General features: G+C 41.1%; 1 protein-coding gene and 1 long non-coding RNA gene across 2 annotated transcripts; both read left to right on the top strand.

The window, feature by feature from the left end:
- Nucleotides 1–41,212: 41,212 nt before the first annotated feature.
- LOC149770917 (uncharacterized) lies at nt 41,213–69,167 on the top strand. Its single transcript, XM_089948989.1, has 3 exons — nt 41,213–41,306; nt 68,082–68,168; nt 68,531–69,167. Exons 2-3 carry the CDS (start codon nt 68,093–68,095, stop codon nt 68,962–68,964), a joined length of 510 nt encoding a protein of 169 aa, XP_089805115.1. The 5' UTR covers nt 41,213–41,306; nt 68,082–68,092; the 3' UTR covers nt 68,965–69,167.
- On the top strand, nt 43,315–45,387 carry LOC149770918 (uncharacterized). Its single transcript, XR_016418430.1, has 4 exons — nt 43,315–43,519; nt 43,992–44,109; nt 44,476–44,617; nt 45,228–45,387. It is a non-coding gene; the product is annotated as an uncharacterized LOC149770918 (long non-coding RNA).
- Nucleotides 69,168–72,089: the final 2,922 nt, after the last annotated feature.

Below are 72,089 nucleotides of genomic sequence, written 5' to 3'. Positions count from 1 at the left end.
GCCGTTAAAGTTGATTGCTTAATCTCACCCCTACACCAAAAACCAAAGGCCCTTTTCAGGGCCACCCACTTCCCTCGGAAAGAGATAGACTTTCAATTGCCAATAACTCAACACCCCCCCCAAAAAAAAAAAAACATTTTACCCCTATAGTACGTGTATACGAGTGCGTGAGTGTAGCTTCTTATTTAAAATCAAAACTCAAAGACACTTTCCTTTTCATACCTAATTTATTCTTTTATCAATAGTTACAATCCAATTCACAATTCACAACTGAGTACTTTAAAAAGTTCATAGACTTCTTCTGTTTCTTTGTTTACTCTCTCTGTTTTTTCAATTTCTTCACCGCCACAGTCTTTACCTCCTCTTCCTCCTCACTTTCTTCCCTTCTTCTTTTCTTCTCCTGTTTATTTTTCTTTGCCTCTTGTAAATATAATTGTCTACTTTCTTCCTCTTCTTCTTCCTCTCCAGAATCCCTCTCTTCTTGCTTCTCTTGTTTCTTAGGGCAATCTGGAGACCAATGTCTTTTTTCTTGACAATAATAACAGGTATCTTGACTTTTGTCTTTTCTAACCCCTTTTCTTCTATTTTGACGGTCTGGACACTCTGAAGACCAATGCCCTTTCCTCTGACAGATATAGCAAGTATCTTCACTTTTATCTCGAAAGGAAGGAGAGTAGTCCGTCGGATGGTCTGAAGAGAATTTTCTAATGACCCCTCGCAAAGCTCTGATGAAACGTTCCATCTGGGTAGTCTCTTCCATCGTTGTGCTCGGTTTGAGAGTGAAATGAATAGTGAAAGGATAAGACACACACCCTTTTATATACGCTGGTCTGCCATGACTATAAATTAGTCTATGGTGTTTAAACTTTAGTCATTTGACGTTTTGCACTCAAGACGAAACGATTCAATTCATTTGAGAAGAAAGAAGAAGAAAGTAAGAGGCAGAAACGTGATCTATCGCCTCGTACCAGAGCTGAAGTCTTGGCACAAATTCATGCCAGTGATTTTGAAGAGGACATGAGTGAACCAGAATCCAAACCCTCTAAACAAAGTTCGCCACCCTTAGTCAACCCTGAAAAATACTATTCCATTCGAGAGACCGAAAAGCGCTTCTCTAGAAAATTTAGAACCACGGCTTACAAATACACAGTGAAGTTTAAAGATTTCAAGGCTGAAGTACCGTTAGAGAAAGCAGAAGGGTTCATCACCGGGGTGTGGGATTCTTTGCTCACCACACTCAAGCGACAATGTCAACCCAAAGAAGACGATCGCTTGAGACTCTCCATACAACACGACGGTTTGAAATCCCTTGTTTGGATCGAGTTTAGCACCCCTAAAGAATTGACCGCTTATAAAGTCATGGACAAAATTAAACACGTACAACAATCCAATGACCAGTTTGACATCACCGATGGAAAAGCCACACTGGACATGACCCACGTCTCTCCTCCTCAAGGGACTGGACGCAAAAAGATGTTATTGGTGGACGAGCTTCGCAGCACCAAAACAAGTCTCATCCGAATTCACAACCCTCAAGACCAGATGTGTTTAGCCAGGGCTATCGTGCTGGGACGAACCTATGCCAACAAGAACGACATGGTAGAATGGAAAAGAGCCTGGGAGAATATTCGAAAATCGGACCGAGCCAAACAACGAAGTGAAGCAGAACTCCTGTTGCAACAAGCCGACTTGCCCAAAGACAAACCCTGTGGCATTCCTGAAATGCAAACATTGCAAGATGTCCTAGCTCCACGATACACCTTGAAAGTGTACCCTCAAGAAATGCGAGGGCCTCTGTTGTTTCGAGGGAAAGACTTTAAGTATGGAAAATACATTCATGTCTATTATCACGATGACCATTTCGATACCTTTACCAGTATCACCGGATTAGTGGGATACAGATATTATTGTGACAAATGTGACTATGGCTATAACACAAGCATTGTGGATCGAAATGCTCACGATGTTTGACCTATCCACCCTGTCCGAGCGAAGGACCAGTGCATTGTTCAACTTGTCTGCGCATGTTTGTCAGCCCTACCTGTTACCAACAACATTTGAAGACGCAAGGTTCACAGCAGAAATGTGCTTGTCAACTGCTGATATTGTGCCCTAGGTGTGGACAAGGCATACGTACCAATAATGCCAAGGCACACGTATGTTCAGGAAAGAAAAAATGTCACATTTGTCACCACATCGTGGACTTGGAACACGAATGCTACGTGCAAAAATACCAACCCCCACCAGAGAAAGGCAATTTCATCTTTTTTGATTTCGAATGCATGCAAGAGACCGGTATTCACATTCCTAATTTCTGCGTGGCTCATCGAGCGTGCAAGAAGTGCATTCAAGAACCTATCTTCAGTCATTACCCTCACTGCAGTAAGATTCCCGGAGGGCGTGAAAAAATCTTTCGAGGACCGAACACGTTAGCCGATTTTGCAAAATGGGTCTTAGACCCCATCGACAAGACGTGGAGCCAAGAGGACATCGAACGTTACGGAGATTGTCATCGTCATGCCACGGTGATGGCTCACAATTTCTCCGGATACGAGTATTAAAGTGTTAAAGTATTGTCGTTCCGACGTGGACATTTTACGACGTTGCTGTGGAAAATTTCGAGAACTGTTCATGGAACACGGAGGGGTCGATCCTTTGAAAGAAGCTTGCACCATTGCCAAAGCATGTTCCTTAGTGTACCGGCAACGATTCATGCCTGAAAACTGTCATCAGTCCTCAAACGACCAACTATGTCAAACGTCAATACTCGGTCAAAGCCCTACGCTGGTTACATTACTTGTGCGACAAGGAAGACAAATGGATATAGCATGCCCGCATCGGAGGGGGCGAAAAGACCATCGGAACGCATTCGGTCGATGGCTGTGACTTAGAAAACCCCAAGATCGTGTACGAGTTTAACGGTTGCTTATTTCACGGATATCCCGTCTGTTATCCTGACTGTGGCACTAAAAATCAGTTTTTACAACGAACCATGGAAGACTTGTATCACGCCACTTGTCAGCGACGCCTAAAGTTAGAACAGGAAGGATACCAAGTGGTGGAAATGTGGGAACACGAATACGATCACCGTTTGAAAACCGATCCCGAGTTTAAACGCCTCGTGGAAAGTTACCAGTTCATGGACCCGCTGAACCCGACGGATAGTTTATACGGAGGAAGGACCAATGCCACCTGTTTGCTGTACCAAGCCGACGAAGAGAAAGGAGAAGAAATCAAATACTTGGACGTGTGTTCGCTGTATCCCTATTAATGTGCAAATATTGTCGCTTTCCTGTTGGGCACCCACAATTGTTGACGGAACACATCGACCTGAAAAACATTCGACAATACGAAGGTCTGATCAAGTGCAAAGTTTTGCCTCCCAAGGACTTGTACCATCCCGTCTTACCTCACCGTTGCCAAGGCAAACTGATGTTTCCTTTGTGCCGTACTTGTGCCGAAACGTGCAACCAAGATCAGCCTTGTCAGCACACCCAGGAAGAACGGGCTTTGACGGGAACCTGGGTCAGCGTAGAATTGTTCAAAGCTCTGGACATGGGATATCAACTGTTAGAAGTGTACGAAATTTGTCACTTTCCCAAGACACAAGAATACCACAAGGGTGACCCCAGTAAGAAAGGCATTTTCGCCGACTACGTGGATGCCTTTTTGAAACTGAAACAAGAAGCCAGTGGCTATCCTTCCTGGTGTCACACTCCCGAACACCAAAAGACATTCGAAGAGAAATAATGGGCACAAGAAGGCATTACTTTAGATAACATCGAGAAAAACGAAGGCAGGCGATCGTTTGCCAAAGTGATGTTAAATTGCTTGTGGGGTAAAATGGCACAACGTCCGTGTTTACCCAAGATGGAGTATTTGACAGAACCTTCCCGCTACTTTCAGATGATTCACGACAAAACCAAATTCATGAAACACGTGGACGTCATTCGCGAGGCTTTGATCTTGGTCAATTACGAAGAAGATCTGGACTTTGTACAAAACGACCCTTTTGGAAATGTCATCATTGCGGCTTACGTGACAGCTCATGCTCGCTTAAAATTGTACGAAGCTTTAGAACTGTTAGGGGAAGGCGTCCTGTACTTTGACACGGACAGTTGCATTTACATCCATCACATCCATCACCCGATTCAACAGCACCCTGACATCGAAGGAGACCGTTTAGCATCCCGACGATAAGATTCTAAGTTTCGTCAGTGGCGGTCCAAACAATTACGGCTACGAATACCGGGACCCACAAGGAGAAGTGCACACGAAGAGTAAAGTGAAAGGATTGACTCTGAATTATCCTGCCAGTCGTGTGGTCAACTTTGGGGTATTGAAAGAAGCCTTGCAATCGGGAGAGGATGAACACTTTGAAGTGACCACCTATCAACCCAACAAGATTGTACGTTTACCCACTCACCACATCGTCAGTCGACCCTTGGAAAAAGTCTATCAAATCGTGTACCAGAAGCGAGTGCGACTTCCCAATCATTTCACTTTACCGTATGGACACGTCGGTATCGGTCTGTATATAAAAAGGAGCTCTAGGCAATATCGATAGTTCATTGTGACTACCAAGACCAAGCGAACAAGATGAATACTTTCAGAGAAACACACAACAAGTTCAGAAGGGCACACTTCAAGTTTGGGGGCTCTGAAGTGGAATGCGATTGTGAGCCTTGCGATGGGAACGATGTTTGTACGCTGTGACCTTAGCGATGCCGTAAAGCATCATGGGAACTTGGTTCTCACTACCCTTATCATGGAAATTGATGCTGTGCGTGTCAAACCTGAGGGATGCGAAAGCGATGCCGCTCGTCCTCTTGGACATTTTACTTGGTTTCGTTTTAAAGGTGGATGTTCACCTTCACGTCTACCTCCCTACGGATGTCATCCAGCCCTGAGCAAACTCCTGTCCATGTCACCCAACCCTCATCGAAACGAACCTGTGAAAGACGAATATTCGTTTCCTGTGCGTTTGTCGGAATACTGCGACTTTGAAAATCGTCTTCAATCGTTCAAAGGAAAATGGCCTAAGTATCTGGGAGGCCCGACCCCCGAAGAATTAGCCAGAGCCGGATTGTTCTACTTGGGCGAAGGAGATAAAGTCAAGTGCTTCAGTTGCGGTGTGTCACTTCACCACTGGGAACCGCAAGATTCGGCCTACGTAGAACATGCTCGATGGTCACCGAATTGTCATTGCTTACCCTTAGTGGGACCGAAACATTGAAGTAACTTACCATAATCTGTTTATGGATACTTTACAAGAGAACATTCGTGCTTTGCCTGTGGAGTTGATAGAACGCATTTACCGAGAGCTGGTCAAAATACAAGTCAAACGTAAAGAACAGTTGCATCCGTTACGTCACCGGTGTTTGAACCACTGGTACCTGAATGCTATACAAGGACTGATTGAGTTGAAAGTGTTCCATTGGACAGACATTGATCAACGACCCCCTGGTTATAAAAAGAATTGGTTTGGTATGGACGATTATTCTATCTGCTACATTGTAAACGTACTGGATCCAATTCCAGAGGAACAGTTAACGAATTACCAACATCTTTTACACAATGTCAACTTAGTGAAAGAGGAAACTTCTCAACGAATTGTAATGTGTAGATTAGTGATGAAACGATTTAGATTCGACAATTAATTAAAGCCATGTCTGTGCAAACAGTACATTTCTTGTGTCAGACAAAAGAGGATTCAGTATGACCTATTCATGGATACTTTACAAGAGAACATTCGTGCTTTGGCTGTGGAGTTGAGAGAACGCATTTACCGAGAGCTGGTCAAAATACAAGTCAAACGTAAAGAACAATTGCATCCGTTACGTCACCAGATCTTTAACCACTGCTACCTGAATGGTATAAGGGAACTGATTCGTCAGAAATTGTTTCAGTGGTCAGACCTTGTTCAATACTTCCAGGGCCCCGATGATCCACGTGTTGATCATTTTGGTTACTTCGAGATTCACCTAGTGCAACGCATTGAGGAAGACAAGTTAAAGGATTACCAACATATTTTACGTGGAATCTACTTAGCGGAAGAGGAAACTTCTAAACAAACTCTGACGTTTAGGTTACAGTATGCAAGATTTAGATTCCCTACTGGAGAATGAAGATGTCTTGCTAGAAAGTACGTGTATTGTTTCCGAAACAAAGAGACTATAAAAACAGGCTGCCATGCCACGACTTATGTCACCTGTAATTGAACAGATTCCGTGGAAGGAACTCAATGACCATATTCAAACCGTGGATCATTACCATCGATTATTACAAGAACTGTATCCATTCAATTTGGGTCGACAAGTGGTGCGTGTCTTAGTGACTTGTTTTCTGGGATTTCGTTTACCAGCAGATTCTTTGTGGACTCTTTACGATCAGTACTTACCACCCCATTCAACATGAAAGTGGTGCCTTTAAATGTTCACGAAAGACTCCTTTTGCTTAAAGCCTTACGTTTTCATTTGGATACTTCTCGACCTCTACGGGAAAAAAAGATTCGTCAACTTTTAGCTACCCAAGACGTGTATGACGATGTGTGTGTAGCTTGTGACTTACACCCCCATTGGACAGATGTCCGTGCCTGGAAAAAATGGGATTTTGAGGCTTGGACCCAAGAAGTGGCCCATTATGCTCGAGAGTTGTGATCCTTCCTTTCAACGTCCAAAGAAAAAAGTTACTTTTCAACCTGTGTTAGTGACAGTACCAGAAGAACCACGTTACCCACGACAGGACTGTCGTGGACATGCCTGAAAGACCCTTTCGGGAGGACTCTTGTGTGACCTTACCCCCTATAGAACTGGTCAGAACATTACCCAAAACATGTTGTACAGACACTTGTGTTTATTCCACGTTGATGGTTATCATGTGCCATTTATCGTTGTACTTAAGCCTTTGGCTTTTATGTATTTTTGTCTTTCGTGTTCATGTTTAAAACATTCAATAAACGTGTCCTGAAAAAAGTATATAAACCCTTGTCTTGTCTGTTTTCGTGTCACAAGTGACATTCCTAACACCATGGCTACCTCTGCTGTCTCTGCTCCCTCTTCCTCTACTGTCAAAATCATCGACGAACACTTAGATCGTGCCAGTTGGGAGGCTTTGTATCTTCGCCATCCCTTTAACATGCTCATTGCTGGACCTAGCGGTTCAGGCAAAACCGAATTCGTCAAACGTTTGATCGAACATAAGCATCATTTGATCGATCGACCACCTCAGCGCATCGTGTGGTATTACAAAGAGTGGCAATCGGGGTACAGCCTCTTGTGAGAAAGTCAAGGCGATTCCATCGTGTTTGTGGAAGGCATTCCTAAAGAAGACGACGGCATCGTCTCTGACTCCCGTCAAACCCATTTGGTCATTTTCGACGACATGTTAGGAGAAGACGAAGACGAAATTAAACTGTGGTTCACGCGCAAAGGGCATCATCATAATGCCAGTGTCGTTTACATCACCCAAAATTTGTTTCAACAAAGTAAAGCCCATCGCACCATCAGTCTCAATGCGCATTACGTGGCCTTGTTTAAAAGCCCTCGAGATAAATCGCAAGTGCAAGTCTTAGCCAAACAGTTAGGGACGCCTTGGCTGACTCAGGCGTACGACGATGCCACTCAAACTCCACACGCCTATTTACTCGTCGATTTGAAACCTACGATCCCCGAGGATTTGCGATTTCGTACCCACTTGTTTCACCACTGGTGCCAAGACGGAGGGCCTGTCGTGTACAAGTCTCCGTCCTCGACTTAACTTCATTCCACAAGAAAATCTATAAAAACCTCAGACCCTTTTCGTCTGTCTCACACAACGTCAACATGACGTCCCTTTAGTCGCATCTTCCCGTCAAATTGATTCGTGCCTTGTATGGCATCAGTCGAGAAAAAAATCCACAAACACGAGCTCGTGTCTTAGAAGCTAGTCTCAAAGAAGTCATGCGATGGTTCACGGTGACGGCACGTCAAATACTCCAAGGAATCATTCAGATTCCTCATCAAACCAAACGCTTTTTTGATCGAAACATAGTCGCTTTGACCCAACTGGCCGATCCCCGCATCGACACTCAAACCAAAAAACAAATCATTTCGAAACCTGGAGGGAGCGGTACTCTAGGAGGAGTCATCATTCGCTCTCTCTTAAGATGGGATCCTAATGCCCCCAAACTTCTCCCCAAGAAAAAAGTCAAACGAAGTTCCAAGAAGAAGAAAAAGACCAGGTCCCCAAGGAGAACTTCTCCAGTGGCGGGACCCTCCTCTTACCAGACACCACCCCGGAAAAAGAAAAGTATCCCCCAGAAAAAGAAACAGAGAAAAAGTCCCCAGAAAAAGAAAAGTCCACAGAAGAAAACTAGTCGCAAGAGAGGTACTTCGGCCAGGACGCAACCTTACACTCGCAAACCACGACCTGCCACGGCGGTGACCGCGTCTCCGGCAGCCTCAAGTTCATCCACTTCTCCGTTGATGACACCAAGAACTGAAGAGTACTTGGAGACGTTGATCACACCAAGAACTTCTCCGTTGATGACCCCAAAAAGAACTTCCCCAGTGGCAGGACCCTCCAATTTAGTGGCAGTGGCTGCTGCTCACAAAGTACCTTCTCCCAAAATCAAAGTCCAAGAAAGATCGGGCATGTTACAAAGTTTACTGGATTTGTCCAAGCAAGATCTGGCTCGATTTAGTCCGTTGCGTACCCCTGCACGAAGTGAAGTTGATACGACGTAAAGACAATCAGTGGCGACGCGTTCCAGTATAAAAAAGGTCTGTGACCAAGTAGGGGTATCAGTGTTTTTGGTGCTCCTGAAGATGTCACCCTCCAGAAAACATCCCTCTTCTAAACAACCCCAAGTAACGAAAAGGAAAGGACTGCCTTCACGTTTAGTCAAACATGGGGACATGTTATCTGTCCTGTCCAAAGCTTCTCCGCCCCTACGAAAAAAGCTCATTCAAACAGCCTCCAATAAGGTCATCGATACCGTGTGCGAATGTTGTTTGAACGTCTTGAAAGGTACGATCCCTTTGTCCAAACACCAGAAACAATGCTTAGGCAAACATCGTCACGTTCTTCGCCAAATGGTTCAAAAGAAAATTCCCATTCGTCAAAAGAAGAAGATGTTGGTCCAACGTGGAAGCATTTTACCCCTCTTGTTAGCGCCATTGCTGAAAGGAGTCTTGGGAACCATGTTGGGAGGACTGGTGGGAGCAAGATAAAAAGGCCCTCGCAAGTCCCAAGATCTCAGAATCGACCCCTGACAACCCCATGGAAGGACGAAAACTAGCTTTAGTGCCTTACAAACGATGGATGGAATACCATCGTTGGCAAGAACAAGGCACCCCGCATTTACCTCCCAATCCCAATTTGAGCGAGATGTCCCAGTTACAACACGAATTGCAGTCCTTGATGGATCGCCAAGATTTGTCCGAAACAGAAAAATCGCAAAAGTACGATCAACTCTTGCAACGACTGCAACTCTTTCACCAGAAAGCTTTAGATGAAACAGCTCTACCCACTTTGAAAGATTTTAAGACCTTGATGAAAAGTCCAGCACCATCACCAGTACCACCAGCACCACTACCAGTGACCAAGACAGAAAAAGAAGAAGAAGAAGGGTTTCAAACTCCACCAGCAAAAGTGCGCAAGCTAACAACACCACCTACCTCCAGAATTGAATGGATTAAAAAGATGATGACCACCCCTTCTTCATCACAAGAGAAAAAGAAAGTGAAGACAGAAGTGAAACAAGAACCGATATCCCCTGTTCCGACATCCTCCTCTGCGACACCTATTGCTGGTCACACACGCAAAGCATTGCAATCCAAGAAAGTACCCAAGAGAAAAAGAGTAGCATCTTCCAAGAGTGGGTGCCTTATTAACACACAAACACAAAATGGAAAAAGTGTTAGCCAGCATTTATTACGATCCGTCGCATCCTGCAGGTTACGCAGGAGTTCAAAAAGTCTCCGTTTACCTCAAGTGCAACGATGGTTACAAGAACATGCTACCTACACTTTACACAAACCCATTCGACGCAAGTTTGCCAGAAGTCGCACCCGAGCGGAAGGCATCGATCATCAATGGCAATCCGATTTAGCCGATGTCTCTCATTTGGCCAGCTATAATCGTGGCTACAAATATTTGTTTTGTGTCATCGACGTCTTTTCCACATTTGCCTGGGTCGTACCCTTTACTTCCAAATCGAGCAGCGAGTTAGTGCGAGCCCTGCAACGAGTGTTGAAACAATGCGGTTGTCACCCTCTTCGATGGCAAACGGACAAAGGCACCGAATTTCTGAACCAAGCTTTCCAAAAAGAATTAAAGAAACGTGACATTCATTTTTTTACCACCGAGAATCCCGAAACCAAAGCCAGCATCGTGGAACGTTTTCAACGCACTTTGAAAGAACGCATGTGGAAATATTTTACGCATCACCACACTCTGAAGTACATCTTACCGCACCTGGTGCAAGCGTACAACCAATCTTACCATCGAAGCATCGGACGTGCCCCGCAAGAAGTGACTCCCGAGAACGAAGTGCTGGTGTTTGAGCGCCTGTTTGTTACGTCCCCGACGAGGGCTGCCCTCAAGAAAAGTGGAGTGTTGGCCGTAGGAGATTGGGTACGCATTGGCAAAACCAAACGCACTTTCGACAAAGGTTACTTACCTAACTGGACGACCGAATTGTTTCGTGTCACTGGACGAGTGCATGGCCTTCATCCTGCCGTCTATAAATTGGAAGACATGAACGGAGAAGTGCTCAAAGGAACGTTTTACTTACCTGAGTTACAACGTGTCACCAAAAAAGAAGACGACGTGTACGACATCGAAAGCATTCTCGAACGCAGAACCCGTAAAGTGGGCAAGCGACGTGTCAAAGAAGTCAAAGTACGTTGGAAAGGATATCCACCCAGTTTTGATTCTTGGATCGACGCTTCGCAAGTCATCGACTATAAAAAGAAGTGACCATCATGCCCTTTCACACAGACGCAGCTACGTCGACCACTCCTTCACCCTGTTCGCCTCTGCAAGATTTAGAGAAACAACCCTTTTTCTGTCAAATCTTCGTGTTGTATTGTGTCATCGGGGCAGCCATTGCCAATTTGAGTTTGCAACAAGGAGACAAACAATTGTGGACCATTTTATTGAGCAGTTGCATCGGTTACCTGCTTCCCAATCCCTCCCTGAAATTCTCTTCCAACGGGAACCAGGGGAACCTTGTGTCCCGTGCCAGTGTCAGTCACCACTCCAACAACAACAATAACCCCATTTTGGGCGGAGACACTCCTCCGACGTCCAGTAACCCCTCGGACAGCCACAGAGCTCTGGAATTATGAACAATAACAACCAATTTTACTTAATCTTACCCAGTGACAGTTCCATGGAGGTGTTTCCCAAGAACACGTTGTGCTGTTACACGGCCAAATTACCTCAGGCCATCCCATTAGATCACGAAGCCCATTGGGAAGTGGCTTTAGTAGAAATCATTCACCTGACCCAAGTCCTCAATGTCCTTCCCAATCAAAACTTTTTTGATGTGGAAGTTTATGATGAGTCAATGCAACAGTACTTGGATACCCATGGCAAATATAACATCAAGACCCCTGGCACACAAAATCAAAAGAACACCACCTATCACTTGTTCGTTCCCCCAGGCTATTATTTTAGTGGTCAACATTTGGTGAGCACCATAGCCTCCAGGTTTAATATCGTGTTTCTGAAAGCTTTGGAAAGTGTCAAAAAAAGTGTCACCATGGAATACCACCAAGCAGCTCGTCGCTTCTTGATGAAATTTGACGGGAGTAAAATCGTGTCCATTTTATTTTGACCTGAATTGTTTGACATGTTGGGCGGAGACATGGACATGAGAATGACCATGCTCAAGAAAAACGAATTACCAATCATTTACGACAACGAGTCTTTTAGCAAGTTATTTCGTGCCCCGGTAGAATTGAACCAAGGACTGAATTTGATGTTTGTGTATTCCGATGTGGTGGAGTACAACGTGGTGGGACACACCTCTGTGCCGTTACTGCGTGTCATTCCTTTCAAAGTGAATTCTGCCACGAACGCTGACGAGGAAGGTGGAAACACTTACCACGTTCACCGCGAATTTGTACATCCTCACTATTTGCCTGTCAGCAAGTCTTATTTGGACACGGTCAACATTGCTATAAAAGGCGATCTGGGACAAAATATTCCATTCACCAAAGGAAAAGTCACAGTTGAAACTCCATTTTCGAAAACGGTTCTCTCACGAATTGTAAGTCATGTATCCAGTGTACCGAGGGGTTGCTCGACAGCGAGGACACGGTTTAGGAGATATGTTAAAATCGGCCTTTCGTTCGGTGGCCCCGGTGTTGAAACCGATGGTGACACGAACATTGCACGCCTTGAAAGATGCGGCATTGACGCAAGGCAAAGAATTTCTCCAAAATGTCATCATCGACAAACAATACCCTAAAGAAGCCTTCATGAGGGCTGGCAAAAATGTCTTGCTGCAAACGGGTAAAGACCTTTTGGGCCGACGAGAAACACCTATAAATGCCCTGCACGCTACCGAGTCAGGCATTCAACAAGGACAAGGCAGAAAGAGACGACGAAGAAAACACCCTTTCACCAGACTTTACACGTCTAAAGCTAGAAAGACAAAGAAACGAAGAACCGTTCGAGACTTAGACGTTTTCGATTATTGAGAAAGAGAAAAAATGATGCACCAAAAGTCTTGCGCCTGTTCCAAGTCGGAACTGGATCTGTTTGCCATGCCACCCACCATGATGACGATGCAAGAATCCCAGTGGGTGGAATTTCATCCCGTCTCCTTTTTGACGGATCCCGCTCCCATCGAGTTTGAAATCAAAGGACAACCCGAAGATTACATCGATCTGAATAGCAGTTACTTGTACCTGAAAGTCAAAATTCTAGATAAGACTGGAGGTGCTATAGACGATGAAGCAGTAGCTCCCGTCAACAATTTCATGCATTCCTTGTTCAGTGGAGTGGACTTGTACTTGAATAACAAACTGGTCAGTAGCAGCATGGATACTTACCCTTACCGAGCCTACCTGGAAAATCTCTTGACGTACGGAAAAGAAGCCAAGAACACTCATCTGGATGCTTGCGTGGTATGGAAACCTGACAAAGCGACTAAGTTCAACAGCCTTACACTTGCTGGGGATGCTCAAAATACAACGGGATTTGTAGAACGACGAACGAAAATTCATCTAAGTGGTAGCTTAGAACTGATGGATCGCTTGCATCTAGACATGTGGTTAAAAGAAAAGTATTTGCTGAACGGGGTGGATAGGCGCTTGAGACTGAATCGCAGCAGTGCCGCTTTCCATTTGATGGCTGCTGCTGGTTCCACTTACAAAACCATCATCCAAGAAGCCAGACTCTACGTGCGTCGTGTGGAAGTGTTACCTAAAGTGGGAAACGACGTCAGTCAGACGTTGAGCAGAGCGACTGCCAAGTATCCGATACGAAGAGTGGAAGTGAAAACGTTCACCATTCCTGCTGGACAGCGATCCATGATCGAAGCTCACCTATTCCAAGGACAGTTACCCAAACGTATGATCGTTAGTATGGTCAAGAATTCTGCCTTCAACGGACTCTACCAGGAAAATCCTTTTGAGTTTCATCATTACAATGTGTCCAAGATTGAAGTCAGCCGCGATGGAAAGACCTTGTGTACCCGACCTTTTGAGCCTAATTTCGGTGACAGGAATTATTTGAGATCGTACTTGTCCCTGTACGAAGCCACCGGACAGTTAGGAACCAAACCAGTCACGGTATTACGTACGAGGATTATGTAGGAGGCTACTCTTTGTGGGCTTTCGATTTCACTCCAGACCAAGGCAGCGACGAGGGGCATTTCCACCCTATAAAATCCGGCCAGATTCGTGAGGAACTTCAGTTTACTAATCCTCTACCTGACACAGTGAACGTCCTCCTGTATGCAGAATTTGACAATACGATAGAAATCAACAGTTTGAGAGAAGTCATTCTAGATTATTAGAAGCCATGGAAGACTGTTATCCCTCTTTACCTAGTGGAGAAACTTTGAAGATGGAATGTGAGGAGATCGGGGACGAAGAAGAAGAATCCCAAGACGAAGAAGTTATCATGATGAAGTCAAGATGGCCAGAACAAGAAGCCCATTTAGTCTCCTGTTTTGCTACAGTCCTGGCAGATATAATGAAAGAATTGATCAAGGAAGAGTGCTATGGATGTCACAACGATCATCCCAGTCAAATTCAACATGACAAATGCCTAATGCTGAGTCAAGAAGAAAAATTGGACGAATATCTGGACAAAGCTTGAAATCACATCGAAATAGAATTCGTGTTGAACGAGTGGTATAAAGGCTTGGATAAACATTCTTCTCCTCCACTAACGTCTCTGGAGTGCCGTCGCATCGAATCTCTCTTTGACCAGAGTAAGAAGTGGGATCTAAACGCCTTTTACTTGTCAGACATTTTCAAGCAAAAAGTCTGGATCGAATTGATCACTTATCATTATCTGTGAAGAATAAAAAGAAAAAAAAACACACAAAACATGGATACCTGGGAATTTTATTCCCTTTTGAACCACAGTTCGTACACGGCTTCTTGGAATCCTGTCGTCAGTGCTAAAGATGAACTCCCTCATCGTAAACCTCAAGACCATCTAGCTTATGTGATCAACACGGACGACAGTCATCTCCCAGGAACCCACTGGGTAGCCGTCTACTTTCCTCAAGAAGGATGTGTGGAATATTTCGATTCGTATGGATTGCCCCCTTTGGAAGACGATATCATTGACTTTATGAGAAGAAATGCTCAGACCACCCGATTCAATAATGTGAAATTACAAGGCACAGATTCCTTGGTTTGTGGACAATATTGTGTGTATTTTCTGCATCATCGCAGCCTGGGTTATTCCTTAGAACATTTAGTGACTCATTTTGATCCTCGTTCTTCTTCTAGAAACGATGTGAAAGTAGATCAATGGTTTTGTTACCATTATGCTTATCTTTTGTCTCAAGCTAGGAAACGTAGCGTCCATCAATGGCCTAATGACTTCCAACAGTGGAAATCACAATTTCATTCACAACGTTGTCATCTCTGTTTAAAGTAGAGTGTTAATTGAAAAAAATGCTTGAGATTTGATAAAAAGTTTGATGTTATATTGTTGGATTATTGTTAAAAAATGTTAGAGTTGTTTGTTAGTGTTAAGTGATTTTGAATAGAAAATGTTGTGTTTTGAAAAAAATGCCTTTGTGGTTTATTTGGCTATAGGAATCTTGATTCATGCTCTTTGACTTCTTACTATCCCTCTCATGACACTCACTGAACGTTGCGGCTCGAAAACCGTGGAGGGATGTTTTCCTTTACGTCCGCGCTTTGACTTTAAGAACCGTGGCAGTTTCCAGTCAAACCATCCATTGTCGACTCATCCTCCTACGAAGATATGCTCCAAACTAGCTAAGCTAAACGAAGCCTACGTGAATTTGCATAGGGTCAGACACAGTCTGATACCGAAGCCAGAAGAGATAGAGAATGTGAGAATGTTAAAAGTCACTGAAGACCTGATAGAAGAGCTCTTCAGAGAAGAAGTGAACAGGGAGAAAGAAGAATGGACAGAGAAGTACAGACTTCAGAGACAGCAGCATCAGCAACAACAGCAGCAGCATCAGCAGCAGCAACCTGAACCTGACAGCGGCTTTGTCGATTGTCGTATCGACACCAAAGAGTTCTTCTTCTCTTTCCGAAGAAGCAGACCTATCGTCAGAACGTCTATCCTCAGAGGACGTCGCATTCTTAGAAACTAAAAGGTTGCCATAGCAAACAAAAAAACAGCCCTTTTCAGAGCTACCCAATACTCTAGAAAAGAAATAACAATCGATTTGCCAATGTGTGTAGGTAGAGTAGTGTGAATATAAACACTGACTCTTTTGTGATGTGAATGTACGTGTTCGTGTGGATAGTAGATCATGATCATATTTTCTTGCTGTTTGACGTGCGTGGAGAGTAGATTTGGGGTTTGATTGAATTGCTTTTGCGTATGTGAATAGCATATTGAAGTGATTAATGAAAATTTTTAAATTAGTAATGGGTAGTATAAAAAAGTGAGTGAGTGTTTCTTTTAGGTCCGCGCGTTGTTTTGTCATGATCTAGGTAAGATCAATTTTGTTTTAGGGGGATATTTTCCTTCACGTCCGCGCTTTAACTATAAATTGAAAATCGCTTGGCAGTCTAGCTACCCTGTTCATTCGTTAACAAGACAATGAATACCAGAATTGTAAAGCTTCTAGAACTCCAGATGCACCTGGAATATGCCAGGCGCATACTAAATGAACTGGCCGCGGAGGGAAGGATGAAAGAGGAGGAGGAAAGAAGATAAAAAGAAGAGGAGGAAAAGGAGAGAGGAAATTTCAGAATCCCAGAAACAGAAAATTGGGATTCTGAAGCCACTTATCCCGCCTCTGCACTCCCAAGAAAAAAAGTAAAAGGAGACTGGGGAAGAAGATGTGTGTGTGGTGCCAGGCCTGGAAGTTGCCATCATTAACCAGGTGCCATGGAGTTCAAAAACAAACAGCCCTTTTCAGGGCTACTCAAACCTTTAGAAAAGAAATAACAATCGATTTGCCAATGTGTGTAGGTAGAGTAGTGTGAATATAAACACTGACTCTTTTTATTTGTGTGAGTGTGTGTTTTTTATGTGTGTGTGTGTGTGTGTGTGTGTGTGTGTGTGTAAGCGCTCACGTACGTTTGTGTGGATAGTAGATTATTGGGTTATGTAAGAGCTTAAGTTGGTTAGTGTGAATAGCAGATTAGGGTTTCATTTTAATGCTTTGCGTGTGTGAATAGCAGATTCGGGGTTTGTTTATTGCTGTTTCACGTATGTGGATAGTTGGTCATATGAAATGAGAAAAGTAGGGATGTTTTCCTTCACGTCCGCGCGTTGTTTCGCTATGATCTAGGTAATATCAATTTTGTTTTAGGGGGATGTTTTCCATCACGTCCGCACTTTAACTATAAGAACCCACAGTATTCGTCGTTCAAACCATTCTACAAAGAATAAAAAAGAAGATGGCTTCAAACCAACTTGATAACATGAAAACATTGCAAGACGTCCTAGACAATTTGGGTATGATGGAGCAAATGTTGGTTAACATAAACGAGGATCACTGTTCTTATAGTCCCCATCATGTGAAGATGGAGATCAACAATTTAAGAAAAGTAAAGGAAATGATCAGTGCTCTGATGAAAGAAATAAAGGAGGAGAAGGAGGATGAAGAGGAAAGTATAAGAGTAGTTAAGTGGGATACTATACGTACAATGGGAATTAGCATTACGGAGACCCCTGGGACAATATACGTACAATGGAAATTTAACATGGCGAAAAATCGTGGGTCAATATACGTACAAGGGGATTTAACATGGAGAAAAATCGTGGGACAATATACGTACAATGGAAATTTAACATGGAGAAAAACGCTGGGCCACTTTAGGGACAATGGGAATTTAACATAGAGTTTGGGTCTGTCTAGGGACAAGGGAAATTAACATGGGGAATAGAGTTTGGGCTTTTGGGATTTTTTTTTTTTTAAAAGTTTTTTTAAATTTAAATTTAAAAAACATCCCCTACTTTTTCATTTCATATAATAAAACCCAAACTATACTCTCCACATACGCTAAGAAACAATAAACAAATCCATAATCTACTATCCACACAATCGTACGTGAGCGGGTACAAACACAAACACACAAACACAAACACACAAACACATACGCTAAGAAACAATAAACAAAATCCATAATCTACTATCCTCACAATCGTATGTGAACGCTTACAAAACCCAAACTATACTCTCCACATACGCTAAGAAACAATAAACAAATCCATAATCTACTATCCACACAATCGTACGTGAGCGGGTACAAACACAAACACACAAACACAAACACACAAACACATACGCTAAGAAACAATAAACAAAATCCATAATCTACTATCCTCACAATCGTACGTGAGCGCTTACAAAACCCAAACTATACTCTTCACATACGCTAAGAAACAATAAACAAATCCATATTCTACTATCCACACAATCGTACGTGAGCGGGTACAAACACAAACACACAAACACAAACACACAAACACATACACTAAGAAACAATAAACAAATCCATAATCTACTATCCACACAATCGTACGTGAGCGGTTACAAAACCCAAACTATACTCTCCACATACGCTAAGAAACAATAAACAAAATCCATAATCTACTATCCACACAATCGTACGTGAGCGGTTACAAAACCCAAACTATACTCTCCACATACGCTAAGAAACAATAAAGAAACCCATAATCTACTATTCACACAAACATACCTTAGCTCTTACAAGCACCAACACACAAACACATACCCTCACACTATCTTAGAAAAGAGTTAGTGTTTATATTCACACTACTCTACCTACACATTCGCAAATTGATGGTTATTTCTTTTCTAGAGTATTGGGTAGCCCTGAAAAGGGCTGTTTTTTTGGAATTTCATGGACACCTGGTTAATGGTGGCACCTTCCAGGCCTGGCGCCACATACACATCTTATCCCCCAGTTACTTTTTACATTTTTGGGGGAGAGAGCAGAGGCAGGATATGTCGCTTCAGAATCCCAATTTTCTGTCTCTGGGATTCTGAAATTTATTCTTCTTCTCTTCTTTTCCTTCTCCTCCTCCTCTTCTTTGTTTCTTCTCTCCTCCTCTTCTTTTTTTCTTCTTTCTTCCTCCTCTCTTATCCTTCCCTCCTCCACAATGGCTTTCGCGGCCAGTTCATTCAACAGGCGCCTGGCATATTCCAGATGCACATGAAGTTCCAACAGTTTAGACAGTCTCGTGTTCATTTTTGGTGTTGATCAATCAACAAGGGTAGCTAGACTGCCCAGCGAGTTTCAATTTATAGTGAAAGCGCGGACGTGAAGGAAAACATCCCCTAAAAAACATAAAATTGATGTCACCTACATCATGACCAAAAACAACAACGCGCGGACCTAAAAGAAACACTCACTCACTTTTTTATGCTACCCATCACTATTTTAAAATTTTTTATAAATCACTTCATTAGACTATCCACATACGCAAAGCAATCCAATCTAACTCCAAATATACACCTCAAACACCAAAAAAAACATGATTTTAATCTACTATTCATACCAACTTACTTAAGCACTTACTAACACACAAACACATACCCTCACATTTTTTAAAAAAGAGTTAGTGTTTATTTTCACACTACTCTACCTACACACATTGGCAAATCGATCGTTATTTCTTTTCTAGAGTATTGGGGTAGCCCTGAAAAGGGCTGTTTTTTTGTTTGCTATGGCATTCTTTTTTTAGTTTCTAAGAATGCGATGTCCTCTGAGGATAGACTTTCTGGCGATAGGTCTGCTTCTTCGGAAAGAAAAGAAGAACTCTTTGGTGTCGATACGGCAATCGACAAAGCCTCTGTCAGGTTCAGGTTGCTGCTGCTGCTGCTCTTGTTGTTGTTGTTGCTGCTGTCTCTGAAGTCTGTACTTCTCTGTCCATTCTTCTTTTTCCCTGTTCATTTCTTCTCTGAAGAGCTCTTCTATCAGGTCTTCAGTGATTTTTAACATTCTCACATTCTCTATTTCTTCTGGCTTCGGTATCAGACTGTGTCTGACCCTATGCAAATTCACGTAGGCTTCGTTGAGTTTAGCTAGTTTGGAGTACATCTTCTTAGGAGGATGAGTCGACAATGGATGGTTAGACTGGAAACAACCCGGTTCTTAAAGTTAAAGCGCGGACGTGAAGGAAAACATCCCCCACACGGTTTTTGAGTCGCAACGTTTAGTGAGTGTCATGAGAGGGATAGTAAGAAATGAAAGAGCATCAATCCAACATTCTTATAGCTAAACAAAAGACAAAGGCATTTTTTTTCAAAACACAACATTTTTTATTCAAAAATCACTTAACACTAAACAACAACTCTAACATAACAGTTTTAACAATAATCCAACAATATAACATCAAACAATTTTTTTCAAAACACAACATTTTTTATTCAAAAATCACTTAACACTAAACAACAAGAACTCTAACATTTTTTAACAATAATCCAACACTAAAAGTTTCTCCACTAGGTAAAGAGGGATAACAGTCTTCCATGGTTTCTAGTAATCTAGGATGACTTCTCTCAAACTGTTGATTTCTATGGTATTATCGAATTCTGCATACAGGATGACGTTCACCGTTTCATCAGGGTCTCGGTCTTTAAACTGAATTTCCACACGAATCTGGCCGGATTTTATAGGGTGGAAATGTCCCTCGTCGCTGCCTTGGTCTGGAGTGAAATCGAAAGCCCACAAAGCGTAGCCTCCTGCATAATCCTCGTACGTAATACCGTGACTGGTATTGGTTCCTAACTGTCCGGTGGCTTCGTACAGGGAAAAGTACGATCTCAAGTAATTCTTCTTGGTAAAGTCAGGTTCGAAAGGTCGGGTACACAAGGTCTTGCCATCGCGACTGACTTCGATTTTGGACACGCCAAAGTGTTGAAAGTAGAAAGGATTTTTTTTCGGCAGCTCCGTTGAAGGCTGTATTCTCGACGATACCAACGATCAAACGTTTGGGTAACTGTCCTTGGAACAGATGATCTTCGATCATGGATCGCTGTCCCTTGGGAATGGTGAAGGTTTTCACTTCCACGCGTCGTATGGGATACTTGGCGGTCGTTCTACTCAACGTCTGACTGATGTCGTTTCCCACTTTAGGTAACACTTCCACACGGCGTACGTAGAGTCTGGCTTCTAGGATTTTGGTTTTGTAACCGTCACTATCAGCCATCAAATGGAAAGCGGCACTGCTACGATTCAGTCTCAGGCGGACATCCACCCCGTTCAGCAAATACTTTTCTTGCAACCACATGTCCAAATGCAAACGATCCATCAGTTCTAAACTTGTGTCGGCTCCCGTGATTCTCTTTCTTCGTTCTACAAATCCATCATTGTTGTCTTTCTTTTCATCAGTTTCCAATATTTCAAACTTGGTAGGTTCGTCAGCTTCCCATACCACAAAGGCATTGAGATGAGTGTTCTTGGCATCTATTCCGTACGTCAAGAGATTTTCCAGGTAGGCACGATAAGAGTAAGTATCCATGCTGCTACTGACCAGTTTGTTATTCAAATACAAGTCCACTCCACTGAACAAGGAATGCATGAAATTGTTGACGGGAGCTACTGCTTCATCGTCTATAGCACCTCCAGTCTTATCTAGAATTTTGACTTTCAGGACAAGTAACTGCTATTCAGATCGATGTAATCTTCGGGCTGTCCTTTGATTTCAAACTCGATGGGAGCGGAATCGGTCAGTGAGGAGACGGGGTGAAATTCCACAAACTGGGATTCTTGCATCGTCATCATGGTAGGGGGCATGGCAAACAGATCCAGTTCCGTCTTGGAACAAGCGCAAGATTCTCGGTGCATCATTTTTTTGTCTCTTTTCTCAATAATCGAAAACGTCTAAGTCTCAAACGGTTCTTCTTTTCTTGGCCTTTCTCGCTTGAAGTCTGGTGAAAGGGTGTTTTCTTCGTCGTCTCTTTCTGCCTTGTCCTTGCTGAATGCCTGAATCGGTAGCGTGCAGGGCATTTATAGGTGTTTCTCGTTGGCCTAAAATGTCTTTGCCCGTTTGCAGCAAGACATTTTTGCCTGCCCTCATGAAGGCTTCTTTAGGGTTTTGTTTGTGGATGATGACATTTTGGAGAAATTCTTTGCCTTGCGTCAGTGCCGCATCTTTCAAGGCGTGCAATCCGCGTGTCACCATCGGTTTCAACACCGGGGCCACCGAACGAAAGGCCGATTTTAACATATCTCCTAAGCCGTGTCCTCGCTGTCGAGCAACCCCTCGGTACACTGGATACATGACTTAAGAGTCGTGAGAGAACCGTTTTCGAAAATGGAGTTTCACCGTCACTTTTCCTTTGGTGAATGGAATATTTTGTCCCAGATCTCCTTTTATAGCAATGTTGACCGTGTCCAAATACGACTTACTGACCGGCAAATAGTGAGGATGGACAAATTCGCGGTGGACGTGGTAAGTGTTTCCACCTTCCTCGTCAGTGTTCGTGGCAGAATCCACTTTGAAAGGAATGACACGCAGTAACGGTACGGAGGTGTGTCCCACCACGTTGTACTCCACCACATCGGAATACACGAACATCAAATTCAGTCCTTGGTTCAGTTCTACCGGGGCACGAAATAACTTGCTAAAAGACTCGTTGTCGTAAACGATGGGTAATTCGTTTTTCTTCATCATGGTCATTCTCATGTCCATGTCTCCGCCCAACATGTCATACAATTCAGGACAAAATAAAATGGACAGGATTTTACTCCGTTCAAATTTCATCAAGAAGCGACGAGCTGTTTTGTGGTACTCCATGGTGACATTTTTGTTGACATGCTCCAAAGCTTTCAGAAACACGACATTAAACCTGGAGGTTATGGTGCTGACCAAATGTTGACCACTAAAATAATAGCCTGGGGGAATGAACAAGTGATAGGTGGTGTACTTTTGTGTACGGGTTTTCTTGTCATATTTGACATTGCTATCCATCCACTGTTGCATTTGCTCGTCATGAACTTCCACATCAAAAAAATTTTGATTGGGAAGGACATTGAGGACTTGGGTCGGGTGAATCATTTCTACTAAAGCCACCTCCCAATGGGCTTCGTGATCTAACTGGATGGCCTGAGGTAATTTGGCCGTGTAACAGCACAACGTGTTCTTGGGAAACACCTCCATGGAACTGTCACTGGGTAAAGTTAAGTAAAATTGGTTTTGGTGACTCATAATTCCAGCGTTATGTGGCTGTCCGAGGGGTTACTGGACGTCAGAGGCGTGTCTCCGTCTAAAATGGGGTTCTGGTTGTGATTGAAGTGGTGACTGGCACTGGCACTGGACACAAGGTTCCCGGGGTTCCCGTTCGAGGTGAATTTCAGGGAGGGATTAGGAAGCAGGTAACCGATGCAACTGCTCAATAAAATGGTCCACAATTGTTTGTCTCCTTGTTGCAAACTCAAATTGGCGATGGCTGCCCCGATGACACAATACACCACGAAGATTTGGCAGAAAAAGACGATTTGCGTTTTAGGCACACGTTCTCCACATCACACCCACAAGGGTTGTTTTTGTAAATCTTGCACAGAAGAACTAGGGGAAGGAGGAGTGGTCGACGTAGCTGCGTCTGTTGTGTGAAAAGGCATGATGGTCACTTCTTTTTATAGTCGATGACTTGCGAAGCGTCGATCCAAGAATCAAAACTGGGCGGATATCCTTTCCAACGTACTTTGACTTCTTTGACACGTCGTTTGCCCACTTTACGGGTTCTGCGTTCGAGAATGCTTTCGATGTCGTACACGTCGTCTTCTTTTTTGGTCACACGTTGTAACTCGGGCAAATAAAACGTTCCTTTGAGCACTTCTCCGTTCATGTCTTCCAATTTATAGACGGCAGGATGACGGCCATGCACTCGTCCAGTGACGCGAAACAATTCGGTCGTCCAGTTAGGTAAGTAACCTTTGTCGAAAGTGCGTTTGGTTTTGCCAATGCGCACCCAATCTCCTACGGCCAACTCTCTACTTTTCTTGGGGACAGCCCTCGTCGGGGACGTACCAAACAGGCGCTCAAACACCAACACTTCGTTCTCGGGAGTCACGTCTTGCGGTGCACGTCCGATGCTTCGATGGTAAGATTGGTTGTACGCTTGCACCAGGTGCGGTAAGATGTCGATGTACTTCAGAGTGTGGTGATGCGTAAAATATTTCCACATGCGTTCTTTCAAAGTGCGTTGAAAACGTTCCACGATGCTGGCTTTGGTTTCGGGATTCTCGGTGGTAAAAAAATGAATGTCACGTTTCTTTAATTCTTTTTGGAAAGCTTGGTTCAGAAATTCGGTACCTTTGTCCGTTTGCCATCGAAGAGGGTGACGACCGCTTTGTTTTAACACTCGTTGCAGGGCTCGCACTAACTCGCTGCTCGATTTGGAAGTCAAGGGCACGACCCAGGCAAATTTGGAAAAGACGTCGATGAAACAAAACAAATATTTGTAGCCACGATTGTAGCTGGCCAAATGAGAGACATCGGCTAAATCGGATTGCCATTGATGATCGATGCCTTCCACTCGAGTGCGACTTCTGGCAAACTTGCGTCGAATGGGTTTGTGTAAAGTGTAGGTAGCTTGTTCTTGTAACCATCGTTGCACTTGAGGTAAACGGAGACTTTTCAGTCGCGTTTTGGCAGCACGATACAATTTTTGAACTCCTGCGTAACCTGCAGGATGCGAGGGATAGTAGTAAATGCTGGCTAAGACTTTTTCCATTTTTTTTGTGTTGGTTGGTGTGTTAATAAGACACCCACTCTTGGAGGATGCTACTCTTTTTCTCTTGGGGTATTTTATTGGATTGCAATGCTTTGCGTGTGCGGCCAGCAATAGGCGTCGAAGAGGAGAAGGATGTCTGAGCGGAGGATATCGGTTCTTGTTTCACTTCTGTCTTCACTTCTGTCTTCACTTTCTTTTTCTCTTGTGAGGAAGAAGGGGTGGCCATCATCTTTTTAATCCATCCAATTCTGGAGGTAGGTGGTGTTGTTAACTTGCGTACTTTTTCTGGTGGAGTTTGAAACCCTTCCTCTTCTTCTCCTTTTTCTGTCTTGGTCACGGGTACTGGTGGTACTGGAACTGGTACTGGTGATGGTGCTGGACTTTTCATCAAGGTCTTAAAATCTTTCAGAGTGGGTAGAGCTGTTTCGTCTAAAGCTTTCTGGTGAAAGAGTTGCAGTCGTTGCAAGAGTTTTCCGTACTTTTCAGATTTTTCTGTTTCGGACAAATCTTGGCGATCCATCAAGGACTGCAATTCGTGTTGTAACTGGGACATCTCGCTCAAATGGGGATTGGGAGGTAAATGCGGGGTGCGTTGTTCTTGCCACCGATGGTATTCCATCCATCGTTTGTAAGGCACTAAAGCTAGTTTTCGTCCTTCCATGGGGTTGTCAGGGGTCGATTCTGAGATCTTGGGACTTCCGAAGGCCTTTTTATCTTGCTCCCACCAGTCTTCCCAACATGGTTCCCAAGACTCCTTTCAGTATGGGGCCTAACAAGAGAGGTAAAATACCTCCACGTTGCACTAACATCTTCTTTTTTTGACGAATGGGAATTTTCTTTTGAACCATTTGGCGAAGAACGTGACGATGTTTGCTTAAGCATTGTTTCTGGTGTTTGGACAAAGGGATCGTGCCTTTCAAAACGTTCAAACAACATTCGCACACGGTATCGATGACCTCTTTGGAGACCGTTTGAATGAGTTTTTTTCGTAGGGGTGGAGAAGCTTTGGACAGGACAGATAACATGTCCCCATGTTTGGCTAAACGTGGTGGCAGTCCTTTCCTTTTCTTTCCTTGGGGTTTTCTGGAGGGTGACATCTTTGAGTCTTCAGGAGCACCGAAAAAAACACTGATACCCGACTTGGTCACAGGCCTTTTTTATACTGGAACGCGTCGCCACTGATTGTCTTTACGTCGTATCAGTTTGAGGACAGGCTTGACACGTCGTGCAGGGGTACGCAACGGACTAAATCGAGCCAGTTCTTGCTTGGACAAATCCAGTAAACTTTGTAACATGCCCGATCTTTCTTGAACTTTGATTTTGGGAGAAGGTACTTTGTGAGCAGCAGCCACTGCCACTAAATTGGAAGGTCCTGCCACTGGGGAAGTTCTTTTGGGGGTCATCAACGGAGAGGTTCTTGGTGTGATCAACGTCTCCAAGTACTCTTCAGTTCTGGGTGTCATTAACGGAGAAGTGGACAAACGTGAAGCTGCCGGAGACGCAGTCACCGCTGTGGCAGGTCGTGGTTTGCGAGTGTAAGGTTGCGTCCTGGCCGAAGTGCCTCTCTTGCGACTAGTTTTCTGTGGACTTTTCTTTTTCTGGGGGCTTCTTTTCTTTTTCCGGGGTGGTGTCTGGTCAGAGGAGGGTCCTGCCACTGAAGAAGTTCTCCTTGGGGACCTGGTCTTTTTCTTCTTGGGGCTTCGTTGGACTTTTGTCTTGGGTATAACTTTGGGGGCATTAGGATCCCATCTTAAGAGTGAGCGAATGATGACCCCTCCTAGAGTACCGCTCCCTCCAGGTTTCAAAATGATTTGTTTTTTGGTTTGAGTGTCGATGCGGGGATCGGCCAGTTGGACGAAAGCGACTTTGTTTCGATCGAAAAAGCGTTTGGTTTGATGAGGAATCTGAATGATTCCTTGGAGTAATTGACGTGCCGTCACCGTGAACCATCGTAAGACTTCTTTGAGACTAGCTTCTAAGACACGAGCTCGTGTTTGTGGATCTTTTTCTCGACTGATGCCATACAAGGCACGAATCAATTTGACGGGAAGATGCGACTGAAGGGACGTCATGTTCGCACTGAGAGTGAGACAGACGAAAAAGGGTCTGAGGTTTTTATAGATTTGTTATTTGGAGTGAAATGAAGTCGAGGACGGAGACGTGTACAGGACAGGCCCTCCGTCTTGGCACCAGTGGTGAAACAAGTGGGTACGAAATCGCAAATCCTCGGGAGTCGTAGGATTCAAATCGACGAGTAAATAGGCGTGTGGAGTTTGAGTGGCATCGTCGTACGCCTGAGTCAGCCAAGGCGTTCCTAACTGTTTGGCTAAGACTTGCACTTGCAATTTATCTCGAGGGCTTTTAAACAAGACCACGTAATGCGCATTGAGACTGATGGTGCGATGGGCTTTACTTTGTTGAAACAAATTTTGGGTGATGTAAACGACACTGGCATTACGGTGATGCCCTTTGCGCGTGAACCACAGTTTAATTTCTTCTTCGTCTTCTCCTAACATGTCGTCGAAAATGACCAAATGGGTTAGACGGGAGTCAGAGACGATGCTGTCGTCTTCTTTAGGAATGCCTTCCACAAACACGATGGAATCGCCTTGACTTTCTCGCAAGAGGCTGTACGCCGATTGCCACTCTTTGTAACACCACACGATTCATTGAGGGGGTCGATCGATCAAATGATGTTTATGTTCGATCAAACGTTTGACGAATTCGGTTTTGCCTGAACCGCTAGGTTAAGCAATGAGCATGTTAAAGGGATGGCGAAGATACAAAGCCTCCCAACTGGCACGATCTAAGTGTTCGTCGATGACTTTGACAGTAGAGGAAGAGGGAGCAGAGACAGCAGAGGTAGCCATGGTGTGAGAAATGTCACTTGTGACACGAAAAACAAACAAGACAAGAGTTTGTATACTTTTTCAGAACACGTTTATTGAATGTTTCAAACATGAATACGAAAGACAAAAATGCATAAAAGCCAAAGGCTTAAGTACAAGAATAAAAGGCACATGATAACCATGAACGTGGAATAAACACAAGTGTCTGTACAACATGTTTTGGGTAAAGTTCTATCCAGTTCTATAGTAGGGGTAAGGTCACACAAGTGTCCTCCCGAAAGGGTCTTTCAGGCCTGTCCACGACAGTCCTGTCCTGGGTGACGGGTTCTTCTGGCACCGTCATTAACACAGGTTGAAAAGTAACTTTTTTCATTGAATAACTCTCGTGCATACTGAGCCACCTCTTGTGTCCAAGCCTCAAAACCCTGGTCTCGGTGATGTCCAACATTTGACTCCTAACCAATCTGGTTTTTTCTTCGTCAACGACATGGTAAGTTACTTCAATGAACAATGAACTATCGATCTTGCCTAGGGTTCCTTTTCATATACAGACCAATACCGACTTGACCGTACGGTAAGGTGAAGTGATTGGGAAGTCGCACTCGCTTCTGGTATACAATTTGATAGACTTTTTCCAAGGGTCGACTGACGATGTGGTGAGTGGGTAAACGTACAATCTTGTTCGGTTGATAGGTGGTCACTTTAAAGTTTCCATCCTCTCCCGATTGCAAGGCTTCTTTCAATACCCCAAAGTTGACCACTCGACTGGTACGATGATTCAGAGTCAGTTCTTTCACTTTGCACGTCGTGTGCACTTCTCCTTGTGGGTCCCGGTATTCGTAGCCGTAATTTTTAGGACCGCCACTGACGAAACTTAGAATCTTGTCGTCGGGATGCTCGTCTGTCCAGGCTCCTAAACGGTCTCCTTCGATGTCAGGGTGCTGTTGAATCGGGTGATGGATGTAAATGCAACTGTCCGTGTCAAAGTACAGGACGCGTTCTTCTAACAGTTCTAAAGCTTCGTACAATTTTAAGCGAGCATGAGCTGTCACGTAAGCCGTAATGATGACATTTCCAAAAGGGTCGTCTTGTACAAAGTCCAGATCTTCTTCGTAATTGACCAAGATCAAATCCTCTCGAACGACGTCCACGTGTTTCATGTATTTGGTTTTGTCGTGAATCATCTGGAAGTAGCGGGAAGGTTCTGTCAAATATTCCGTCTTGGGTAAACACGGTCGTTGTGCCATTTTACCCCACAAGCAATTTAACATCACTTTGGCAAACGATCACCTGCCTTTGTTTTTTTCGATGTGGTCTAAAGAGATGCCTTCTTGTTGGTAGCATTTCTCTTTGAATTGTATTTGGTCTTCGGGAGTGTGACACCAGGAAGGATAGCCGCTGACTTCTTGTTTCAGTTTCAAAAAGGCATCCACGTAGTCGGCGAAAATGCCTTTCTGAGTAGGGTCACCCTTGTGGTACTGTTGTGTCTTGGGAAAGTGGCAAATTTCGTACACTTCTAACAGTTGGTATCCCATGTCCAGAGCTTTGAACAATTCTACGCTGACCCAGGTTCCCGTCAAGGCACGTTCTTCCTGGCTGTGATGGCAAGGTTGGTCCTGTTTGCACGTTTCGGCACAAGTACGGCACAATGGAAACATCAGTTTGCCTTGACAATGGTGAGGTAAGACGGGATGGTATAGGTTCGTGGGAGGCAAAACTTTACACTTGATCAAGCCTTCGTATTGTCGAATGTTTTTCAGGTCGATGTGTTCCGTGAACAATTGCGGGTGCCCTACAGGAAAGCGACAATATTTGCACACGTAGGGATACAGCGAACACACGTCCAAGTATTTGATTTCTTCTCCTTTCTCTTCGTCGGCTTGGTACAGCAAACAGGTGGCATTGGTCCTTCCTCCGTACAAACTATCCCTCGGGTTCAGCGGGTCCATGAACTGGTAACTTTCCACGAGGCGTTTAAACTCGGGATCGGTTTTCAAACGGTGATCGTACTCGTGTTCCCACATTTCCACCACTTGGTATCCTTGCTGTTCTAACTTTAGGCGTCGCTGACAAGTGTCCTGGTACAAGTCTTCCATGGTTCGTTGTAAAAACTGATTTTTAGTGTCACGGTCAGGGTAACAGACGGGACATCCGTGAAATAAGCAACCGTTAAACTCGTACACGATCTTGGGGTTTTCTAAGTCCCAGCCATCTACCGAATACGTTCCGATGGTATTTTCGCCTCCTCCGTTGCGGGCATGCTGAATCCATTTGTCTTCCTTGTCGCACAAGTAATGTAACCAACGTAGGGCTTTTACCGAGTATTGACGCTTGACATAGTGGGTCGTTTGAGGACTGATGACAGCCACGGTGTTTTCAGGCATGAATCGTTGGCGGTACACTAAGGAACACGCTTTGGCAATGGTGCAAGCTTCTTTCAAAGGATCGACCCCTCCGTGTTCCATGAACAGTTCTCGAAATTTTCCACAGCAACGCCGTAAAATGTCCACGTCGGAACGACAATACTTTAACATTTCTTCCTGAAAGTCGAAAGGGTCCGAGGCGTGAGCTTGGTGCCAAGCGTAGAAAGCTTCTCGTTGTTCGGTACGCATGTTGTCGGGGTCGTAATAGTGAGCCTCAGGCAAATGGGGTAGAACAGCATGTTGATTGGCTTCCGTATTGAAAAAGTGTGGAAAGTACCCTTTAGCCATTTCTGTCATTCCAAACGTTTTAGGCATTCGGCTCAAAGGCATGGCCAAGTAACCCATCGAATCTTTAAACTGTACTTGTCCCACTTGCATGAAAATGATTTTGGCTCCGTTCAAAATCACTTTAGGACGTTCGGTGCCTTGTTCCGTATAGTACCTCAAAAGAAACTGTCCATCGTATCCGGAGAAATTGTGAGCCATCACCGTGGCATGACGATGACAATCTCCGTAACGTTCGATGTCCTCTTGGCTCCACGTCTTGTCGATGGGGTCTAAGACCCATTGGGCAAAATCGGCTAACGTGTTTGGTCCCCGAAAGATTTTTTTCACGTCCTCCAGGAATCTTGCTGCAGTGAGGGCAATGACTGAAGATAGGTTCTTGAATGCACTTCTCGCACGCTCGATGAGCCACGCAGAAATTAGGGATGTGAATGCCAGTCTCTTGCATGCATTCGAAATAAAAAAAGATGAAATTGCCTTTCTTCTTGTGACCGTCCTCTTTCTCTGGTGGGGGTTGGTATTTTTGCACGTAACATTCGTGTTCCAAGTCCACGATGTGGTGACAAATGTGACATTTTTTGTTTCCTCGACATACGTGTGCCTTGGCATTGTTGGTAAGTATGCGTTGTCCACACGTAGGGCACAATCTCAGGAGTTGACAAGCACATTTCTTCTGTGAACCTTGTGTTTTCAAATGTTGCTGGTAACAGGCAGGGCTGACAAACGTGCGCAGACAAGTCGAACAAGGCACTGGTTCTTCGCTCAGACAGGGTGGAGAGGCCAAACATCCTGGGCATTTCAATCCACAATGCTTGTGTTGCTCTCGATTGTTATAACCATAATCACATTTCTCACAATAATAACCGTATCCCAGGAATCCGGTGATACTGGTAATGGTATCGAAATGGTCATCGTGATGATAAACATGAATGTATTTTCCGTCCTTAAAATCCTGGCCTCGAAACAACAGAGACCCGCGCATTTCTTGAGGGTGCACTTTCAAGGTGTAGCGTGGAGCTAGGGCATCTTGTAATTTTTGCATCTCAGGAATGCCATAGGGTGTGTCTTTGGACAGGCCAGCTTGTTGCAACAGGAGTTCTGCTTCGTTTCGTTGTTTGGCTCGATCGGATCGTTGAATAGTGTTCCAGGTTCTTTTCCATTCTGTCGTGTCGTTCTTGTTAGCATAGGTTCGTCCCACCACGATGGCACGGGCTAAACACATCTGGTCATGAGGATTGTGAATTTGGACAAGACTACGCTTAATGCTGCGAAGCTCGTTCACCAATAACATCTTTTTGCGTCCTGTCCCTTGAGGAAGAGAGACGTGGGCCATTTTCAGTGTGGCTTTACCATCGGTGATGTCAAACTGGTCATTAGATTGTTGTACGTGTTGAATCTTGTCCATGATTTTGGAAGAGGTTAGTTCTGCAGGTCTGCTAAACTCGATCCAAACAGGGGATTTCAAACCGTCGTGATCTATGGATAGTGTCAAGCGATCGTCTTCTTTGGGTTGACATTGTCGCTTGAGTGCAGTGAGCAAAGAATCCCACATCTCGGTGATGAACCCTTCTGCTTTCTCCAAGGGTACGTCGGACTTGAAATCTTTAAACTTCAACGTGTAGGTGTAAGCCGTGGTTCTAAATTTTCTAGAGGAGCGCTTTTCCGTCTCTCGAATGGAATAGCATTTTTCAGGGTTGACTAAGTGTGACGAACTTGGTTTAGAGGTTTCAAATTCTGGTTCACTCATGTCCTCTTCAAAATCACTGGCATGAATCTGTGCCAAGATTTCAGCCCTGGTACGAGGCGATAGATCACGTTTCTGCCTCTTACTTTCTTCTTCTTCTTTCTTCTCGAATGAATAGGATCGTTTCATCTTGAGTGCAAAACGTCAAATGACTCAAGTTTAAACACCATAGACTAATTTATAGTCTTGGCAAACCAGCGTATATAAAAAGGGTGTGTGTCTTGTCCTTTCACTATTCATTTCACTCTCAAGCTGAGCACAACGATGGAAGAGACTACCCAGATGGAACGTTTCGTCAGAGCTTTGCGAGGGGTCATTAGAAAATTCTCTTCAGACCAGCCGACAGACTACTCTCCTTCCTTTCGAGATTAAAGTCAAGATACTTGCTATATCTGTCAGAAGAAAGGGCATTGGTCTTCAGAGTGTCCAGACCGTCAAAAAAGAACAAAAACAGGGGCTAAAAAAGACAAAAGTCAAGATACCTGTTATTATTGTAAAGAAAAAGGACATTGGTCTCCAGATTGCCCAAAAAAGAAACAAGAGGAGTCAGAAGAAAAGAAGGATTCTTCAAAAGAAGAGAGGGATTCTTCGGAAGAAGAGAGGGATTCTTCAGAGGAAGAAGAGGAAGAAAGAAGACAATTCTATTTAAAAGAGGCAAAGAAACAGGAGAAGAAAAGAAGAAGGGAAGAAAATGAGGAAAAAACGGTGAAGAAATTCAAAAAACAGAGACACTAAATAATGAAAAAGAAGAAGTGTACGAACTTTTTAAAGTGTTCTGTGGTGAATTGTGAATTGGATTGTAAAAAAATGGATAAAAGAATACATGAATGATATAAGGTAAGTGTCTTTGAGTTTTGATTTTAAAATAAGAAGCTACACTCACGCACTCATACACAGACACGTACTATAAGGGTAAAATGGGTGGGTTTATTTTTGAGTTATTGGCAAATTGAAATTGTATTTCTTTTCGAGAAATGTGGGTGGCCCTGAAAAGGGCCTTTTTTCTTTATGGTGTAGGAGTGAGTTTAACCAATCAACTTTAACTGCCTTAAGCCTTTGCCACGGCCAAGGCCTACTTCTGATGATTGGGTTGAAATCACTAAGGGTGGTACGACAGGCTTAGTCACAGGGTTGGCGTGTTTAGCTCGGGAAGGTCGTATTCTCTTCGGTCGTGATAAAGAAGTCTGATACATTTGTTTCAGACTTCTTAACTCCGCTAAAATGTCCAACAGTACCGTAGCCGTTTGATTTTCACCCTCTTGTTTCTTTGCTGCTACTTCTTCTTGCTGTTGTTGCTGTTGTTTTTTTCTTACCTCTTCTTGTTGCTGTTGCTGTTGCTGTAGGAGAAAAGCTTGTTCCGCTTCCTTTTGTCGTTGCATACATTTCTCCAATTCTTCTTTCTGTCTCTGTCTAAAATTCTCCACTTGCGGTAATGAAGAAGGTAACGAAGGTTCCGGAACAAATTCTTGCGAGGTAAGAAAATCCACAAAATCCCAATGTACCTCTTCTGAAAGTAAGTCCGGGTTCCCTTGGGCAGTCTCCCCTGCTGGTGCACCCCAATGGATCGTTTTCTGAGTTTCCGTCATGTTGAATCACTGTCGCATAGATTGACTGCACACAAGCGCCAGCGAATCTATATAGACCAACTGACGTCACAGACTACTCTCTTCGGATTGGATGCGGGCTGACTGAATTTTGTAACGCGCGTTTGGATTGGTGAATAAACTCAATCCGTTTCAATCCTGCCTCTACCTATAACGCAGAGAGATAACTGTAATGTACGATTCTACCAAACTTAACTAATGTCTTTTAGTATGGACTGATCAACACGCCACACATGGTTCAGCTCATGTTTTAGATACACCTTTCGTTGTATTCGCCGTCATTTTCGATATATTATCATCAGGCCAATGAAGAATCTAATATAAAATGGGACCATGAAGATGGATGGGCTGGCCGTCTGACTGTTTGATGTTGAAAATGTGACTACAATCTGGAAATTTTGAGTTGTATGGATTTCAAGGATATTCAAGTGAAAATTAAAAAGTCCAAGAATAATCAGGTTTCCACTATCGAATTTCCATACTTCAGGAGGTTAGGAAACTGCTCCAAAAACAGAGATTCGTTCACGTTTGTTGTTTCTACTAGGATAAGTGGTGTCGAGGCAGAAAAATGGAGTGACCTTTGTTCATTATGAGTGAGGTTTGAACCAGTTTAAACTATGTGTGTTCGAAATAGTTGTAGTGTATTGAAGATGGTGAATTATGAGGTTCGTAGCCATAACAGCAATTCCATCTCCTAATGATGGGCGTGGAAACGGTTAATGGGGTAACCGGCGGGTGTTAGATCCACACAATTCGGCTCATCGTCTGACAAGGTTTCTTGTTTTCACTGCTGTTTACTATTTAAGTAAAGTCGAATGTAGACTAGGTAGATAATTCTAGTGTACAGTGTAGTATCGAGTGCCAAGGATTCGCAATTTTGTGCAATTAAAGAGGGTCCATCGTAGCATAAATGGGTCGACTGGCAAGTATAACGTGATGACATTATGTTTCAAACAAAGGACGGTTGTAGTACGTGTGGTTCAAATCGACTAAGAATTCTCACAGTTCTTCACCAACCCCAAAGAAGCCTAGCAAATGAAGAATCACACTCCAACCGGACAACCAATGCATGACGAAACCACCAACGTAGATGAACACTGTCAAGAATTACATATGACATGAGAAACCGCACAAAGTCCAGAGCAATTTCCTCAAGCCTGTTAAGCTATGGAGGAAATTTTGAATTATATATGAAATTATATATGAAGAAACCTTCTTCTAACATATAACTCTTTAACATATGGCTCTTTGAAAAATATAAAATTACGGAGAGAGTCTAAGTAATGTTCGTGGTTGTCGTAATGATTAAATTATATACGTTGTTTCGGAACATGCAAAAATGTAACGACTGTAAACGGAGGTACACGACATATCATGGAAGCAAATGTAAAATTCAGAAGTCTGTATTTTTTATCATATTCATTCAGGATAGTTTACCTGAACAATCAGTTTCACTTGATACATAATTTGAATGGTGGGTCCTCTCTTTGATGGCATTCCAGCACGATTAAATCTATTTCGTATGGCGTTGGTACTGAAAGTAATACATTAGTATGTAGCATAAAGATCAGAAAATGGTCGTTCAGAAGAAGAGGAGGTGTGCATACATTGCAAACACACAAACAAATCAAAAGAAATATCTATATATATAGTACTACGCGTGATCATGTGAAGAATGCATACGAAAAAGATTGATGGAGCTCAAAGGGAAACTAAAACGAAGAAGATACAAGCACAAATATACAGAGAAAGGTACCAAGAAAACTATAATAAAGCCACTGACAGAACCACACTCATCATTTGTACAAAGCTCTGTCAACAAGCGCATCCATTTCGTAAATACAGTCTGTGTCATTGGCATAAGCACAGAACATATCATTAATAGGAAATGAGGTATAACCGATTCTTGTCCACACTTACAAGGACGAATATATGATCTCATACTAATGTACACAAAATTAAAATATTAAATATGGCTTGCCATACTAAATTCACAACGTTACATACTGTCCCTTGAGGTGCAGCTTGTTTCGCTATAAATGAAGATGTTGTTTCTTTCCCCACTCCGAATCTAACCTCCTCTCTCTCTCTCTCTCTCTCTCTCTCCTTATATTTACTATTCCTACAATCTGTGAGAGTTGTTGTGATTGGGTTAGGATGCACGCAATATTTTATTTTATTTATTTTAGGAAGTTACATTAGTAAAAGATCGATGTATAGCTTCGAGCCCCCAGCCAGTAATGCCGATGGTTAAATTATTGAATATACAAAAAATAAAAGTCACCGAATAACAATTTCATAACAATTCAATAGTCAAATGATTCAAACTTTCCAAGTACTCTCCTTCCGCTCGACCCTGTAATAGCATATTGCATCACTTGTTAGTAGTTTGAGATCGATTTCCACCTGTTCTTGTTGTCTACTCATCTGCGTATTATTCTCTACTATTCCCCCCAATTCCATATCCTCTTCCTCCCAACTTCTCCAGATACTTTCTCCTCCTCCTCTTCTTCGCTATACTCCTTTTTCTCCCTCTCCACTTTCTCCTTCAGACTACTTTCCCTCCTTCTCCACCTTCCATCCACCTTTTCTTCATTTATAATCTGTTCTACGCTTTAACGCCAAAGTGGCTCCCTCAATAATCTTCCTAGGCGAAACTAAAGTTTCGCTCGCTAGTTAGAAGTTATAATTCGGATCTATGTTGTAATCACACCTTCTACCACAATTCCAATTGCGTATCGCAGTGAACCGATTCAATCGAACGTAGCGAACAATGTACCTCTCGCTGTCTGTCCACGTGGAAACGGGTTTCCTCTGATCTTAGGACTAAGCTGCAACACACAAAGGAGAAGTCGCGCTATCAAACGCCTGTGCAGATTCAAGATTTCGGATCTTCTCTCTGGTCACGGTAACCTTACGTAGGCGATTAACTCTAGCCTGCGGAAATATTCAGATATCAAACCATAGCTTGTAATAATACCTTGGTTTATACACGACTTGCTAATTGATGATGAGCAAACGTAACACAGTCATCGGTACAATCAAGTAGGTACGGCCATTTTGTTCACTTTATTGCAAGAACGCTCCGATGGCCTAGTGGTTAGAGCTTATCCGCCTCGTATGCGGCAGTTAAAGGGTTCCATCCCCGGCCGGGTCATACCAAAGACTTAAGAAACTTATACTAACAGCTGCCTCACTATGCGCTCAGCATTACGAGGTTAGTGTTAGCACTGGTTTACTTGGTGTCAGAAGGATATTCGTGAAATGCAAAAGCCTAACCTGTGTTTATCATTCAAATGCGACAAGCGTTACACACATATCATATTTTATTTAAAGTCAAAAATAATTACATTACAAAATGTATTGTGCATTTTACCTCAGATTCATGACGACGTTTTTCCAATAAATCCTATATTTACTTTTCGTGAAGTTTTTCTCAGCGTAGTACAAGACATAATTCACTGAACTCAGAATAAAGAATATATTCCATGAGAAATATATATACTTATTTGTATCATAAATAATCCATTGAATGAACCTCTTTTTAAAGTTGTCAGTGTGGTAATGTTCAAGCAAATCCACAAAATTCAGAAATCAGCATTATAACAATAATCAAAATGGCTATATGTCGAGAGTCAAACCCAAAAAGTATTATAGACAGAGCGATCATTCTTTAACTGCTTTATACATCAAAGGCTATTTATTAAAATCAAACATGGCTGCTTCATTAGTAATCTGTCTGCAAAACTGGAGAACAAAAATGGCGATTAGTTTTTGCTGGACTGATAGGAAAACAGGACTTTTTCCGATATCCTTCAGGGAGGTATGAAGCAAAAATTCCAATTACGTACGTATTTTTCTTTCTTCTTTTATTTAAAAGCCTTATAACATTCTGACCTGGAAAATAAAGAAGCATACTGCATATGAATACAAGTTCTAGAAAGCTGTTAGTATTCATCGCAGATAATTGTTCTGTTGAGAGTAAAACAATTTCAGCAATTTTTATAATTTGTGTAGAAATTATTTTATCGTTTCAATGACTTAACTAGGACTATAATTCTATTCATTGGTAGAACAGTGCTAACGCTTCCACACCTTCAAAAATAACAAACTCGTATTCATTTTTCACAGAATGAAAGATAAACTATTTCCCATCATCAAGGTGAATTATGGTATCAAAGACAGTAAAATAAAATTAAATGATACACAAGATGGATGGATGGATGTACAGTCACAGAGAGAGAGAGAGAGAGAGAGAGAGGTGTACTCAAATAATTACTTATAACTGAGAACAACTTTGTTATAACTGTGATGTAGGTTTTCTCCCGCTTTCTTGCTAACACAGAGACCACTGTAATTGGGTTCAGACGATCGAATAAATAAGCCGAGAGGTTATCAGAAAGGTGAATTGTTATTTCTAATGTATTACTGCGCAGTGAATGTTAATTGGGTTTACTTGTGAAGTAATAGAGAGTTGTACATGTACATATATGAGAGAAATTTGTAAACGTACAAATCTCTATCGCTTTAATATGTTGATCCGTCAGGTACACTTTTGAACAAAATGTGTACACGTACAAATCACTTTTACTTTAATATGTAGATCCGTCACGTATAAAATGTGTATATGTACAAATTCATGTTAGTTTTATGTTGTATTCTGGCGGCCGCTATCGGCCATCGTAGCCACCAGGTAGAACAGTCCTAAACTAATCCTTTATTGCGGAGCGTCTAGCCAGGCAGCAGCTGGTACTATTTGTATAAGTCTTTGGTATGACACGCACATCCGGCATCGAAATCAGATACCCACGTTAATTAGACCACCGTAGCGTTCTTCAACAATAATAAAGGATTATTAAGCGTCTTGCAGGAATCTGTAATATAATTATGCGAAGGCTGATTTTTAAAAAAAATATATACAATAGCACATTCAAATCATATTAGTTACTACTGTTACCCTTTGTATCACATTAATGCCATCAAGTTCTTGGGTAAAATGATGATTACCGACATGCTTAGCTACATACGGCAAATGGGTCTCTTACATGTTTATTAATCTAATGAAAATGGTGGAAGATTTAAAGCCTCAAACGGGAAATTAAAATAGGAATGGATTTTTCTGTCCTCAAAATGGGGACAGTGTTACAAGGGACTGACCTCAATCGGGAGGCGGGGGATATTAGATACATTGTTGGAGTTGACCATGATATGTCCTACTCTTTGTAGGTATGGGAAATTCCAAGTGAAATATGTGTAGGGAATGTTATGTGTGTGTCTGTTTTGTGTAACAAACAATAGATCCGCATCAATAATTTGTTTTTGTATGTGAAGGTTTAGTGGTGTGACGATAAATAATTACTAGTTTCGCTTGTGTAAAAGGAATACATAGGTCAAGTGCTTTTATGTAATTCTTCTGGTGTGTATTTTAAATAGTATTCCCTTGTCCAGTATGCGTTAGTATGAAGTATATAGTACTTTTTGTTTGTATTAGTGTGTTGTTTATGTAACAAAAGTATAAAGATAATTTATTTTGGGGTTGCGCTATTAACTGATTTGATTGTTTTGTTTGTGATGCGCAGTTTGTGTGAGGAAATGTGATCACTCGGTGCTTCATGCATATAAAGCGCTGCGTTCTTCAGTCTGGCTACTATGCCTCATTATTCAGGGATTCCAGTTTGGCTTGGAAATCCGTGTCGATTAAACTAAGCAAAACCTAATTTGATCCTTTAGTTACTGTTCAAAATTCGCTACTTAAATAAACAAATATTGATGTACGAATTAAGGAGTCACTTTGACTTGCACATTTTTTTATTTTTTAGATTATTAATGACAGTAAATTCGCAGTGTATAACCTATATAACTTTATAATCATAGTTAAGCGTGATTCTAATTACGATTGTAGCTAATACAGAAAGGACAATAGATAATACCCCGAATCATTAACTGGGCATGATTTTACTTACGTATGCTAGGCGTTTCATCCTGTTATTTAAAGTTACATTGTATAGTTGTTATATTGAAGAAGGTCATTGACTACATGGTGAAAGTCAAGTATTTCTTGAGAAGTGATAGAGGCCGGGACAGAGTGGTCTTATCCCCCAAGGAGCGTGCAGTGGGGTTCAGTTCATTAAAACAAAGCTGAGAAGAAGGTCCTAAAATTCACGGAAGAGCACGTGGACAAGAACAAAGCTACATGAGGAAAGGAGAAGAAAGTAAATGAAAAGAAAATAAAGGAAAACTTTGAGTCTGAATGACAATTGGATGAAACCCAATAAATGTTTCGAAGGATGGGGCATACAGACATCATATATGAGGCTAACAAAATCCTCCTAAAAGTGAGAACGTGGTGGAAAAAATACAACAAAAAAGAAGAAAAAAAGAAGTAGAAAAAGGAGAAGAAGAAGAACCCTACGGAACTTTTTAGGGTCATTCAATTGCCTAGATAAAAGGTATACTTATTGCCAAGAAACTATTTTGTTTTTATGTTGCTTAAGTGTTTGTTTGTGTATGTGTATATTTGTCCTCAAAAAAACCTTTGTCCCTATGAAAACATATCGTCCCTATCAACTATTCTGTCCCTATAAATATTCCACACAGCCCTTTCCATATCTACCTTGAGTAACGCGTATTGAGGTCAACTCGATCACTGTTACAAATTCACTACCTGATGTGAAGTCAGCCACTAAGTAATAATGTTCCCATTTGAGGCTATAATTCCCTTTGAGGCTATAATTCCCTTTGAGGCTTCAATGCCATTGCATATTAATTCCCCATTTGAGGCTATACATCTTTCCCAATTTTCCTTATATAAAAAATACAAGGACCAATCAGCATGCATAACTACTATTCACTGATTAAATAAATGGTGGTATTTACCGAGAGAAATATTGGATACAGATTGTAGAGAAAATGTAAACATAAAATTGCAGATGTTAACAACAAATCGTCATGACGAGTAGCTATGCACAAACAATATTGATACAATTGCTGTATGTATAAATATTTGCAACTGCTCAGAACCAGTAAGGACACCCTGAACTGTGTTTACTTATTCTTGCGTAACCAAGCAGAGTTTAAAAGGTGTACTACAAAAGTTGTTTTAGTTTACTTTTAAATGATAATGCCAACTGAGCCGAAGAGAGTCGCGCCGTCGTCAAAATAAGCATTGTTATGTTAAATTGCTAGATGATGACGATTTGTGCATTGCTCAAGGACGAAACTCTCTGCAAAATTGATTGAAAATGTCTGTAAATTAACCCGAGCAGTCAGCCTGGGCATCAGTTCTTGGTAGCAGTGAGAAGAGTTATCTCATTCGTTATTTTTTTGTTATTCTTCCTATGTATGGGTAAATAGCATATTTGGGGTTTGTAAGAAAATAGAAGAAACCCAGAGGCTCTATTTAAGGACCACTCATTTGACTCGAAATGATTTACTTTCTAGCCTAACATTTTTTAGTCGGTTGTATATATATTTGTGTGATAGATTGATGTTCATCGATCTATGTATATGTGTTATATATTTCTATGTATATATCTCTACTGTATTTGTCTCTCCCTAGAGCCGGGCGTATTCAAGTCAAACTCTTGCTACATTGTTACAAATATCCAGCACTGTGACGTCACCTCACCTGTTCCATTCCTATTGTCCCTTTACAACTACCCAACGTTCCCTTGTCGCTTTACAGACCTAATATTTCCCATGTTCAATTCTCAATGACGCTAAACGTTCCCAAGTTGGTCTCAAAAGTCTTGACGCTAAACGTTCCCAGACATTTTTGACTGGGATTTTATTGTCGTAAATGTGTCCCCTATCACTACTGCCATCTGAACCGAAGAGACTTGCGCTGTCGTCAAAATAAGCGTTGCTATGTTAAGTTGCTATTTACCGGTAGTTTGTGCATTGTTCAAGGACAAAATTCTCTATAAAACTGAGTGATAACGTTTGTAAATTAGTCTGAGCGATACACCCGGGCGTCAATTCTTGGTAGCAGGGGGAAAAGTTATCTGATTTGCATACACCCAGGTAAGTTAGGTATCTGTTCAGTTTGCATAAACATGGGATTTTGGTAAACAATTCACTTGCGGAAACGACTTTTTTGTTGCTTTGTTGTTCATTTTGCTAGAGGGAAGTTGAGCCAAGATGGTAATTAATTTAACTATCTACTATAAACAAAAATGGCGTACGCACGAGGTAGTCAACAACGTAAATGTCTCCCGCGCTTGTCGCTTTCCGAGAAGAAACGTCGAAAAGCTGTCAGAGAAACCGAATATGACCTATCAAGGATTCTGATTTGGGGACCAGTTTCATCGATGGAGAGCATTGATGGAAGAGTTTGGACTGACATCAGACAATGAAATGGCGAAGTTTTTTTTGGACAGGTAGGCCAATGTCTACGTGTAAAGTGTTCTCAATTGTCAGCATCTTATTCCTATGTTTGAAAGCACGGGTTTATTATTAATATCATTGCACTAGGACTTGGCTTGCTTTGTAAGATTCCCTAAATAAATGTGATGGGTTGATCGATATTTCACTCGGTGATGTTATTTTGTGTATTATTTATCTTAGGGTGGAATATTATATTTTTATAACATCGTGCTCATAAAGGTCATTGTTTTAAATGTCTATTAGGCTACCTTCGTGAGACAGCTTCATTAAATTCCTTTATATACATATACAAGCGTTATTATTATGCATATCCTCTCTCTCTCTCTCTCTCTCACACACACACACACACATAACTTGGGTGAATGTGACAAGCACAGTACTTGCATAAAAGTTTAATAACCATATGGTCTACACCTTTATAACAAATAATACATGTTTAATGTTGATCTGTTCATAGGGATTTCTGTATCTGAATGTAGAACTGATCCAGTACAATTTTGATGTCATGCTTACATTAGGATGGATGGTAAATTTGTATTGTACTAGTACATTTATTATAAAGCACTGCATTTACTACAATTACAAAAGGATCTCTAGTCATGATAGGCAAGGATATTGTAGTGTTACCAGAATATATGCAGGCAGGTTGTTATGTTATCAGTTAACGTTTTGAGCTGCGGTATTCTTGCTAAAATGAAGTATTTAATTTCTAAGTGTTTAACACAGTGCACACATAAACATAGTAAACACATATTTAATCATATATATACGAAGTTACAAAGAATATAGCAGAAGATGAACCCAAGCATACAGAACCGATGGACAGAACAGCTTCATGCTTCACATCAACACCTGGCCAAGTGCTTTTGCAACATACAGAGAGAATGAAAACACTTTCAGTATCTAAAATATCTGCTATTGAATCAGGAATGGTAAAAATTACAAATTTCTTACAGATTTGTTTTTAGGGATGTCTTACAATTGTCATTCTACTGGAAACAATGATGTAACAAATGCAATGCTGATCAAGGACATTATTATAAATGTGACAGCATGTTGAGTTCCCACTTAATTCTATTCTTAGCTTAAGTTAGAAAAAATATTTTGAATTTCGCTTTCTCAAAAGTGGGGTGGGGTACTTTAATGTGCTACCTGATGCATGGGAAAAGGCAATGTTTACTGTAATTGTTTTGGTTAGGCAAAAAAGCTCCAATATAATGTGCTGGCTAACAAAGCTGTTTTTCCTCCACCTTCCACATCCCTCACTACAGGTAAATGAATACTTTGCGAACCGGTGATTGTATAGTTTGAAATTGTGATTACATATCTCATATGCTTTCTTTATGCTGTTTCCCATTTATAGCTATGTCCCATATGCAGTTGTTGCTAACACCCTCTTCCCATCTATCCACTTAGGTCTTGATGAAGGCACATATGACCTATTTAACCTTTTTTAAAAATACTGAGATAACAGAGATGAAGATTTTTTTGACACCACAGGCATTTAATTAGAACTTTATTAATTAGGACCGGTAATATAACTTATTTGGGGTTTAATTCAAAATGCTGTAAGTTCTTTTAAAATTTAAATTTTTTATTCTTGGGATTTAATGATTTGATGATTTTACAAAACTTGTTGGTTTTCACTCTTTACTGTTATTAAACTTTGAATTGGAAAGCTGTTTCTGTTTTGATTATTGCTCTTCATGCACTTTTAACTTTATTTTGTCTACTTTCATTTCAAGGTTGCCAAACAAAAGGAAAACATGGCTTTATTACAATGGTCCCGAGACATCATAAACCAGTTTTGGTTTTCGTGCAAAAGTGCTAGCAGCTACGAACAATTTTTGGTGAGTTAGCAGCCCTTTTGTTTGAAACATATATATGTAAACATTTGCTACTGTATACTTATGTATGAAATCAAAATTACAGTGCATGATCCTTATCTTCTGATTTATTTTAATGCATATTTTATACATCACCAAAACTTCTAGGTATGTAGTCTATTAAAAGTAATTTATTCTAAATGTCAGAGTAATGTGGAATATTGAAGGAACATTGATCCAAGCAAAACTGTAATCTTGCTACATTAATTGTTGGCCAAATCTGCAACGTAGCTTTCACTTTATGATAAAAATCAAGTTATCTTATCAATATGGGGTCACCATGACAAACGAGAAGAGGTTTAGATGCTATAGTTATTGATTGTGGCATTCTTTCAGCGGATCTGGAGGAGTGTCCTAAATCACATCACCAATACACATGAGTAGATCATTTCACATGGCCAAAGCATTAACAAAATGTATACATGAACCTTTGTAGGGAATGAACCAAACTTTGGCTTGATGCAACGACGGATGCCAATGTGCTAAAAACCTTGTCACCGGTGCTCTTGGATCAAACGGTTCCTAAACAGAGTGGAGTATTATTTAAATTTCAGGTATGCCATTTCAGGATTGCAACAATAGCATGGTATTTAAAAGAAAAATGAGAAGACCGTTTTAAATGTTTTTGTTCTCAACTTAAGAATAAATTAATCTATATATTTACCATTTGAAGATCTGAATAAGTTATCTTTCATAAGATGTGTGCACATGATACATGTATAGTGACTCACCTTCTCATGTCTTTGGTAAGTTCAGGTATAATACATGTTCATCAGGTATAAACAATTCCATGACACTCTATCAGTAAAGATTTATGCATGCAATATTTACCAACAGTACTGATTATATAATAATTGTATTAATAGGTTAGCCGATTAAAATGACACATGTTACACGATATATGTTTATGATAATTGCAGAAGCACTGCTGAGCATGAAGTCTTTCATCAAGAGAGTATCAAACATCCCTCCTGTGTACAGGATTAGGAATGAGGTAACTGCTTTGGATCACAATATGCATAGTGGCTGAGGTGTTAAGGGAAACAAAGAAGAGGAGATAGTGTAAGTTTGTTTCGCTACAGGAAATTAGAAATAATTTTATATATTGATGGTACATTATGATCCCTGCTTGGACATCAATCCAATGGAATAATATTGACATGTACGAGTCATTAAAACTTTGTATTGTATCTTGCAACAATCGGCACAAATGTTGTATATTTGTGGTAAGAAATCTTATTATTTACATGCAAACACATCTTGTAATTAGTATTGTTATCATTATATTGGATATTTATTTTGAATTGAGCAATGCAAGTCTAATAATTACATCCAATGATATGAAAAGTACTTCCCAGGAGACTGACAAACTTTATAAGGATATATGGGATTCGTGAAATTTCCTCAGTACATTTGGTGAAGACGTTGTTATCATGATGATTACAAGCTAATACATGTTCATGAAAACATGCTGTCTTCTGAAGGAATGGAGAACATGCATCCTGTCTCATATAGTACTTTGTAGATAGAACAAATAAGAACAAAAACAACCTTCAATAACTCCTTCTTGGGAACTGGTCCTGAGGCTTTAATTTTGGGTCAAACGTTAAATTGGGTTATCATGAGGATGATTGTCAATCAAGTTAAGAAAATAAAAATTTTTTCAAAACAGGTATCAATGTTACAACAAACAACGCGGCAGATGGTTCGTCTACCCTTACAAGGAAAATAAAACATATCCCCACATCATGGAGCTTATGCATGAAGCATTCATCTTTTGACTTGAGGGAAAGCAGGGTATTCGGAGGAGAAAAGAACTAAAAGAAGATAATCCCAGGATAATTTGTAAAAACATTTCGCCTCCAGAACCAGCATCAACTCTTGTTTTGGTGAAGGAGAATATCTTTCGATTTTAGATATGTAAAATTTGAAACAGTGTCTGATATATGGAGGTGTCTTCTAAGGAAGGTTGCACATTATATAGTATCATGTAAATAGCAGTAATTTAAAATAAAATCATGTATAATACTGTATCTTCAATTGTTGAAAACATTTTTTTTATTACATTCTATATAGGCAGAAATAGACTGGTGTTAAATAAATCTGAATGAAAGTAATATTGTTTGATGCAATATTATGTGCAGTTACAAAACAACAAATAATGACAACTGTATCACTGAGGACAAGAACATCCCATCTGTACATCCTGGCCAAGGCAAGTACAGCCTCGTCAAGGATTAGAACTTGGAAATTCTGAAAAATTATTCCAATTTGTAATATGCTATTTCTAAAATGTAAAACAATATATTTTAGAACATAATAGGAACATGCGCTTATTCAAAGGTTATTCATCTTTGATCAGCAAATTCCACTGTACACATGGTCAAACCTACACACAGCTTTTATTTTGAGCACTGACAGTTCCATTGCAACCAGAACTGATATTAAGTGTAGTGTATGTTATGATGGACAGCTCAAATGGTTTGGGGAACATTTCTGGAAGTCAGAGACTCATGCATTGGGATCAGATAGGAATGGCTGATTGAAAATGACGATATAATTTACATAATAATGTTATCGCTGTATAATCATCAGTTTAGATTTGTTTAGCATAGTGAAGTACCTACATTGAAACCAGGTAATGAAAAGAATCTACGCGATGAGTATCATTTGCAAATAAAGAAGCCCTTATCATTTGCATATGAATGCATGTCTCTTTTTGGACGACTTTCAGTTTTTAAATTCTTTCACTGTGGTTGCAAAGAAATAATCTAAGCATATGTCTCATTAGGAAACCAGCCTTGCTAAAAGTCTTGACACTTCTTATGTTAAACAAACTCTTAAGGATGTTAAGAATAAAGCATTAACTTTTTGTTACCATTTTGAATTTATTTTAAAAACATAAATACATTTATTACTTGAATGGATAAAGAGCAAGTGGACCTTAACAGTATTGAATATTTGTATGCCAGTGGCGTAGATCACTTCTACCTATATATGAAATGATTTTAGCTAATCTACCTTTAGGCCCTCATACAAAAGAATTTATATATTTTAGCCGCATCTCTAAGCCACTGCATATATTGGGTTTGGAAGAAGGAACTAAAGTTGGCATTTCTAATGTCAACTGGAATTCTATTCCAGAGCAAAATTCCAGAGAACTGGAAACATATTTTGAAAAATTCCTTATTTGGTTTGGGAATTTTATAATGTTTGGTAGACATGGATCGCAGGTGCGGAGTATTACCAGAGAGCCTGTACTGGAATAGTGATCGTAAATATTCAGAAGCGCTATTATTGGATATTCTGTATATTAATTTGGCTTTAATCTACCTGATTCAATCTTTAATAGATACTATTTTTAACTTATCAACTAAATTTTCCTTGCTTTCTTTCTGTACTGATATTAGCCTGAATGCTATTGCATGAAGATATAGCTTTGCTATGCTTTTATCACTTGATTCACTACACACTGTGTTACAGTAGTCTAAATAGGGTTGCATATAACTGCGAGAGAGATTTTGGATTTGCAGTGTGGCAGTTTATAGTAATGTCTAGCACCGGGGCATCGTGCCTCAGACTTGTAGCACGATAGTAGTGAATAGGGTCACCTTACGTACAATGCAAAATAACATTACAGAGACCCCTGGGCCACTTTACGTACAATGGAAATTTAACATGGCGAAAAATCGTGTACCACTTTACGTACAAGGGGAATTAACATGGGAATAAATTGTGGGTCATTTTACGTACAAGGGGAATTTAACATGGGATTTTTTTTTAAAAATTTTTTAAAAAAAGGGTAGGCAACTGAAAAGTCATTCTCTTTTCGAGAAATATGGCTGGCCCTGAAAAGGACCTTTGGGTTTATGTTAATGTATTCATTAACATAAATGGCACCGCATTGGTCTTCTTCTTGTTCTTAGGCTGCGTCTGACTGTTGGCCCGTAAATCAGCACTCTTTTCAGGCATCCTTGTCTTTCAACGTAGATCCTACGTATCCACAGACTGGTGTTTGTCCTGTGGACAACGGTCCACTTGGATCGGACATACATGAGCATGTCCGTCCTAAACATCATGGAAGACACAAGGGTGGATGACTCAACTGTGGTCCACATCTTGAAGCGACGAGAACAGGTGAATCAATGCAGTGAACTGCGCTTATTTATAGGTAGAGGTAGGATTGAAACGGATTGAGTTCATTCACCAATCCAAACACGCGTTACAAAATTCAGTCAGCTCGCATCCAATCCGAAGAGAACAGTCTGTGACGTCACGTGGTCTATATAGATTCGTTAGCGCTTGTGTGCAGTCAATCTATGCGACAGTGATTCAACATGACGGAAACTCAGAAAACGATCCATTGGGGTGCACCAGCAGGGGAGACTGCCCAAGGGAACCCGGACTTACTTTCAGAAGAGGTACATTGGGATTTTGTGGATTTTCTCTCCTCGCAAGAATTTGTTCCGGAACCTTCGTTACCTTCTTCATTACCGCAAGTGGAGAATTTTAGACAGAGACAGAAAGAAGAATTGGAGAAATTTATACAACGACAAAAGGAAGCGGAACAAGCTTTTCTCCTACAGCAACAGCAGCAAGAAGAAGAGGTAAGAGAAAAACAACAGCAACAACAGCAAGAAGAAGTAGCAGCAAAGAAACAAGAGGGTGAAAATCAAACGGCTACGGTACTGTTGGACATTTTAGCGGAGTTAAGAAGTCTGAAACAAATATATCAGACTTCTTTATTACGACCGAAAAGAATACGACCTTCCCGAGCTAAACACGCCAACCCTGTGACTAAGCCTACCGTACCACCCTTAGTGATTTCAACCCAATCATCATCATCATCATCAACATTACGCAGTCTAGAAGTAGGCCTTGGTCGTGGCAAAGGCTTAAGGCAGTTAAAGTTGATTGGTTAAACTCACCCCTACACCAAAATAAAAAGGCCCATTTCAGGGCCACTCACATTTCTCGAAAAGAAATACAATTTCAATTTGCCAATAACTCAAAAAACCCACTCATTTTATCCTTATAGTACGTGTCTGTGTATGAGTGCGTGAGTGTAGCTTCTTATTTTAAAATCAAAACTCAAAGACACTTACCTTGTATCATTAATTTATTCTTTTCTCCATTTTTTTACAATCCAATTCACAATTCACAACAGAACACTTTAATTAAAAGTTCATTGACTTCTTCTGTCTCCTTGTTTAGTCTCTCTGTTTTTTGAATTTTTTCACCGTCACACTCTTTTCCTCTTCTTCTTCCTCCTCCTCGCTTTCTTCCCTTCTTCTTTTTTTCTCCTGTTTCTTTTTCTTCACCTGTCTTCTTTCTTCCTCAGAAGAATGCCTCTCTTCCTCTGAAGAATCCCTCTCTTCCTCCTAAGAATCCCTCTCTTCTTCTGAAGAATTCCTCTTTTCTTCTGATTCCTCTTGTTTCTTTTTTGGGCAATCTGGAGACCAATGTCCTGTTTCTTTACAATAATAACAGGTATCTTTACTTTTGTCTTTTCTAGACCCTGTTTTTTTTTTTGACGGTCTGGACACTCTGAAGACCAATGCCCTTTCTTCTGACAGATATAGCAAGTATCTTGACTTTTATCTCGAAAGGAAGGAGAGTAGTCCGTGGGCTGGTCTGAAGAGAATTTTCTAATGACCCCTCGCAAAGCTCTGACGAAACGATCGATTTGGTTAGTCTCTTCCATCGTTGTACTCGGCTTGAGAGTGAAATGAATAGTTAAAAGGACAAGACACACACCCTTTTATATACGCTGGTCTGCCATGACTATAAATTAGTCTATGGTGTTTAAACTTGAGTCATTTGAGGTTTTGCACTCAAGATGAAACGATCCTATTCATTCGAGAAGAAAGAAGAAGAAGAAAGTAAGAGGCAGAAACGTGATCTATCGCCTCGTACCAGGGCTGAAATCTTGGCACAAATTCATGCCAGTGATTTTGAAGAGGACATGAGTGAACCAGATTCCGAACCCTCTAAACCAAGTTCACCACCCTTAGTCAACCCTGAAAAGTACTATTCCATTCGAGAGACGGAAAAGCGCTCCTCTAGAAAATTTAGAACCACGGCTTACAAATACACGGTGAAGTTTAAAGATTTCAAGGCTGAAGTGTCGTTAGAGAAAGCAGAAGTGTTTATCACTGGGGCGTGGGATTCTTTGCTCACTGCACTCAAGCGACAATGTCAACCCAAAGAAGACGCTCGCTTGAGACTTTCCATACAACACGACGGTTTGAAATCCCCTGTTTGGATTGAGTTTAGCACCCCTGCAGAATTGACCGCTTCCAAAGTCATGGACAAGATTCAACACGTACAACAATCTAATGATCAGTTTGACATCACCGACGGAAAAGCCACACTGGACATGACCCACGTCTCTCCTCCTCAAGGAACTGGACGCAAAAAGATGTTATTGGTGGACGACCTTCGCATCACCAAAAAGAGTCTCGTCCGAATTAACAACACTCATGACCAGATGTGTTTAGCTCGTGCCATCGTGGTGGGACGAACCTATGCCAACAAGAACGCCACGGTAGAATGGAAAAGAACCTGGAACACTATTCAACGTTCCCATCGAGCCAAACAACGAAACGAAGCAGAACTCCTGTTGCAACAAGCTGGCCTGTCTAAAGACGCACCCTGTGGCATTCCTGAGATGCAAACATTGCAAGATGTCCTAGCTCCACGCTACACCTTGAAAGTGCACCCTCAAGAAATGGGCGGGCCTCTGTTGTTTCGAGGCCAAAATTTTAAGGACGGAAAATACATTCATGTTTATTATCACGATGACCATTTCGATACCATTACCACCATCACTGGATTCCTGGGATACAGATATTACTGTGAGAAATGTGATTATGGTTATAACAATCGAGAGCAACACAAGCATTGTGGAATGAAATGCCAAGGATGTTTGGCCTCTCCACCCTGTCTGAGCGAAGAACCAGTGCCTTGTTCAACTTGTCTGCGCACGTTTGTCAGCCCTACCTGTTACCAACAACATTTGAAAACGCAAGGTTCACAGAAGAAATGTGCTTGTCAACTCCTGAGATTGTGCCCTACCTGTGGACAAAGCATATGTACCAATACTGCCAAGGCACACGTATGTCGAGAAAAGAAAAAATGTCACATTTGTCACAACATCGTGGACTTGGAACACCAATGCTACGTGCAAAAATACCAACCCCCACCAGAGAAAGAGGACGGTCACAAGAAGAAAGGCAATTTCATCTTTTTCGATTTCGAATGCATGCAAGAGACTGGCATTCACATTCCTAATTTCTGCGTGGCTCATCGAGCGTGCGAGAAGTGCATTCAAGAACCTATCTTCAGTCATTGCCCTCACTGCAGCAAGATTCCTGGAGGGCGTGAAAAAATCTTTCGGGGACCGAACACGTTAGCCGATTTTGCCCAATGGGTCTTAGACCCCATCGACAAGACTTGGAGCCAAGAGGACATCGAACGTTACGGAGATTGTCATCGTCATGCCACGGTGATGGCTCACAATTTTTCCGGATACGATGGACAGTTTCTTCTCAGATACTATACGGAACATGGCACCGAACGTCCTAAAGTCACTTTGAACGGAGCCAAAATCATTTTCATGCAAATGGGACAAGTACAGTTTAAAGATTCGATGAGCTATTTGGCCATGCCTTTGAGTCGAATGCCTAAAACGTTTGGAATGACAGAAATGGCTAAAGGGTACTTTCCACACTTTTTCAATACGGAAGCCAATCAACACGCCGTTCTACCCCATTTACCTGAGGCTCACTATTACGACCCCGACAACATGCGTACCGAACAAGGAGAAGCTTTCTACGCTTGGTACCAGGCTCACGCCTCGGACCCTTTCGACTTTCAGGAAGAAATGTTAAAGTATTGTCGTTCCGACGTGGACATTTTACGACGTTGCTGTGGAAAATTTCGAGAACTGTTCATGGAACACGGAGGGGTCGATCCTTTGAAAGAAGCTTGTACCATTGCCAAAGCGTGTTCCTTAGTGTACCGACAACGATTCATGCCTGAAAACACCGTAGCTGTCATCAGCCCACAAACGACCCACTATGTCAAGCGTCAATACTCGGTCAAAGCCCTACGCTGGTTACATTACTTGTGCGACAAGGAAGACAAATGGATTCAGCATGCCCGCAACGGAGGGGGTGAAAAGACCATCGGAACGTATTCGCTCGAAGTCTGGAACTTAGAAAACCCCAAGATCGTGTACGAGTTTAACGGCTGCTTATTTCACGGATGTCCCGTCTGTTACCCTGACCGTGGCACTAGAAATCAGTTTTTGCAACGAACCATGGAAGACTTGTACCAGGACACTTGTCAGCGGAGCCTAAAGTTAGAACAGCAAGGATACCAAATGGTGGAAATGTGGGAACACGAGTACGATCACCGTATGAAAACCGATCCCGAGTTTAAACGCCTCGTGGAAAGTTACCAGTTCATGGACCCGCTGAACCGGAGGGATAGTTTGTACGGAGGAAGGACCAATGCCACCTGTTTGCTGTACCAAGCCGACGAAGAGAAAGGAGAAGAAATCAAATACTTGGACGTGTGTTCGCTGTATCCTTTCGTGTGCAAATATTGTCGCTTTCCTGTAGCCTATCCTTCCTGGTGTCACACTCCCGAAGACCAAATACAATTCAAAGAGAAATACTACGATCAAGAAGGTATCTCTTTAGACCACATAGAAAAAAACGAAGGCAGGCGATCGTTTGCCAAAGTGATGTTAAATTGCTTGTGGTGTAAAATGGCACAACGACCGTGTTTACCCAAGACGGAATATTTGACAGAACCTTCCCGCTACTTCCAGATGATTCACGACAAAACCAAATACATGAAACACGTGGACGTCGTTCGAGAGAATTTGATCTTGGTCAATTACGAAGAAGATCTGGACTTTGTACAAGACGACCCTTCTGGAAATGTCATCATTGCGGCTTACGTGACAGCTCATGCTCGCTTAAAATTGTACGAAGCTTTAGAACTGTTAGGGGAACGCGTCCTGTACTTTGACACGGACAGTTGCATTTACATCCATCACCCGATTCAACATCACCCTGACATCGAAGGAGACCGTTTAGGAGCCTGGACAGACGAGCATCCCGACGACAAGATTCTAAGTTTCGTCAGTGGCGGCCCCAAAAATTACGGCTACGAATACCGGGACAAACAAAGAGAAGTGCACACGACGTGCAAAGTGAAAGGACTGACTCTGAATTATCGTACCAGTCGAGTGGTCAATTTTGGGGTATTGAAAGAAGCCTTGCAATCGGGAGAGGATGGAAACTTTAAAGTGACCACCTATCAACCCAACAAGATTGTACGTTTACCCACTCATCACATCGTCAGTTGGCCCTTGGAAAAAGTTTATCAAATCGTGTACCAGAAGCGAGTTCGACTTCCCAATCATTTCACCTTACCGTATGGACACGTTGGTATAAAACATTGGTTGTAAGAGGATAGTTACCCCACCAGAAAGATGACATCGCCACAGCAAGAATCGAGTGAGAAACCCGATGAGAACTCCAAGTTCAAACCCTACCATTTTCCAGTCTTCTTACCTGACTTTTGTGATTGTGCCCGTCAAATGGACACGTTTCAGAAATGGCCTACCGATAGGGAAGGATTACCTTCTTCGCATGTTTTAGCTAGAACAGGATTTGTCTACTTGGGACCTGAGTGAGGATTGGGATACGAGGTACAGTGTTTCGCTTGCGGACTAAGTTACGAATGGATCTATGTATCTATAAAGATTCAGCTATTCTGGAACATACTCGATGGTCTCCGCACTGCCCTTACCTTTCTATGGCCTTTCCACCCATCACACTACGGTACAATGTTGACGGTACCTTAGAGATGGTACCTTCCAGAACAGGACATAAAAAACGTAAAAAAGGAAAGATGTACAAGCTGGAGACTGCATTGCGACTAGTATAAAAAGGGGCTATGGTCAAGATCGATAGTTCATTGGGACTACCAAGACCGAGCGAACAAGATGAATACTTTCAGAGAAACACATAACAAGTTGTTTAGAAAGGCACAATTGTACCATCAGTCTCAATGCGCATTACGTGGTCTTGTTTAAAAGCCCTCGAGATAAATCGCAAGTGCAAGTCTTAGCCAAACAGTTAGGAACGCCTTGGCTGACTCAGGCGTACGACGATGCCACTCAAACGCCAAACGCCTATTTACTCGTCGATTTGAAACCTACGACTCCCGAGGATTTGCGATTTCGTACCCACTTGTTTCACCACTGGTGCCAAGACGGAGGGCCTGTCCTGTACACGTCTCCGTCCTCGACTTAATTTCACTCCCCATAACAAAATCTATTAAAACCTCAGACCCTTTTTCGTCTGTCTCACACAACGTCAACATGACGTGAGTCGCATCTTCCCGTCAAATTCATTCGTGCCTTGTATGGCATCAGTCGAGAAAAAAATCCACAAACACGAGATGTGTCTTAGAAGCTAGTCTCAAAGATGTCTTACGATGGTTCACGGTGACGGCACGTCAAATACTCCAAGGAATCATTCAGATTCCTCATCAAACCCAACGCTTTTTCGATCGAAACAAAGTCGCTTTGGTCCAACTGGCCGATCCCCGCATCGACACTCAAACCAAAAAACAAATCATCTTGAAACCTGGAGGGAGCGGTACTCTAGGAGGGGTCATCATTCGCTCTCTCTTAAGATGGGATCCTAATGCCCCTAAAGTTATACCCAAGAAAAAAGTCCAACGAAGCCCCAAGAAGAAGAAAAAGACCAGGTCCCCAAGGAGAACTTCTCCAGTGGCAGGACCTTCCTCTTACCAGACACCACCCCGGAAAAAGAAAAGAAGCCCCCAGAAAAAGAAACAGAAAAAAAGTCCCCAGAAAAATTAAAGTCCACAGAAGAAAACTAGTCGCAAGAGAGGCACTTCGGCCAGGACGCAACTTTACACTCGCAAACCACGACCTGCCACGGCAGTGACTGTGTCTCCGGCAGCCTCACGTTCATCCACTTCTCCATTGATGACACCAAGAACTGAAGAGTACTTGGAGACGTTGATCACACCAAGAACTTCTCCGTTGATGACCCCAAAAAGAACTTCCACATGTGGCATGGACCCTCCAATTTAGTGGCAGTGGCTGCTGCTCACAAAGTACCTTCTCCCAAAATCAAAGTCCAAGAAAGATCGGGCATGTTACAAAGTTTACTGGATTTGTCCAAGCAAGAACTGGCTCGATTTAGTCCATTGCGTACCCCTGCACGACGTGTCATGCCTGTCCTCAAACTGATAAAACGTAAAGACAATCAGTGGCGACGCGTTCCAGTATAAAAAAGGCCTGTGACCAAGTAGGGTATCAGTGTTTTTTTGGTGCTCCTGAAGACTCAAAGATGTCACCCTCCAGAAAACCCCAAGGAAAGAAAAGGAAATGACTGCCACCACGTTTAGCCAAACATGGGTACATGTTATCTGTCCTGTCCAAAGCTTCTCCACCCCTACGAAAAAAACTCATTCAAACGGCCTCCAAAGAGGTCATCGATACCGTGTGCGAATGTTGTTTGAACGTTTTGAAAGGCACGATCCCTTTGTCCAAACACCAGAAACAATGCTTAGGCAAACATCGTCACGTTCTTCGCCAAATGGCTCAAAAGAAAATTCCCATTCGTCAAAAAAAGAAGATGTTAGTGCAACGTGGAGGTATTTTGCCTCTCTTGTTAGGCCCCATACTGAAAGGAGTCTTGGGAACCATGTTGGGAGGACTGGTGGGAGCAAGATAAAAAGGCCCTCGGAAGTCCCAAGATCTCAGAATCGACCGCTGACAACCCCATGGAAGGACGAAAACTAGCTTTAGTGCCTTACAAACGATGGATGGAATACCATCGTTGGCAAGAACAAGGCACCCCGCATTTACCTCCCAATCCCAATTTGAGCGAGATGTCCCAGTTACAACACGAATTGCAGTCCTTGATGGATCGCCAAGATTTGTCCGAAACAGAAAAATCGCAAAAGTACGGTCAACTCTTGCAACGACTGCAACTCTTTCACCAGAAAGCTTTAGACGAAACAGCTCTACCCACTCTGAAAGATTTTAAGACCTTGATGAAAAGTCCAGCACCATCACCAGTACCAGTACCAGTACCACCAGTACCAGTGACCAAGACAGAAAAAGGAGAAGAAGAAGAAGGGTTTCAAACTCCACCAGAAAAAGTACGCAAGTTAACAACACCACCTACCTCCAGAATTGGATGGATTAAAAAGATGATGGCCACCCCTTCTTCATCACAAGAGAAAAAGAAAGTGAAGACAGAAGTGAAACAAGAACCGATATCCCCCGCTCAGACATCCCCCTCCTCTTAAACACCTATTGCCGGTCGCACACGCAAAGCATTGCAATCCAAGAAAATACCCCAAGAGAAAAAGAGTAGCATCCTACAAGAGTGGGTGCCTTATTAACACACAAACACAAAAAATGGAAAAAGTCTTAGCCAGCATTTACTACGATCCCTCGCATCCTGCAGGTTACGCAGGAGTTCAAAAATTGTATCGTGCTGCCAAAACTCGACTGAAAAGTCTCCGTTTACCTCAAGTGCAACGATGGTTACAAGAACAAGCTACCTACACTTTACACAAACCCATTCGACGCAAGTTTGCCAGAAGTCGCACCCGAGTGGAAGGCATCGATCATCAATGGCAAGCCGATTTAGCCGATGTCTCTCATTTGGCCAGCTACAATCGTGGCTACAAATATTTGTTTTGTGTCATCGACGTCTTTTCCAAATTTGCCTGGGTCGTGCCCTTGACTTCCAAATCCAGCAGCGAGTTAGTGCGAGCCCTGCAACGGATGTTGAAACAAAGCGGTCGTCACCCTCTTCGATGGCAAACGGACAAAGGCACCGAATTTCTGAACCAAGCTTTCCAAAAAGAATTAAAGAAACGTGACATTCATATTTTTACCACCGAGAATCCCGAAACCAAAGCCAGCATCGTGGAACGTTTTCAACGCACTTTGAAAGAACTCATGTGGAAATATTTTACGCATCACCACACTCTGAAGTACATCGACATCTTACCGCACCTGATGCAAGCGTACAACCAATCTTACCATCGAAGCATCGGACGTGCCCCGCAAGACGTGACTCCCGACAACGAAGTGCTGGTGTTTGAGCGCCTGTTTGTTACGTCCCCGACGAGGGCTGTCCCCAAGAAAAGTGGAGAGTTGACCGTAGGAGATTGGGTGCGCATTGGCAAAACCAAACGCACTTTCGACAAAGGTTACTTACCTAACTGGACGACCGAATTGTTTCGCGTCACTGGACGAGTGCATGGCCGTCATCCTGCCGTCTATAAATTGGAAGACATGAACGGAGAAGTGCTCAAAGGAAAGTTTTATTTGCCCGAGTTACAACGTGTCACCAAAAAAGAAGACGACGTGTACGACATCGATAGCATTCTCGAATGCATAACCCTTAAATTGGGCAAACGACGTGTCAAAGAAGTCAAAGTACGTTGGAAAGGATATCCGCCCAGTTTTGATTCTTGGATCGACGCTTCGTAAGTCATCGACTATAAAAAGAAGTGACCATCATGCCCTTTCACACAGCAGACGCAGCTACGTCGACCACTCCTTCTTCACCTAGTTCTTCTGTGCAAGATTTACAAAAACAACCCTTGTGGGTGTGGTGTGGAGAACGTGTGCCTAAAACGCAAATCGTCTTTTTCTGCCAAATCTTCGTGGTGTATTGTGTCATCGGGGCAGCCATCGCCAATTTGAGTTTGCAACAAGGAGACAAACAATTGTGGACCATTTTGTTGAGCAGTTGCATCGGTTACCTGCTTCCCAGTCCCTCCCTGAAATTCTCCTCGATCGGGAACCTTGTGTCCAGTGCCAGTGTCAGTCACCACTCCAACAACAACCACAATCAGAACCCCATTTTAGACGGAGACACGCCTCTGACGTCCAGTAACCCCTCGGACAGCCACAGAACTCTGGAATTATGAGTCACCGAAACCAATTTTACTTAACCTTGCCCAGTGACAGTTCCATGGAGGTGTTTCCCAACAACACGTTGTGCTGTTACACGGCCAAATTACCTCAGGCCATCCCCTTAGATCACGAAGCCCATTGGGAAGAGGCTTTAGTAGAAATGATTCACCCGACCCAAGTCCTCAATGTCCTTAACAACCAAAATTTTTTTACGGTGGAAGTTCATGACGAGCAAGTGCAAAAGCACTTGAATAATGTCAAATATGATCTCAAAAAATATAATGAAACAACTCGAACGTGGACCTACCAGTTGTTGATTCCCCCAGGCTATTATTTTAGTGGTCAACATTTGGTCAGCACCATAAGCTCCAGGTTTAATGCCGTGTTTGGGAAAACGTTGGAGCTTGCCCAAAAAAAGGTCACCCTGAAGTACCACAAAGCAGCTCGTCGCTTCTTGATGAAATTTGAGCCGAGTAAAACCGTGTCCATTTTATTTTGTCCTGAATTGTTTGACATGTTGGGCGGTGACATGGAGCTGAGGAAGAAAGTAGAACAGAAAGGACAACCCAAATTACCAGTCATTTCTGACAACGATTCTTTTGCCAAGTATTTTCGTTCCCTGGTAGAACTGAACCAAGGACTGAATTTGATGTTTGTGTACTCCGATGTAGTGGAGTACAACGTGGTGGGACACACCTCCGTACCGTTACTGCGTGTCATTCCTTTCAAAGTGGATTCTGCCACGAACGCTGACGAGGAAGGTGGAAACACTTACCACGTCCACCGCGAATTTGTCCATCCTCACTATTTGCCTGTCAGCAAGTCGTATTTGGACACGGTCAACATTACTATAAAAGGAGATTTGGGACAAAATATTCCATTCACCAAAGGAAAAGTCACGGTGAAACTCCATTTTCGAAAACGGTTTTCTCACGACTCGTAAGTCATGTATCTAGTGTACCGAGGGGTTGCTCGACAGCGAGGACACGGTTTAGGAGATATGTTAAAATCGGCCTTTCGTTCGGTGGCCCCGGTGTTGAAAGCAATGGTGACACGCGGATTGCACGCCTTGAAAGATGCGGCACTGACGCAAGGCAAAGAATTTCTCCAAAATGTCATCATCGACAAACAAAACCCTAAAGAAGCCTTCATGAGGGCAGGCAAAAATGTCTTGCTGCAAACGGGTAAAGACATTTTAGGCCGACGAGACACACCTATAAATGCCCTGCACGCTACCTAGTCAGGCATTCAGCAAGGACAAGGCAGAAAGAGACGACGACAAAGAAAACACCCTTTCACCAGACTTCAAGCTAGAAAGGCCAAGAAAAGAAGAACCGTTCGAGACTTAGACGTTTTCGATTATTGAAAAAGAACAGAACAAAATGATGCACCGAGAGTCTTGCGCTTGTTCCAGGACGGAACTGGATCTGTTTTCCATGCCCCCCACCATGATGACCATGCAAGAATCTCAGTGGGTGGAATTTCACCCCGTCTCCTCATTGACTGATTCCGCTCCCATCGAGTTTGAAATCAAAGGACAGCCCGAAGATTACATCGATCTGAATAGCAGTTACTTGTACTTGAAAGTCCAAGTTCTAGATAAAGATGATGGTGAAGTAGATGACAGTGAGAATATAGCTCCCGTCAACAATTTCATGCATTCCTTGTTCAGCTCAGTGGATTTGTACTTGAATAACAAACTAGTCAGCAGCAGCATGGATACATACCCTTACCGTGCCTACCTGGAAAATCTCTTGACGTACGGAATAGATGCCAAGGATACTCATCTCAATGCCTGTGTGCTGTGGGAACCTGACGAAGCGACCAAGTTCGACGCATTGGATGGAAGCAATTCCGGCTTTGAGCAAAGAGAAATCAAAATCTTAAATAAGAAGAGTTTAGAACTGATGGATCGTTTGCATTTGGACATGTGGTTGCAAGAGAAATATTTGCTGAACGGGGTCAATGTCCGCTTGAGACTGAATCGCAGCAGTACCGCTTTCCATTTGTTGGCTGATCCTGCTAGGGCTCCTAAAAGCAAAATCGAAGAGGCCAAACTCTACGTACGACGCATGGAAGTGTTACCCAAAGTAGGTAATGACATCAGTCAAACGTTGAGCAGAACGACCGCCAAGTATCCCATACGACGTGTGGAAGTGAAAACGTTCACCATTCCCAAGGGACAGCATTCTATGATCGAAGATCATCTGTTTCAAGGACAGTTACCCAAGCGTTTAATCCTTGGTATGGTCTCGAATTCAGCCTTCAACGGAGCCTTCGGTGAAAATCCTTTCAACTTTAAACACTTCGACGTGAAGAAAATCGAAGTCAGTCGCGATGGCAAGACCTTGTGTACCCGACCTTTCGAACCTGACTTTAGTGACAAGAAGATGAATTACTTGAGATCGTACTTGTCCCTGTACGAAGCCACCGGTCAGTTAGGAACCAACACCAGTCACGGCATTACGTACGACGATTACGCAGGAGGCTATGCTTTGTGGGCTTTCGATTTCACTCCAGACCAAGGCAGCGACGAGGAACATTTCCACCCTATAAAATCTGGCCAGATTCGTGTGGAACTTCAGTTTGCAAAAGAACTACCAGCAACAGTGAACGTCATCCTGTATGCAGAATTCGATAATACCATAGAAATCAACAGTTTGAGAGAAGTCATTCTAGATTATTAGAAGCCATAGAAGACTGTTATCCCTCTTTACCTAGTGGAGAAACTTTAAAGATGGAATGTGAGGAGACCGTGGAAAAAGAAGAAGAAGTGATCATGATGAAATCGAGATGGTCAGAACAAGAAGCCCATTTAGTCTCCTGTTTTGCCAAACACTTGGTCGAAAAAATGACGGAATTGATCAAGAAAAATTGTTATGGATGTCAAAACGATCATCCCAGTCAAATTCAACACGATAAATGCCTGATGTTGAGTCAAGAAGAAAAATTGGACGAGTATCTAGACGAAGCTTGGAGTCTCATCTCGAACAAAGACGTGTTGCATCAGTGGTATAAAGACTTGCGTGAACATTCTTGTCCACCATTAACCACTCAAGAGATCCATCGTATCGAAGCTCTCCTGAATCAGAGTGAGGAAACAGAACGAATAACCGTTTATTCGTCAGACATTTTCAAGCAAAAAATCAGGATAGAATTGACGACTTATTATTACCTGTGAAGATGAAAAAAAGCACACACAAAACATGGATACCTGGGAACTTTATTACCTTTTGAACCACAGTTCGTATACGGCTTCTTGGAATCCTGTCGTCTGTGCTAAAGATGAGCTCCCTCATCGCAAACCTAAAGACCATCAAGCTTACGTGATCAACACGGACGACAGTCATCTCCCAGTAACCCACTGGGTAGCCGTCTACTTTCCTCAAGAAGGATGTGTGGAATATTTCGATTCGTACGGATTGCCCCCTTTGGAAGACGATATCATTGACTTTATGAGAAGAAATGCTCAGACTACCCGATTCAATAACGTGAAATTACAAGGCACAGATTCCTTGGTGTGTGGACAGTACTGTGTGTATTTTCTGTATCATCGCAGCCTGGGCTATTCCTTAGAACATTTAGTGACTCATTTTGATCCTCGTTCTTCTCCTAGAAACGATGTGAAAGTAGATCGATGGTTTTGTGACCATTATGCTTATCTTTTGTCTCAAGCTAGGAAACGTAGTGTCCATCAATGGCCTAATGATTTCCAACAGTGGAAATCACAATTTCATTCACAACGTTGTCAGCCCCGTTTAAAGTAGATTGTCAATTGAGAAAAAAATGTTTGTGATTTGAAAAAATTGTTTGATATTATATTGTTGGATTATTGTTAAAAATGTTAGAGTACTTGTTTAGTGTTAAGTGATTTTTGAATAAAAAATGTTGTGTTTTGAAAAAATGCCTTTGTCTTTTGTTTAGCTATAAGAATGTTGGATTGATGCTCTTTCTTTTCTTACTATCCCTCTCATGACACTCACTGAACGTTGCGGCTCGAAAAACCGTGTGGGGGATGTTTTCCTTCACGTCCGCGCTTTGACTTTAAGAACCGGGGTTGTTTCCAGTCTAACCATCCATTGTCGACTCATCCTCCTAAGAAGATGTGCTCCAAACTAGCTAAGCTCAACGAAGCCTACGTGAATTTGCATAGGGTCAGACACAGTCTGATACCGAAGCCAGAAGAAATAGAGAATGTGAGAATGTTAAAAGTCACTGAAGACCTGATAGAAGAGCTCTTCAGAGAAGAAGTGAACAGGGAAAAAGAAGAATGGATAGAGAAGTACAGACTTCAGAGACAGCAGCAACAGCAGCAGCAACCTGAAGCTGACAAAGGCTTTGTCGATTGTCGTATCGTCACCAAAGAGTTCTTCTTCTCTTTCCGAAGAAGCAGACCTATCGCCAGAAAGTCTATCCTCAGAGGACATCGCATTCTTAGAAACTAAAAAAGATTGCCATAGCAAACAAAAAAAAAAAACAGCCCTTTTCAGGGCTACCCCAATACTCTAGAAAAGAAATAACCATCCATTTGCCAATGTGTGTAGGTAGAGTAGTGTGAAAATAAACACTAACTCTTTTTTAAAAAATGTGAGGGTATGTGTTTGTGTGTTTGTGTTTGTAAGTGCTCAAGTACGTTGGTATGGATAGTAGATTAAAATGATGTCTTTTTTGGTGTTTGAGGTGTATATTAGGGGTTAGATTGGATTGCTTTGCGTATGTGAATAGTCTATTGAAGTGGTTAATAAAAAAAATTTTAGAATAGGAATGGGTAGCATAAAAAGTGAGTGAGTGTTTCTTTTAGGTCCGCGCGTTGTTTTTTTGGTCATGATCTAGGTAAGATCAATTATATGCTTTTTAGGGGATGTTTTCCTTCACGTCCGCGCTTTCACTATAAATTGAAACTCGTTCGGCAGTCTAGCTACCCTTGTTGATTGATCAACACCAAAAATGAACACGAGACTGTCTAAACTGTTGGAACTTCATGTGCATCTGGAATATGCCAGGCGCATATTAAATGAACTGGCCGCGGAAGCCATTGTGGAAGAGGGAAGGATAAGAGAGGAGGAGGAAAGAAGAAACAAAGAAGAGGAGGAGAGAAGATATAAAGAAGAAGAGGAAAGAAGATACAAAGAGGAGGAGAGAAGATACAAAGAAGAGGAGGAGGAAAAGGAGAGAAGAAGAAAAAATTTCAGAATCCCAGAAACCGAAAATTGGGATTCTGAAGCGACATATCCTGCCTCTGCTCTCTCCCCCCAAAAGGTAAAAAGTAACTGGGGGACAAGATGTGTATGTGGCGCCAGGCCTGGAAGGTGTCACCATTAACCAGGTGTCCATGAAGTTCCAAAAAAAACCAGCCCTTTTCAGGGCTACCCAATACTCTAGAAAAGAAATAACGATCCATTTGCCAATGTGTGTAGGTAGAGTAATGTGAATATAAACACTAACTCTTTATTCATAGTGTGAGTGTATGTGTTTGTGTTTGTAACGGCTAGCGTACGTTTGTGTGAATAGTAGATTATGGGTTTCTTTATTGTTTCTTAGCGTATGTGGAGAGTATAGTTTGGGTTTTATTATATGAAATGAGAAAGTAGGGGGATGTTTTCCTTCACGTCCGCGCGATGTTTGGTCATGATCTAGGTAATATCAATTTTATGTCTTAGGGGGATGTTTTCCATCACGTACGCGCTTTTCATATAAGAACCCACAGTATTCGTCGTTCAAACCATTCTGCAAAGAATAAAAAAGAAGATGACTTCGAACCACCTTGACAAAATGGAAAAATTGCAAAACGTCCTGGACAATTTAGGAATGATGGAGCAAATGTTGGTTAACTTAAACGAGGATCACTATTCTTATAGTCCCCATCGAGTGAAGATGGAGATAAACAACTTACGAAAAATGAAGGTAATCATCAGTGATCTGTTGAAAGAAATAAAGGAGGAGAAGGAGGATGAAGAGGAAAGGATAAGGATGAGAGCATGGAACGAAAAAATTGAAAAAGAAGAAGAAAATGAGAAGAGGAAGAAAGAAGAGGAGGAGAAGAAAGAAGAGGAGGAGAAAAGAAAGAAAGAAAAGAAGAGAAAAAGTGTAGGACAGAAAATAAGAAGCTGGTGGAGAAATAGAAGAAATTAGAAGAAAACCAAAGGCCCTTTTCAGGGCCAGCCATATTTCTCGAAAAGAGAATGACTTTTCAATTGTAAACCCTTTTTTTAAAAAATTTAAAAAAAATAAAATCCCATGTTACATTCCCCTTGTACGTAAAATGACCCACAATTTATTCCCATGTTAATTCCCCTTGTACGTAAAGTGGTACACGATTTTTCGCCATGTTAAATTTCCATTGTACGTAAAGTGGCCCAGGGGTCTCTGTAATGTTATTTTGCATTGTACGTAAGGTGGCCCTATTCACTACTCACGATGTCCCACCCAGTCACATTATCCTGACACCAGGCTGACCAGTCCTAACACTAATCTATTAATGCTGAGCGCCAAGCGCATCAGCTGTTAGTACAATATTTATAAGTATTTGGTAAAACGCGGCCGGGGATCGAACGCACGATCTTCCGCATTCGAGGCGGACGATCTAACCAGTATGACACCGGAGCGTTATGTGTGTAACTGTTATAAAATAGTTTTCTGCACCTTTCAGAGACAAAATCTCTTATCCTACTGAAAAGCCAAAAACTTGACTTAACTTTTTTACTAACATGTTTGATTAGTTCAATCCGTTATTATCTACCAAAACTCTCAATTTCATAAGACTCCAAGTCTGGTCACCTTTCTGTATTTACTTCTTCCCTCCCCCTGCTGTATCTCTGTCCCTGCGTAGTGGTTTATTGTAGCCTTGACAGTGAAATACATTATCACTGTTGTTAGCATTTAGTTTGGTTTCAGTGAATCCTGAAACATGTATATTATTTTCCTTGGAAGACATCATTACGGTAATCTGGTCTATTTTTCCCATTATACCTTTTACATTTAAGTGACCCATGTTTAAACCTTTTGTATTACTTTTAACATTTTGGTATTATATAAGGTGGTCATATAAATGGGGTGACCTCTGTATTTTATATGGTAACTGCGCATGGTCTTCCTTTATAAAATGATATTGAGGTGGGGTGTTGAGCATCAACAAGAAAGTAAAGCAGTTTAAACATACAATGTTTGGTAAAATAAATAATCAAATAATACAAATATACATTTTCTAAGTTGTGCAAAACACTACTAACTTAGACATTAGAGTCTTTGCTAAGTTACTTAGAACCAAATATTTTTTTCAAAATGTGTCAATACTGTTTTGCAAGATATAAATAAACAATTACCCTCATTCTTGTTTGCCTTGTTTGAACTATGTGTAGAGCTTGGTCAGCTGCGGCACACGCTGCACAGCATGACTTCCTCCTCTTTCCCCTCTGGTTCTCGCTGCATACCTCGTCTTTCTTTTCTCTCTTCCTCTTAAAGTTTGATCTGGAATTGAGCTTGAAATTAATTTGAGCTGATTTAAGTCTCTATATTGAATTTTAACATGTACAAGTATTTCATTGACAACTAACATATTCATAATTACTTATAAAACTTATAGGAATATAGTGCTAACTGAGAATCAGAAATTAATGTATGAGAGGTTGTGATTTGATGGCAGTTTTCTGGACTGGATAAGGTGAAGTGTTGGGCGTCGAAAAGTTAAAAAGGGCCCCTACATTCCTCGAATAGGCACCAAAGCAAAGTCTACGTGTCTATTCACTCACTGTGCATAATAACCAATAAACATGCTCAAGAATACAACGGTGGTCAAACTTTAAGTCACTCTTTAAGTGTGTGTGTGTACTTTTTATGATTTGGCCATGAGTTCTGGACCTGGAGTCCATATTCCATTCGCAGATTAAACAAAAAGCTGTTGTTTAAAACCTTTTGTATGCAAAGTATTAACTTGGAGACGCAGTACTCAAATTCGTTTCCGCTTTGTTTGAAACGCCAGAACGATGGGTGTTTGGGGTCCACTTCTGACAATCTGGTTTGAATTTATAAATTGATTAATGACATTACTCAGGTTTGAGCATTTTTAAATATCCTTGACGCATTTTATTTATGAAATTGAGTGGTGTGTACGTGAGTGACTGCAAATTCTCCTAGACAAGAAATAGATTACCTGTGGGTGTTTCCAATACTGTTCAAAGCACGTCGATTTAAATTATTCTCGTACCAAAATAAACTTGTAAATATAACTATAAAAATAGTTCTACAAACATTTCAATGTTTCCTCTCAAAATTAAAATTAGAAAGGATAATGATAAGGAGAAAAGAACGAGATCAGAAGAAGATTGTACTCACCGTTGTTGACATTTTCCGCTGTCTCTTAGCGTGGTTGTGTTTTACGTCATCATATTCAGTGTTTACAACATGGCATATAATTATGCAAATTACGGAATTATGTGGGTAATCACTGTCGAGCGGAATTTCAATATTCAGACTATATAGTCGTTACTCTACGTACGAATATTTTAAAGATCTCGTGTTTCATAACGAGAACCGTTACGTACTTTATATTACCCCAAAATTGCCTTTTAAATAGTATTTAATCAGTTGACATATATGTGTCTCAACATTTATGCAAGAAAATTCACCCTCAGCTGCACTATTGTGCCTTTACGGTAGAATCTCTGTTTTATTTTTTCACACATGCAACATCAATTATAGCATTTTACTTCACCAATTGGCGATTACTAAAAGCTTATTGCTTCCGTTAAAGTAGTATGAAAACCAGCGGAATTTTTTTTTCTCTAATATTTCATACAGAATTCGAGGTGAAAAGTAAGGGAACATGAGATGAAAATTAATGATCGAGATCATTATTTTTTAGTTTGATCTGTGTTGGCTCATACTTTTAGATATATGTTAACTGGTTTGTCCAATATATTGAATGCCTCACTTTTTTGCATGTGATCAGGTAAATAAGATGGGATGTTGTACAATTACTTTCACAAAGGATATTAAATGTCTCTTTCGTATCATTACTATTGAAAGAAGTATTTTCATTAATGAAATAACAGTCCGAACATATATAACTTTTACATTTAGTTGATGATCTCTTTTTATATGGGGGCCCCAAGTGGGCGAGTGGTCTAAAGCACTCTCTGTTAGGGATCTCACCTCTATCTTCGGATTCGGCCAATGTGGGTATGTGAGAAAGCTTGCCAGTAGCTTCTCGTGGGTCGGTGGTTCTTTCCGGGGTTTCCCAGGGTTCTTCCCATTAATACTGGTCGCCATGTATAGCCTATAGTGTGCTGCAAAATGGCGTTAAACCCTGCAACAACTACAACTTTTTATATGATTTGTTTTGTAGTTTATAATTAATTGGAAAATCTTTAAGACTTTTGGTCCTTTTATAAGCAAGGGTGGGTTTGCTTTCGTGTAGCGATTTAACACTTGCTTTACATTATAATTTTAATAAATGCCAATATTTATTGATAATCTTACCTATATTAGGCAAATATATATTTGCAAAATTTCGTCTCTCAACCTATTCTTAGAACTGATTCTCGGATGGACCGTCAAAATATGATATATCCCAAAAGTCTATATTCCAAAACTCTATACGGCATTCACCAATCTAATTATTTTTAAAATTATGTCCCTGTTTAAAATAGATAAATGAAAGCGCAATTTAAAATTAATTCTCAATCAATTATGAATGATTATTTATACAATACTTATTTATTTTATGATTATAAGTGTTATGCACACCATATAGTTTTATTATATAATTTGAGTTCTGAAAATATATTAAACATTCTTCAATAAAAAATCAAAGTATAATCTATCATTTTTAAAAACAATTTGCATTATTCCTATTAAAAATATTAATAAAAATGTTTATCTCTATGTATTAAGAAATTATACATACATACACACGCACAAACACACACACACACACACACACACATATATATATATATATATATATATATATATATATATATATATATATATATGGCGAATAACGGTCCATTCAAGTGCACTGGATCAGGCAAGGGATCACGTTTGTCAGGGATTGATTAACATAAGTCTAATTAAGTGACTACGTACAGTGCAAAACTAGTATCTAAATAGAATAAGGGCTTTCGACTTTTAATAACACTTTTTCAAAAACACGTACAAAACATAGACAAGACAAACAAATAAAACTGAAAAAATCGTTGTCTTTGCAAAGTCATAGACTATGGTCATATTAATGTTTAGTTTTGCATATACAACGATTTTTCTGTTCTTTTTGTTTGTCTGTGTTTTGTATTTACCTTAGGAAAAGACTCATTAAGAGTCGAAAGCCCTCAGGCTAGTTAGATACTAGTTTTGCTCTGTTCGTATTCAGTTTATTATTATTATTATTATTATAGATATAATATATATATATATATATATATATATATATATATATATATATATATATATATATATATATATATATATATATATATATATATATATATATATATATATGCCACTTATTGCCGTGCATTTCACTTCTAGGTAATCTTGACATGGGCAGTTCGGCATCACTTCCATCTGGAAACCACATCAACAAGGAAGCAAGTTCAAAATTGCCACATAATAGTGGTAAGTATAGATTTATCCTTGTACATTCATTTCTGTTTATAATTAGAAAACGAAGATACATATGGGCAGGGTCTCACGAAACAGAAGTAGCTAACGGTAGGTATGAAAATCTCTAAAACATGTACAGTTGGGTAAACCAGAGGTGTATTTGTGTATCGGGTAACTATTCATTAATACTTAAATAGCAAACATTTTTATTTGTGTTTTCTTTCATATTATCAGCGCTAATGGTAATTGCACTGTTTGTTTTTTTCGGGTTGAGGAAAGGTCTTTACTTCGTATTGCGAAGGAATTTAAACAGTCTTTTATTCATCTAAACGTATCAAACATTTCTTGTTACAATATCCATTGAACTTTTCTAGACTGGTACTTGAATAAACAACAAGAAACTGAAAAGAGGTTCGAAGAGATGAAAAATTCACTTGCGGAGGAATATCAAGAGAAAGTAAAACAGTTCCAGGAAAGGGAGAAGGATTTAAAAGAAGATCTTCGACAAATTACGGAGAAATTCGAGGAGGAGAAACGATTACGAGAAAGAGAAAGACAAGAGAAAGAATATAGTGCAGCTGAAGTTAAAAAATTGGAGTATAAGCTGCAGGAGAAGAAAAAGTCATTTAAAACAAAACTGGAGAATGAGCGAAGCGAAAAAGAGAAAATGAAGTTAGATTATGAAAAGAAATTGGAGGAAAGCAAAGGTAATATCGTCAGAAACATGGTAACGGGTGCAGCTGGAAAGGTTTATGACTATGCGTCAGGCGGTTTTGGCAAGGTGATTGAAGGCATTGTGGGAAAATGAGACTTTTGTTTAGATCGCCTGAATGTTCTGCGTAGGAAATAAGACTGAACTGTTTAAATGATTCAACATCTAAGGTGAGACTTTTGTTAATAATAAGAACGATCTTGTACCAAAAATCACAACAAATGCAGACTTTTTTCAACTGCACCTTATTTCGAACAGAATTGTACACGAATCTATATTAAATAAAGCAGGTTACACAATGCTTTCTACACTTCCTTTGTTTTTGCTAAAATTATTCCTTCTGTGTTCCATTTATGTATCTAATGATACCCTTTCCATAATTAGTTTAAAATGTCTTCTGCTGCTTTTCTTTATCAATGCATCTTTTTGGAGTGTGCGGTAATTTATTACGATTCTGGGATCACAAGCTAAGCAACAGAAAAGAGCGAAAACTGAAACCTTTTGTAAAATTCAACAAATAATTTATCCCCCTAGATCATAAAGAAAACGTTTTAAATGAAATTACGATCATATGAATCAAATCCCAGCTAGTCTTACAAGTTAAATCAGAAATCCAAATATTTAAATGTGAACCTGAATTCCAGTGGTATTCCTAATTACTTCTGAAATTGAATGTGTTGGTGTCACTCCTGCCATGAATATTCTAAGTAGTTTGGCGATATTATCTATGTATTATGTTATTTACAAATTAATGCCCTACTCGGGTACACATGGAACATGATTGATGGTAAGGTCAAATAATGAATATAATTATACATGATATATAAACATTAAAAAACTAACAAACAATACAAATTAAATTCACACAACACATTTAAGATATGTTGTTGTAACAGTAGGAATTTTGGATATGTCCTTCTATGACACAACTGTGTGAATTTCACCTGTGTAATTGTTGCATATAACCATTATAAGCTGACTTATGTGAATTTGAAGCGGTTAAATCCGTAAAAATTCGAATACATCTGGAAATGACATTATGCATTCTGAATTTAATTCCATTTCATGGATGTGTCAAGTGAAAAGTGCCAATGGATAAAAAAATCCCCAAAAACAATAAACCCCATTGATTTATTTATAGAGATGGCAAGGGCTGAAATGTAGCAGAAGTAGCGTTTGTACTTGTATATGTCATAAGCTGAACGTCTGCAGATATAGGTTTAATAAAGTAAGCGGCATACCAAATCTTGATGGGCGTGTCTTGATAACGGCTGTTGGATAAACTTTAAATTCCGATTGGTTACGTTAAATCGCAGAGGATTTTTCAGACCAAGTTTTTTTATATATATTAATTTTCCGCAACGGAAAACTAACCAATGTTTTCTGCGGAATGTATACAGTTATTAGCTCCTTCGGTAGTGTGTTTAAAACCATCGTAACGGTTGTCGAAGGAACAGGTATTTATACGTCTTTGAGACTGCTAAAGCTGGAAACAAGCGAATCAAGAAAGAGCAAGATACGGTTATCAAAGTTTTATCTGATAAAAGTTTGATAACAATCGTTTGAATTAATGTGTATTATGTTAATGCCAATGAATTGATAGTTAGAAGTAATATAGTAATTATTAGGGATAAATTATGTTTAATTAATTTGAATAATGAAGATAGTAAAAACAAGAATGGAATTAGATTTAATTCATTTTTATGACAGCTCCAGTGGCCCGAGTGTTCAGAGAGTCCGCATCGGATGCGGGAGGTCGCAGGTTCGAACCCTGGTCGAGGCATACCACATACTTATTAAACCATGGTGCTAGCAGCTGTCTCGCTCGGCGTTTAGCATTAATAGATTTGTGTTAGGAATGGTCGGTCTGGTGTTCGGATAATGGGACTTGGTGGGACATAATTATACATGTTTGTGGCCTGATTCCCCAGTGATAAACATCACTATAAACGGTCACACTGCAAACATCGTAGCTATATGTTTTATATTTTTACAGCAACGTTAAAATCAGACACACACACACACAGCAGCAGCAACAGCAACAGCAGCAGGAGCAGATGGGTGAACATACCAAGTTTATTCCTAAAAATAAAGCTTCATCCGGAGGGTGCATAGACCAAGTTTATTTTTAAAATATAATACTTCGTGGGAAAATGAAAATAAAAACGTCCATAATTCTAAACCGTGACCTTTAACCGACCGAGGCCTCCACAGGGTTATTTACCGACCCTTGGTATAAACACTTGTTGGTCTTCCCTCCCTGCTGATGGTGGTGTAATTAAATCATTATGGTATCAATAATACGTTAACAACGCACAACTAAAATAGCTCCACAGCGACATGGGGCAATTCAAATATATCTTTCAGTCCGTGATTCTGTCAAGCAAAAATTCCACGATCGTCAGGAGTCTCAGGTGGAATTTAAAAAAGGTGCAGAACAATTATTTAAACAGGATACACAGGCTACCCATGGTCTTCTTCCCACGTTGAAGCAAACCGCTAAAGCAACTGGAAAAATAGCAAAAAGAACTAAACAAACAAAAAAGATTCTAAGAGAACTTTCAGATCAAATAGCTGCCGATCCACCAATGCAAGACATACTTGAGGGTATTGACCAAGATCGGGCTGAAATATGCGATATAAAGGATCTTATACCATGACCAGAACCTGAACAAGCAAGAGTCAAAACTGAAGTGAATGATAAGTTTACAGAGAGGGAATATTTCCCTTCACAAAAAATAGACAGCGTGGAAAAATTGTTTGCCCGCATAGTTTTGATTAACGGAGACAAAGTTTTGAAGTCAGAGTATGCTGATTATCCTGTAGATCGTGACACCTGGTAAAAATTTATATTTCACATGTACCACAAAGCTGATCAGGCCCAAAATAGTGACACAATGTATACTGCATATATTTTAACAATGGAATAGTTGAATAATTCGCACAGTTACAACAAACTCAACAATTACCAGTTACAACAACAGCAATCACAAAACAACAAAACTAACATCAGCCAGTAAAAAATAGACAAAACAACAAGTGAGGAAAAGAAATGGCAGGATGCAAGTATTGTCCCAACTTGTGCCACTGGAAGTGGTATTACCACTCCTGGTAAAGTTACTAGGGGACGTAGTCTTATTGCTCCATACCCCAATAATGTCTTTGCCGATGTTAAACGACTACAAATTTTAATTGGTTTAAGACGAGCCGGCAAATATTCA

The sequence above is a fragment of the Sinohyriopsis cumingii genome, unplaced genomic scaffold, assembly GCF_028554795.1.
Source record: "Sinohyriopsis cumingii isolate HCF-2022 unplaced genomic scaffold, ASM2855479v2 utg002217l, whole genome shotgun sequence".
NCBI classification, from domain to species: Eukaryota; Metazoa; Mollusca; class Bivalvia; order Unionida; family Unionidae; genus Sinohyriopsis; species Sinohyriopsis cumingii.
Note: the sequence above shows the minus strand (reverse complement) of the source record. Positions and strands in the feature narration are given on the sequence as shown.

Coding starts and splice junctions, on each gene's coding strand:
- LOC149770917 (XM_089948989.1), top strand. CDS start 68,093: ATGGGCAGTTCGGCATCACTTCCATCTGGAAACCACATCAACAAGGAA. Junction 68,169..68,530: donor AAAATTGCCACATAATAGTG/GTAAGTATAGAT, acceptor GAACTTTTCTAG/ACTGGTACTTGAATAAACAA.